We start from the raw sequence: 72,089 nt of genomic DNA on the forward strand, positions 1-72,089 counted from the left end.
AGTGTGTCAAAATTGGAACTTCACTCTATATATATGGTTCTGAGTCTACTGTCTACATTGCTAGAGCTGATCGAATGTGGGTTTGTTTCTTGTATATTAAAGCTAATTGATTCGATTGGTTCTAGAAAATTAACATGCAGCTGAGTTCTATGTCAACTTCATGCATGGTCAATATTGTGACACAGGACCAGCGCTAGAGCTGATCGAATGTGGGTTTGTTTCTTGTACATTCAAGTTAATTGATTCGATTGGCTCTAGAAAACGAACATGCATCTGAGTTCTATGTCAACTTCATGCATGGTCAATATATATATTGCAGCTAGCTGCTAGCCCTAGAGCTGCGAGCCTACGACCATTATGCCAATACAAACTTGATCGAGCTATCTAGTGTACATGGATTTACTAACACATCGATCCCTTTTCCTAAATGATACACGCTTCCTAGCCGAGAGAGGAGCCATAATTTTATAACCGGTTGAATTAGAAAAACATTTATAATTATTTATAGATATTTAGAAATTTGAGATGAGTTAATATTTAAAATTTATTTTTTATATTAAAATTTAACTAAAAATATATTTTTTTTAATAATTTGAGATGGACCGTATCCCACCGTAGCCCGTGTGTGGCTACGCTATTGTTCCTAGCTCAGCTTCAACCAGAGAATCACAAGTAGCTTCTTAATTGAATCACCGAACTGGTTTTTTACGTATACCTGCCTCTTTCAGCTCATCAGCAATATTGATTATATGGTTCATATCCCTTTTTTCCTTCTTCTGGGCTTCATCCATATCACCCAACTGATTTTTTGCCTCCTCCATTTCTTCTTTTCTCTCAGCCATATCAGTTCTTGGTGCCACATACATTGGTGTAACCTTTCCTTCTTCATCGGATGCACCGGCCTTTCCTTCCTCAGCGGCTGTGTCAGCCTGCTCTGCTCTCTCAGCGGCTGCTTCAACCACAAATTCCTCACCAGTTGCGTCAACCTCGTCTTCCTCATCGGCTAAATCAACATCGTCTTCTGCATCGTCTGCATTGACCTTTTCTTTCTTTAACCGCAACAGGTAAAATATCACTGGAATAGATAACAACAAATTAGCTGCAGTTAATGCAGCCAAGGTCCAGTAATAATTATCCAAACGACTCCTGTTTACCGTTTCTTGGAACCAAGTGGGTTTTATCTCACTCACTACGTAGACTAACACCACACTGCCTATATTTCCCACTCCCTCAAGAGCATCAACGAAAAACTCTATGTATTGACGCTTCAATTTTTGTTTTGCCCTATCGGGATCAATGTGCCTTAGCCCTTCTCCGTCATTATCTATTCTCTTTGATTCTTGTTTTTCCTGATTGTCGCGGTCCTCATGATCATTGTTTTCTGTAGGCTTGAATACTTTGTTTGCTTGATCCATGGGGGACTTGTTGTTTTTTTCTTTGGACTCGGATATGCCATTTGCTTGCGAATCAACATCCTCTTTCGGCCAGCGGAGGACGACATCGGTGTAGAAAAGTGCAATGCTCTTCTCGGAAAGGCCACAAACGCCTCCAACGAGAAGAAACTGTGGAAGCAACCAAAACATGGTCATGGGAACTCGTTCGTCAGGCATGTCAAGTAAAGCATGTCTCTTAACCACGCCCAACCTTCTGTTTTCCACTGATGCAGCTGTGATACAACATAAAATCGCCAATGCCATCGACAATGAAATCCCAATTCTGGGAGTAATAATCTTAGTACAACATTTTGATTGTCTGACCAATGTTCTGACCAAGCTTCGGGGCATTGTAAGGAAAAGAATAGAGACCTTTAACGATCCAACCCTGTGATTCATCTTGCTTGCTTGTTCAGTGAAATAAGTATTACCAAGAGATGATACAACGCCAATTGGAATAAGGAAGATACATATAGGACTCACCTGCAAGATGCTTATGATTTCTTCCGTGCTGAAAAGGTTCCTATGTGCTTTGAGTGGAAGTATAGTACTTGTCAATAAAGCTACTGTTGCAAGCAAGGTGAACATAGCCGGGAATCCAAACCTGAGCGACCAAGGCTTTACATAAGCAGTTCCCCCTAGTACTAGACTAGAGACCATAATTTGAAATGACTGCAGCCTAACTTTTTTAGGGCAAACTGACATAGCAAAGAATTTCATTTTTTTTGCGCTTTGTAATAGTGGCTTGAACAACTGCTCTTCTCTGAATGCATCAACCATAAAGCGACTCGAGGCTCCCAGAGCTATTAGAGGTAAGGCTGTGTAAAAGAGGATCTTTTGTATTTTGCCAATGCACTCGGCCTCATATGCGCCGCAAGTTCCTGTTGCGCTATGAAGAACTGGTGGTGTTGACATTGTTAAGAGGAGAAAACCCTGCATCCATCAAAGCAAAATCATTATGTAATTAAATTGTCATCAGATTTGTTGGTACTGTTCAAATTAATTTTGCCTATTTAAGAAAGAATGTCGATAACGATCATATTCGTGTACGTACAGAATCCTTGTTCACATAGCAAAGATCAATAGAAAGCTAACCAACTAATATATTGATCGAGTGTCCTCCCAATTATCTCCCCCCGATCGTTCATAACGTTACTTCAAATGATCATGGCATGGTAATTCCAAAGCCAATTATAGCCTTATTCTTATACTTCTAATACTAGACATTCAACGATGTAATCAGGAAGCAGTATCACATACAAACAAAAAAAGGTTTTTGCAAGCTGGTTTTGAGCTTTATGAGAAGCTGTTCATCTCCACTCTTATCTAGATACAAATACCCCAACTTTCCACCATTTGATACATACAGTATATAGCTTTCGTTTTGAAATTATAGATCAAATGACAAAAATATGGTTCTTACGGTTATAATCAACTTGTTAAACGGACTTAAAAAAATGGGCCTTATTAAAGAAAAAGAAAAAAGAGGTTGCTCAGTGCTCACTACTCTAATCTTTCGACCTGTATATAAATAGATAGAGGTCATTTATCCAAGACTACCCAAAAATAAGATGTTGATGTACATTGAAGTTTGAACTGGGACCTTGGTTAGAAACCCTAAAGTCTTGTCTCTAGGTACAAATTAGGGGGGAATACTTGGATAGTTGGAGAGGCTAATTCAAGATAGCTAGTTTGCCCTTGTATAAGAATTTGCATAGTTCAGCAATGTTGTCATATATTTGCGACAGGATAGGCAGAGATCAAATAACTTACGTACCATGGTGTAAGCACAACTGGAGAGTATGATCAACCAATAGCTACCGATTAAAGTATCAACAAGCAAAAGCATGCCTAGTGGCATTACAGCCACCGCGCCGGCATACACATTGACGACGGCAGCAGCATCTGTGAGATTGAACTTCCATACACTGTTCAAGTATGTAATCATTATGCTCATTGCATATCCAGTCAGTAAATTCGTCATCTGCAGAACTACAATTCGAGATAGATTGTTCCGTATGGATTCAGATCAATCCCCTCAAAATATTTTGATTATTATACAAATCGAAAAAAAGAGAAAGAAACAAGAAAAACATATCTATGACCTGATGATGAGGATCAAATTACCAGCTATTTTCATCCAAATTATCTTCTGAACCATTCGAGTCTTAAATGAGGCCATTTCCGGGTTGTGCTAGCTAGCTAGCGTTGAGGGGAAGGTAATATATGGTACTGTATGAGGAAAGAGCCAAGAGAGATGAGGTTAATTTGTAGAGTTGAGCTTCGAAATGAAATCTTCAGTCTTTTCTTGTTACAGAAAGTAGATCGATTCATACTTATAGTGAAAAAGTACTGCTCCAAGATTTATTTTGAAGGAAACTTCCATCTATGGAAAACCTTTTCACTAATAATATTCCTACATAGTTCATTGATAGCAACTTCAAGGAAAGAATAATTAAAGAAGATGATATTGCCATGAGAACAATATAAATAAAGCTGAGAAAAAGAAACAACAGATTTAGAGAAGCATCTTCTTCCTTAGATATTGTATTTAGATACTTTTATATTTGAACTTGGCTGATTTTCCTTTACGACCCCTCAACCTCCTAGATGGGAGTCCGTAGTCTTTCAAGCGGTTATCATCATATTTGTTTATAAAATTTCACTGAACCATATGTTGTAAGTTGTAACCAAATCACAGTAGTCCTCCATAATATGATGGATAACAATTCCTTGATCAAAGAGGAACTTTGACGGTTTCATATTCAAATTAACTAGGTTTCCTACCATATATATTATGGTTATGGTTTCATTGTCAGACTCGATACTTTTATATCCTATAATAACAAGAGTCCTATAAATAGTGGTGATATAGTAGTACGTAGATCCCACAAACAGAGGAAGTGGATAAAGACTTAACAAAACCAAGTTGGATAAGGACTTGTTGCATTGTCTTTATTAATTAGGGTTTTATTTGTCCACTCGATCTCTATCTCTGTCATGGCGAAAGGTAAAAATTGCGGGGGCATGGGTGGGGGTGCTAGAAGTCGAATTGGACAAATGGACTGTATCCATGCTGAGACAAGAGGTTGCAAAGCGATCTAACAACGACCTCAACTCGATCAATCTCATCTTCGCAGGCAAAGTGTTGAAAGATGGAGATGGGAGCAAGAATTTGACCCAACTAGGTTTTAAAAACAACGCCAAGGTTCTTGCTAGTAGGGCTTCTTCTCAGGAAGGCAAGTCTTTGGGTCAGGAGCTTATGGCCGAAAGCGAACGCTCTCAGAGATTGGCTCGAATCAAGGCAGCTGCGAGTAGAATGGCCAAGAGACATGCAGATGGTTCATTGCCGATTGAAAACTTCAATATAGAACTTGAAGATCAAAGCGGGAAGAAAGTGAAGATGGCAACCGAGACTGATCAGCAGGCAATCATGATGGGCCTGATGCTTCATACAGATGGAAAGAAGCGGATTAAACAAGAGAAGTACAAAGATGCATTGGAGGTGTTGATCATGGCAGAGGAGGCTTTCTCTCTCTGTGATCCCAGCGTTATTGAGCTTGTTGACAATCCTTCGATACTGCAAATTGATATGGTTTGGTGTTATTTCATGCTCAGTGACATCAGTAGTCTCTCGGTTGCGGGTGCTAGGATTGAGAAGGCTAGAGAAGGACTTGAAAGAGCTCATGGAAAGAATGCATCTCGTGTGAGGCTGCTTCAGGCAGGTAGGTATCTGGAGCGTGCACTACAATTGAGATTGGAGATGCTGGAAGGGGTCGTGGCTTATCATAGTGGTCAGGTTGATTTAGCTAGGAAGGTGCTGACTTCTGCGCAAGAAAAATTCAGGCTACTACAAGTGTCGGATGAGTATCTTTCACTACTGATGAGCATGGGGTTTAAAGAAGTAGCTGCAAAGAGGGCACTGCGGATACGCAATCAAGACGTTTCTAGTGCTGTTGATTCTCTTGTTGAGCAAAAGGCAAAAAGAGAACAGCAGCGGGAAGATGATATCCGCCGGCAACGGGAAATTAAGGAGAAAAAGACGTATGGTGTGACACCCTTGAACAAAGCTGTGGACCTGGATAAATTGTATCAGTTGGTCTCCATTGGGTTTGAGAAGGAGCTTGCTGCTGAATCACTTAGAAAAAATGAGAATGACAGTGAGAAGGCATTAATGGATTTGACAAATCCAGAAACTAATGTTTCCATACAGGAACAACTCGACTCAAGGAGAAGTAAACGTCAGCGTCGAACACTAGATGCTTCAGTTGAATCACTTGTACGCATGGGGTTTGAATGATCACTAGTGAACGAAGCTTTTCAGGGTGGAGGGACAATGGAGGAAGCAATCCGTCGATTGCTCTCAGTACAAGCATCAAATCCAGCAAATGGAGTCACCCAATCTGAGGCAGACTCCACAGTTTCTTATAACAACAATAGCCAAGCTGATGCTGCCAGGGACATTGAGAATTCTGTTACTTCGATGATTGAAAATCAAAATGGTGAAGCCGGAGGTTCTACAAATGCATCTGAGCCTGGAAGTTCTAGTAGTGCACCAGACCATGATGCAGAAACGGAGAATGAACTTGTTGAAGAACTAGCACAACAAGACGCTATCTCTGCCTATGACCTTGAAGTTTGTGAGCGTGATTTAAGGAAGAAATCACGGACGTGATTTGTGGGATTTGTGGGAATGATTTATTGGGTTATATATAGAGCAGATTATGTGTAATTAGCAATTAATTAATGTAATTAGCATATACCATTTAAGTTGGTATCAGAGCCGAGCCTCTGTTTTTCTGGGTTTTTTGGCCGCTCCATTTCTGTCTTACCGCCGTCCATTTCTATCTTGCCGCCGAAGACAACACCTTGCTGCTTGATAGCCGCGTCCCCCACCGCGGAAGCACGGAGGTTGTGAAAGTTAGGTATCCGATGAGGACGACGAACAGCGATGATGACGCAGACGTTTTCGACCCGAATCTGACGAGGACGTAGCTCAACGATGAGGATTTCCGCTCGTCCTTTGCCACTTCCCTCTGCTGCGACCGTCTCCTCTGCTCTCCGGTGGTCACGTCCGACGACCCCTACCGCTGACGACATCGCGCTCTCTGCTCCGACGAAGCCCACCGCTGCCCGCTGCCCTCTGCCGTCTCCTCTCCTCTCCGGTGGTCTCTCTGCCCGGTCGCGCTCCACCTCCGACAACACCCTCCTCTCCGACCATTTTTCAAGAAAATTCGGCGAATTTCCGCCCCGCATTTGACCCGAATTATGTGGTCTTGTCAGTGTAGGTTCACCGACAGTGCAGGCACACCCAAGACAGGTTCAAAACCATTTTTTTTGTGTTTCCGCTGCATCAATCCTGATTTTTTCGATTTTCAATGGGTTCTGGAGACGACACAGAAAGTTCTCAGATCAATAACGTTCCACAATTTGAGTATCTGTCAAGAATTCTGAAAGTGGTTCCTTTGGGGGCGCCAAACTCAACGGAACCAATTTCCGTAAATAAAAGAGAATTATGGTCGCTCATCTTCGAGGCATGCAAAAGATGGGACATGTAACCAGAGCAACTACGGCTCCTAGTAAAAATGATATTGTTGCCTACACTAAGTGGGACGACGATGATGGTCTTGTCATGTTAGTCTTGTGGAAAGCTATGAATGACGAGATCGTTGATCTGGTTGAGGCATGTACCACTGCGCATGCAATATGGCAAACACTGGCAGACTTATATACTAATGACTCTGATTTCATACAGGCTCATGAGTTAATGTACACAGCTTTGGCGATGCAACATGATGAGCAACTAGTGGCGCAATATTTCATCAAACTGAAAAAAATTTGGGCTGAGATTGATATGAAACGTCCTTGCATGATCAAACATCAGGAGGATATTGTTTGGTATCAAAAAGAGAAGGAGCTTGAGCGAGTTCACCATTTCCTAAGAGGTCTTGATGCAAAGCATAACAGTAAGAAAGGAGAATTGCTCAGAAAGATCGAACTCCCTGGCCTAATCACCACTTTCACATATATCCGTAAGGATGAGTCTCATCAGAAGAGTCTTCATCAGGCACAAGTTGTAGTTTCCAACCTTACTGTTCATGCTAGATCTCCAGCACCATCCCTTCCGCTAGCCACTTCGGTTCCACTTCATCAGCAAGGCCCACCACCAGGCTTCGGGCATCAACCCCGCCCTTCTTGCTCTTATTGTCATGATACTAACCATGCTCGTGCGACCTGTTGGAAGTTGTATCCACACCATAGGCCTAAAAGGCCTAATTATTGTCACAAGGCAAAAGCAGCTATTCAATTCATCCGTAAAACAGATATCTATGGTGTGGTTGGACATGATCATCATACAACAGTTGGAGCAACACCTACCGCATCCATAGCTGGTCGTGGTAAAATTGGTATGGCTTTACATATTTCTAACTTTGTTGGTTTTGATACATGAATTATTGATTCTGGTGCGTCTGATCATATGACTTATGACAAATCTTATTTTACCATATTGTCTCCTCCACCAGTACCCTATGTTACTAATGCTAATGGTGAGGCCTTCCCTGTGTTAGGAACATGATCAGTTCGTATTACTCCCACAATAGAGCTTCACAGTGTGTTATATGTACCTGTTTTATCCCATCATTTGCTCTTTGTCCCACAATTGAACACTGACGCTAAGTGTTATGTGACATTTTTTCTTATGTATGTGATATTTCAGGATATTCTCACCGGAAAGTTCATTGGTCAGGGGTATCTGAAGGGCAGGTTGTTTCATCTGGATCTGACATATGCGGGGGAGAAATCAAGGGCACAGTCTCAGACCGATTTAATCTCCACTTCTGACAAGCTAAGTGAAGTTTGGTTATGGCATTGTCGCTTAGGGCATCCATCTTTTAGTGTTATGAAAATATTCATGCATACTTTGTTTATTAGTATGGATGAGTCTTCTTTACGTTATGAGACATGTGTTTTGGGCAAGAGTCATCGATCTACTAATTCCCCTAGTACTTCTAATAAAAGTACTATTCCTTTTGAATTAATTCATTCTGATGTTTGGGGACCCTGTAAAGAGTCTACTGTATCCGGAATGCGGTATTATGTATCTTTTATTGATGATTGCACACGCCTTTCATGGATTGTTCTTCTTACTGATAATGGGGGGGGATATGTGAATCATGTCTTTCAGGAGTTCTTTACCACAGACGAAATTGTTCATCAAACAACATGTCCTTATACACCTGAGCAGAATGACGTTTCTGAAAGGAAAAATCGTCATTTACTTGATATGGCTCGGTGTATTCTTTTTAGTGCCCAAATGTCTAAATACCTTTGGGGTGATGCTGTCATAACTTCTGCCCACCTCATTTATCGTCTTCCATCTCGTGTCATTCAGGGAAAAGTTCCATATGAGGTGCTTGCATCTCATGTCTCATTACCATATTCTCTTACTTTTCATGCCCGTGTTTTTGGTTGTGTTGTTTTTGTCCATCTTTCACAACATAAGAGATCTAAGTTGGATGCCCGGGCAGATAAATGTGTTTTTGTTGGATATTGACATTAGAAAGGGTTCCGGTGCTATCATCCACCTACCCGGAAGTACTATGGATGTTACATTTTTTGAGGACATGAACTATTTTACCTCTTCTGATACTGCTCTTCAAGAGAGAATTTATATTTTGAAGAGCTGTATCATGGAGAGGGGGAGACAAGTGAGCCAATACATATGGTGACATGTTCCGTTGACATTACCAATGTGTCAGCTATACAGGCACCACTGGATGATTCCGGTATAGTCACTCCGGAGAATCAGCACCCAGAAAATGACAACACAACTGCCCCTCATGTCTCCCGTACTGTTGTTTATCCACCTAACTAATGCTCTACTGGTACAGAAGATCACTCATATGAGGTTAGTCATTCTATTGGGACTAATATTAGTGAGGCTTATAGTAGACAATATGTCTTGCCAAATAGGTCTACTCGGGGTCAGCCAACAAAAAAATATGAACACCCTTCAGGCTAAAGCAAAGTATCATGTGGCAAATTTTATATCTACCAAAAGATTGTCTAAGTCCTATGAGTCATTTGTGAATCAAATATCTACTTTATCAGTACCTAACAAAGTGCATGATGCATTGGGAGATCCAAAATGGAGGAAATCAATGGAGGAAGAGATGAAAACATTACAAAAGAACAATACTTGAGAGCTTGTATCTCCACCACATGGGAAGAAACCTGTGGGATTTCGTTGAGTGTTTACAGTGAAGCATAATCTAGATGAGTCAGTGAGCCGGTATAAAGCACGCCTAGTAGCAAATGGGTTTACCCAGACATATGGCATAGACTATGATGAGACATTTACACCTGTTGCAAAGATAAACACTATTCGGATATTGCTCTCTTTTGCTGCTAACTTAAACTGACCACTTATACAGTTTGATGTTAAGAATGTATTTCTTCATGGAGAACTAACAGAGGAAGTGTACATGGATCTTCCACCTCGATATGTGGCCGCTTCTCTAAGTAACTTTGTATGCAGATTGAGAAAATCTTTGTATGGTCTTAAACAGTCACCTCATGCTTCGTTTGGAAGATTCTCACAGTTCATGAGGAAAATTAGCTACAGACAGAGTAATTTAGACCACACTTTATTTCTCAAACATCAACAAGGGAATGTAACAACCCTAATTATATATGTTGATGATATGATAGTTATTGGGAATGATACTGTTGAGGTGGATAGATTACAGAAACAGCTAGCCACAAAGTTTGAGATGAAAGACCTAGGTACACTCAAGTACTTCTTGGGCATTGAGGTAGCCCGTGGATGTGATGGTATCTATCTGTGTCAGAGGAAGTACATCCTTGATCTACTAACAGAGATATGTATGTTGGATTTCACTCATATTAATACTCCTATTGAGCAGAACCATCGATTAGCAGAGTATCCAGATCAAGTGCCTACTGAAAAACCTCGTTATTAGAGGCTAGTTGGACGTCTAATTTATTTATCACATACCAAACCAGATGTTGCGTATGCAGTAAGTGTAGTAAGCCAGTTCATGCATAATCCCAGTGTGGACCACATAGATGCTGTTGTAAGGATTTTGAGGTACTTGAAGTCAACTCCAGGGAGAGGAGTAATGTTCTCTAATCACAATAATATCCTTGAGGTTTGTGGCTTCACAGATGCAGACTGGGCTAGAAATATTACAGATCGGAGATCCACATCAAGGTACTTTACCTTTGTTGGGGGTAATCTTGTTACATGGAAGAGTAAGAAACAAAAAGTGGTAGCTCGATCTAGTGCTGAAGTAGAATACAGAGGTATGACTTAGGGAGTGTGCGAATTGTTATGGCTTAGAAATTTGCTACAAGAGTTGGGTATTAAGTCTAAGTGTGCTATGAAGCTGTACTGTGACAACAAGACAGCTATTGATATGTCACAAAATCATGTGCAACATGATCGTACAAAACATGTGGAGGTTGATCGTCACTTTATAAAGGAGAAACTAAACGCGAAAATCATTAATTTTCTTTTTGTTCTTACAGAAGAGCAACTTGCCGATATGCTCACAAAAGAAGTGTCTAAGAAGGCCTTTTATGACTCACTTAGCAAGTTGGACATAGTTGATTGTATGCGCCAACTTGAGGGGGAGTGTGAACATGATTTAAGGAAGAAATCACGGACGTGATTTGTGGGATTTGTGGGAATGATTTATTGGGTTATATATAGAGCAGATTATGTGTAATTAGCAATCAATTAATGTAATTAGCATATACCATTTAAGTAAGTTACCAAAGAAGGTGAAGCCATAGTCGAGTACTTAACACTTCTGGATTCAGCACGGTGAAGTATCAACCTTAATAATAGTGCAGAGTTTAAACTTAGATTCAGGATGTTGGATATGGATAATTAGTAGGTAACTAGGTGATCAAATGAGTTATGGTAATGACACTCCAGATGATCAATGTCACAATAGATCAGTCGCAGAGGAATGACAACATAGATCTAAAAATGATATTGGAGTCAACGGATGTAATGTCCTCTTTCCTTTTTTAAGTTAGGTTTTTTGTTTTCCCTTCACTGTTCATGAGTCATTGCTGCAAGACTTTTGCAATCATTTATGATATTCATGCGAATGAAGATGTTTTTGTTTTCCCAGATAAGGATTGAAAATTCTAGTAATTATTTTTCTCCCTTGGTCTTCCCAACATCATATAGTTTCCATGCAAAAATGCAATAAAATAGCTTGTTTATCAGCTATTTCCTACACTACTAAACTGCAGTAAAATTTGCAAGTCAACAATATTCGAATCCTGAATTTTGTAACCTCAACCAACAACCAAATAAATTGCTTCGAGTAGCATTAAGTTTATTCTTCCCACTGGATCTAAGAGTGAGGGGAAGTAGATATGTGGGTCGATAAGACTACAATAGTCTTGTAATGAGTGACCTATCTGCTAACTATATTTCAAGTTTCAGATTTAAAGAAAGCCAACTATATGCTCACGTATTGGGCATCAAACCTCTGATCAAATCCAGGATCTCACCTCGCATTGCAGAAACAGCCGATGGAGTGACCTGTTCCTTCACAGCAGAGAACCACAGATTATCTCCATCTTCGTCTTTACTTCCATACCAGCTGCATAATATCCTTGTAATGGCCAATACATACATGCCACAATCATAACCATTTACTTGGTTTGGTGAATCAGTACACTCTTTATACACGGGATCAGTTGCTGAACTGGAGTCACCCATGAAATTCTTAACAGCATTATAAAGTCGTTTGGCGGGACGTTTATTCCATCCCCCTAGACTGCTATCATGATGAACAAATGTGTTGATACTTCTCTCAAATGCAAGTAGGCTCCAATGAAATCCACCTTCAGCTTCACTCACATCATCATTGTCATTGACAGGAAAGATTACCAGTTTCTTATTGGGAAAATCAAGAGGGTCCAGAAAGTCTTTTAAGCTCTCAGCTGGGCAGTTCATTATCCAGAATGTAATTGAAGGCGGAACGAGTAAAATCTCCCCAGAGCCTGATGAAAGATAACTGAAATAGAACTCGATAATTCGATCATTGAGAAAATATGGGCCACTGAGAATATCCAAGTCTGATCGCCTTAGTACCACATCTTGGTAGCTGAGAATCTTTTCATCAGGATCACTTTTCGCCATTTGGTAGATACTGACAATTTAGTCCTGATCAACAAATGTCAAAACCTTGTATTAGGTTAACATCATTTCAAAGAAAGGATTTAAAAATTGAGAAACATAACACTAAACTAATATAAGAAATGACAATGAAATAGGCCGTTGAAGTAAATAAAAATCATGAGACAGTTGCTCAAACACCAAAATCCAGTCTCAGCAACATAACAACCGCTATCCTCTGCGCCATTAAAAATACAAAGACTGAATAGCACTAGAATTAATGAACACAAGAAAACAATGAACACAAGATAACAATCACATGATTCTAAACTCCAATTATCTTCCAAAATTTACTTCCTGCACAAAATGCTTTCACCCCACAACCAAAACAAGCCAAATGTAATAATTCATCGCACCGTATCAAAGTTACGGACCATATAACTAAGATTTCCAATCAACATCTAGTCCAAACTAACACACTACGGACAAGCCAAATGTTCTTGTTCTTCTCAAATCAGATTTACACAGCCAAATCTTTGTTTCATACCAAGAATCTAACACACCATCCCCCTACTGAATTTCACGAGTTTCTTTCACAACACATAATCTTTACATAAACAACATATCTAAGCACTCTGCAATTCATTAACAAATCTTAAACCCAATACCAAACCAGACTGATATACAGGTCTCTTAGCTCTCCTCTGTATATAAATCACACACTATGGCACCAATCACCTAAACCTAACCACAAGATGAAGCAACCCATTCCAAAATATCTACAATTCTCACTACGAATTTCTTAATTCCAAACGAACAAGGTAAATCTCGAAATTCTTCTTTTAACTTTATGCAGATAACAATGGAAGCGATTGCGAAGAGAATGAAAAGAACTTACTGAGCAATTCAGAGTATTCAAGCGAGAGGAGATGCTCTGATGCCAAGAACGGCGTCGTTTTAACCGATTATAATTCTAATTCAGCGGCTCCACCACCCTTAAAACTCGCACAGTAAATAAATGAAAAAGAAAAAAGAAAAAGCAAAGCGTGAATATAAAATTCCAAATTCCAAGTTCGATCGAGCCTTGGGAAAGTGACACGCGAATTCTCCGATTCTAATGGCAGTTGCCAACAAGTACCCGAATCCCACTAAATAAATAAAAAAGGGTTCATCACTCCCCCTCTCGTTCTTTCTCTCTGTTTTAGATCTGAGAAGAGAGCCAGAGTCTCTCAGATCCAAATCGCCGGAGGCGGTTTTCCGGTTGGTTCAAAAAATGGGTAAGTTCCTGGACAAGTTGCCCGCCATGGATCTGATGCGCTCCGAGAAGATGACCTTCGTCCAGCTCATCATCCCCGTCGAGTCCGCCCACCGCACCGTTTCCTATCTCGGCGAACTCGGCCTCCTCCAGTTCCGTGACGTAAGTTCCCGATCCCGCTTGACCTGAATTTCTGTTTGATTTGGTATCATTAGGGAGAATTCCTCATCGGATTGTTTGAATGTGCGGTTTGACTAGGACTTGTGATTGAGAAACTTAGGATAGAGGATCAGTAGAGTACTAGAGTTTCAATCACTAATTTCGATTTCCGGTTGGAGAATGTGGATTCTGATTTGTATATCTTGATTATTGTTAGGCCGTGCATTCCGTTTTAACAGCTTTGATGCTGACCATGTATTAGATCCAGCTGCATTATATATCGATTGAGTATTGCCGGGATTTTCGTGATGGTGGATTGAGTATTATGTGTTGAAGTTATACACTATACTGTGGATGGGCGATATCGATTTTCGAGGTTTTATGTAATTGGAACAGTTTAGTTCTTGCTCACACTTGATAGTAAACTTTAGTTTCTCATGACGCAACTTGAGATTGCAAATTAGCTGTAGGGGTTGTGACTAATAGTTTTGTACACCATATGACTCAAAAAAGTGTTATCCGTATGCTCATATTAGAATAGGTTTGCAAACCCGTAGCACTTGCCGTAAAATTATACTTCTGGTTTTGGAAGTGCCGCCCTGACGGTGACTTGGCCTTGTATTTTGTGACACATCACCTCCTTCAGCCAGTTGGGCTATGACTCTTTGGGTGTATATCAGCTTGTTGAAGGAGTTTCGAGCAGTACTTTACTATACGAGTAATACATTTATATGCTGTCCATTATATGGGTAGTTTGCACCTCTATTTTTGTGTGGATTGTTTCACAATTCTAATGTTGATTGGGTTTACTTGATCAATCACTTAAGTGGGATTATATGCTAAGAAATAAAAACTTATGTACTAGTATGATTAATTAGTCAGTCATGATATAGTTTCTGAAGTATGTTATTAATCATGGTTTTTAGCAAGAACCATGATTATTAATCACTATTGTAAAAATTTGTTAATCACAATTTTGGTGCGAAAGTGCGCTGTGCCTTCACTATCTTATGTTGTTATTTGCAAAAACAGTGCGAATATTTATGGTTATTAATCACTGCCTTAATAGTTTGTTATTTGAATATTTATAACCAGTTTATACTATACACTATTTTGTTGGTTGTTTGTAGAAAACTGAGTATGTACTGGACATGCTGCTGAAGCTAAGTACATGATTTCTAATTTATATTTTCTTTTGTTGTAAGTGAAGGGATCAAGTTCTCATTTGTATAAGCTCAGTGGTTGATAAATAGGTGATATAAACCGTTCTATAAATCTATTGGCCAAAAGAACGAAAAAAGTCACTTCATCTATGTGGTTTGTAATTATTCTAGTTTTGGTTGGTGTATGCCTAAGAGTATGGTGCAAATGTCGAACATATATTGCTGCACAATAAGCAACAAGGTTTTTTCCCTAAATCTATACCCAACTGATGTATTCTTTGCATGCGTGACATTGTACAAAGACATCGAAATTCTTCAATTTGTGTTTTATTTGTTTCCTGGTATCTTGTTAATAGTTTCACAGAATTGAAATACTGTCTTTTTGGTATGTGCACTGATATACCTATGGTCATATCCTTTTTCTCTTTTCTTTTGCAGTTAAATGCTGATAAAAGCCCTTTCCAGCTAACGTTTGTTAATCAGGTATCTACTTGATCAGTTTGATTATGGTTTGCATGGCAATGTTTTGGACAGTAACATCTTGCCCAAGCAGTTTCACTCTGAATGAGCTTATATATTTGTATGTAAATTCCCGGTTTTGCAATAACCTAGGTGTTGAGAATTCTGCCGGTTTTTGCTTCTATAATAATGAAGTTTAAGTAGCGATCAAGAAGAATTAGTAGGCAATTAATTACTGTCCAAGATTTGAAAGCTGATTGTGTATGCTTCCACTGTGCTTGTTTAACAAAGATAGAAATTTGTTGGACTTTAAACTAGGAAATGATTTTATAACATGTTTTCTCCACCTGCAAGCCACGCTGAATGATAACTGTATATGTACTTAAATTTGGTAATAATGATGTCATTTGGTAGTTGAATCATTTTTATTGAAAAGTTACTGAATAGTGTATATCATTATAGTTCTATAGTTGGTGATGAAGTTGTCACCGTAAGCAATAATATTTATTTTCTTTGTGTCTATCTTTGTGATATCTCCACAGGTAAAGCGATGTGCAGAGATGTCCAGAAAGCTGCGCTTCTTTAAGGATCAAATCAGTAAAGCTGGTCTTCTTGGATCTATACGTCCAGTTTCACAACCAGATATTGAGTTGGAGGAATTAGAGGTCTATATCTATGTTGCTGCTCTAGCATTGTTATTCTTTTCCTTTGTTTGTATACCCCTCCCTCTGAGTTTGCAATATTAATAGCACTGTTCAGCTGGAACATATTGTTTAAATTGCCACTTAGCAATTGCACCCTCATCCATAAAGCAATTTCTTGTAAACTGATACCATTTATGTTGTGTATTTCTTAATTCCAGTTTCAACTTGGAGAGCACGAACATGAGCTGATTGAAATGAACTCTAATAGTGAAAGACTGCGACAATCATATAATGAGCTCCTGGAGTTCAAGATGGTATTACAAAAGGTAATTTTCCTTTCTACGTTCTCTTCATTTTGGTGTATTTGCAGCCTCGTGGCAGCTTTTGTTTTCTGATAATTCATTAAATATATGTGTTCCATGTGTGTGAGTGCGCGCGCGTGTGTTTAATTGAAGGCTAGGTTATGTGAAACACCTCTGTTTTTATTAGGATGAAGACCAACGCCAAAATGAATTAGTTTAATGCCAAAAAGAATTATTTTTCCTTAGGTTAACAATAGGTTATTACTATTTGATATGGTGTCTGGATAATCAGATGTTAATGATCTTTTTTAAGAAAGCACCAAACGAGTGATAGATATTACCTCTGCTTGGGTAGCTGGTCAGAGAATTTCTTGATTGCTTCAGCAAATATTATATACTAACTATTAATTTTCTGTTGATTTGGTAATTTGTTTGTTGTGTTGGTAAATTGCCATATGATTTGTCATAGGTCCATATTCGTCGAATAAATTAGAAATTTCTTTTTTGGTCTTAGTAGTGTTAGTGGGTATTTGCTAACTATCATTTTACAATGCAGAATTTTCATTTATGGTTATGTGTGAATTTATCCTTTTCTGAAAGCAATACATTCTAACTGTTTTCTCCTGAAATCTTTGATCCTGTGCCTTAACAATGGTGCGGACAATTTCAGGCTAGTGGCTTCCTTGTTTCAAGCAATAGCCATGCTGTCACAGAGACAGAACTAGAAGAGAATGTTTACTCAATGAATGACTATGGTGATGCAGTTTCATTGTTGGAGCAGGTGAGTGACAAGAATGGCTTAATTTTGGTGCAAAACCTTTCTATATGATTTAATTTGTAATGATTATGCATACACAGGATATCAGACCGGGACCATCAGATCAATCTGGTTTGAATTTTGTTAGTGGGATTATTTGTAAATCGAAAGCACTAAGGTTTGAGAGGATGCTGTTTCGTGCTACCAGGGGAAATATGCTCTTCAACCAAGCTCCTGCAGATGAACAAATCATGGATCCTTTATCTACTGAAATGGTTTGATCCTGCTTCAGTATAATATATATTTGCTTCCTGATTTGTGCAAAATCAAAATGCCTATGCATTTACTTACTAGTTTTTCTATTTGCAGGTTGAGCAGACAGTTTTTGTAGTCTTCTTCTCTGGGTTGCAGGCAAAAGCAAAGACTCTGAAAATTTGTGAGGCCTTTGGTGCAAATTGCTACCCTGTTCCTGAAGATATAACAAAGCAGAGGCAAATAACTAGAGAAGTAAGTAAATAGTATCAGTTGACATTTGCACATTGGCAGTTTATTATTATCTTGAGAGAAGTTCAAGTTGAAACAGTGTTTTTCTTTTCTTGAGAAAATATAAATTAATATTTTAGGTTTTTGGTTCCAACACGGTTGATCTTGATAAGCGTCTGCAGCCTCCTAGTGTTACTAGAGTTTATGCTCTTCACTTTTTCCTATAGTGTTAAAGCTTATTTCACAGGTGTTGGTTAATATTAGTGTCTTTAGCATAGAGATCACAGAACATCAAAAACATATTGTAGCAACATAGTCTGATACTCTTCAATCATGCATTCATGCTTAAAGTACCATCTTGTCTTTTGTAGGCTGCATCACGTCTTGCTGATTTGGAAGCAACATTGGATGCAGGGATTCGCCACAGAAATAAGGCCCTTACTTCTGTAGCGTTTCACCTGGCAAAATGGATGACCATGGTAAGTTATTGCTGATATATTTTCCGTCTTGTTACTAATTTTGCATTTATCTGAAACACAAAAGAATATTGATTTAGTAAGACTAAAAGTGGGAGTGGTTGAGCTTAATTCTCATATTACAATCATGTGATGCTACTTGTTCTCAGGTAAGAAGGGAGAAAGCTGTATATGATACATTGAACATGTTAAACTTTGATGTCACCAAAAAATGCCTTGTTGGAGAAGGCTGGTGTCCTATATTTGCCAAAACAAAGGTAATGCATTTTTGGTATTATTTGTATTCCCATATTACTTTTGTTTGGAATATTTAGATCCTGTGCTGCCGTGCCTTCTCCCATATTTTAAAGCAATTTGGATTAGGCTGCATGAAACTATATATGTCCATTTATACTATTATCTAGGAGAAGAGTTGCCAACCACGAATTACTTATTTATTGAATATTTATGTGAAATATACTCACTTGAGTATTTTCTATTAGATATCAAAGGTGTATCTATATAAGTATGGAACAATAATATTGCTACATCTACACCATTTTTATTATCCCATGCAAATCATCCAATTACAACGGAAAAATTAGCTTTTGCCATCTAAGGGGTCTATTGCCTTTCTCAGAAAAAAAAAATTAACGGATTCTTTTTTTTTTTGGGGGGGGGGGGGGGGAAGCGTTGCAAATATCTAATCATAACACTGGATAATGTTAATGGTAACTATCTTAGAAAGATCTTTCTGGTCATTGATATTTTTTTACTTTTTTTTCTTCTCTTATTTTTTTTATCAAACAGATCCAGGAGGCATTGCAACGTGCAACATTTGACAGCAATTCGCAAGTGGGTGTAATATTCCACGTGATGGATGCAATAGAATCACCTCCTACATATTTTAGAACCAACAACTTCACGAGTGCATTTCAGGAAATTGTTGATGCATATGGGTTAGTTAAAATATACCACTAATGAAATTATATTCTCTCTTAGCATATGGATAAACTTATTTTTAGATTAGTTTATAATTTTTGTTTTATGTATTGGGAAATGGGTCTCAAATGGTGGGATTCTAGATGAATTCTGTTTGTCCACTCTTCTTTTGATATGTGTATGCAAGGGATGGAGCATTTAGGGTTCTGACAGGTGGCAACCAATCTAAATATCAGAAACTTTGTTTTCCAAATTGATATTGTAGTTTATTGAAACCTGAATTTTGGGGCGGTGGTTCTGCAAATAGCAAGTAACAGGATTTTGGGATACAACTAAATTCTGATATTCTTGTTTTTGCCTTGCCTGTAAAAAAATTGAAGTTGGTAATTTATATAAAGCATTAGTTAACACTGAAGAGTGTTAAGTAAAATGACTAATGGTAAGACATTCTCCCAGCAGATTGTGTTGGAATTAGAAAAAAAAGTGTGTGATGGGGCAAGTTTTCTTAATCTAGTAGCTAAAGTAGTACATGTTTATTATTATAATAAAGTAATTGCTCAATATAATTAATTTAGTTACCTTTCAGAGTATGTTGTTAGCTAGTTTGCTAAAATCAGGCCATGGAACTGATGTGGGTCTAATTATTTTGCCAGCGTAGCAAGATATCAAGAAGCAAATCCTGCAGTGTACACTTGCATCACATTTCCATTTCTTTTCGCTGTGATGTTTGGTGACTGGGGTCATGGAATATGCTTGTTGATGGGAGCATTAGTTCTTATAGCCCGTGAAAGAAAGCTTGCTGCTCAGGTGCGTCTCTTTTCAAATTCTTGCACTGGATATTAAGAGGAAAAGGATTATATGGAAAACTTGTAGCTTCTCACTTTCGTAATATTTTAAAAAAAATGTTATTAATTCTTAACAGAAACTCGGGAGCTTTATGGAGATGCTATTTGGTGGCCGCTATGTACTTCTATTGATGTCTCTTTTCTCAATTTACTGTGGGTTGATTTACAATGAGTTCTTCTCTGTTCCTTTCCACATATTTGGTAGCTCTGCTTACAAATGCAGAGATGCTACTTGCAGGTAAGCTTTATTTTAATTTATTCAAGTACTAGTAGCATTTTTCTGGCTTCTGTAAAGTTTGTATATTTTCCTTTCTACATATGTAGTTGTCAATTGTATGTCATCTGCTACTATAATCGATCTATTGGGATATAAAATATTCTGATATGGTACTTATTGGAAAAAAAAAGTTATATTGTTATAACTGTCTAGATAAACATATAGGATAAAAACCTATTGAAGTCACCTCCAGCTAGTTGCTGAGATAAATTTGCCCTGGGATATCAGGTTTCTGGATTATGTGCTTCTGTTAACTCTGAATTTTCATTATATGTACTTTATTTAAAATTTCATGTGTTTGCATCACCCAGAAAAGTACCAGAATGTGTTTCCATCATTCTGGTGGTTTCTTGGTCTCCTTCTGTTGTCGTCTCTAAGTTTCTCAGGGGTCGTCGAAATTCATCTCGTCTCGATTGGAGAGTTTGATGGTATACTACTTAGTACTGTCTTGTCACTGTTTTTGCTTACCCCAGTCGTCTGTAAGTTTCTGAGGGGTTTTCTAAACTCTCGTCTTGATGGAAGAGTGTGATGGTATACTACTTAGTACTGTCTGGTCACTGTTTTTGCTTACCCATCAGGAACCTTTACATTTCTTGCAACTACACAAATCTTCCCCATGCCACATTATATTCAAATGGCTTACTGATCTCTGAGTTTACTTTAATCATAACTGTTCTAGTGTCCTTCAGGCTTTTTTATTTTGTTTTCTCAGAAGTCCGAAGAAAGCTGACTATATATTGTCTTCTTGTGAGCAGTGATGCACACACTGCTGGCTTAATCAAGTACCGAGATCCATACCCATTTGGTGTGGATCCCAGTTGGCGCGGAAGTCGTTCAGAACTGCCCTTTTTGAATTCTCTTAAAATGAAAATGTCTATTTTGTTGGGTGTGGCACAAATGAACATAGGAATTATTCTCAGTTACTTCAACGCACGGTTTTTCAGCAGCTCAATTGATATAAGGTGTGCTTCACTTCTCTTCATACATTTTTCGCTTTCCCCATTGTTGTCTTACATTTTTTTTTTGAGAAGACCCCTTTTTTGTCTTACTTTCTAAAGTTGGCAGGAATTTGACTTTTTTCAATTGGGTGTCCTCTTTATTATTAGGTACCAGTTTGTGCCGCAGATGATCTTCCTTAACAGTCTTTTTGGATATCTTTCACTTCTAGTTATCATCAAGTGGTGCAGCGGCTCTAAGGCAGACCTATATCATGTAATGATTTACATGTTCTTGAGTCCATTTGACGACCTTGGGGAAAATGAGTTATTTTGGGGCCAGAGACCACTTCAGGCATGAGTTTTTAACTCCCGTGGTTATTACTTTGTGTACTCAATTGTTTTTGCTTTAATTTATGTTCATTTAACAGGGCTCTACTTTTGCAGATCATTTTGTTACTTTTGGCTCTAATTGCTGTCCCCTGGATGCTCTTTCCAAAACCTTTCATTTTGAGGAAGCTTCACACAGAGGTACTGTGGTATAATTTGCCCAGCATCTGTTACGAACTTATAAAGGATGAAAATTACAGAAACTTTGTATAGATTTTTTTTTCGTTGTGGATGTTGAAACATACTTTGAATGTCACTATATTAATAATTAGCATCCCAATTTGTTTTATGGATTCAGTTTTGGGTATATTAGTGTTTGACTACATAAGCTATGTGACTGGAGACATGAGGAGCTGGGACGATATGACTATACTTACCTGTTGTTTTCCAGAGGTTTCAAGGTCGTTCATATGGGATGCTTGGTACCTCTGAAATGGATCTTGATGTGGAAACTGATCTGAGGCAACATCACGAGGAGTTTAATTTCAGCGAGGTGTTTGTGCACCAGATGATACACTCGATAGAGTTTGTTCTTGGTGCAGTTTCAAATACGGCGTCCTACCTTCGATTGTGGGCTTTGAGGTATACTTGTTCATAGTGTTCCTGATTAAGTCTGTGTGTTCATTTTGCTTATTATATGATTTTCTCAATTCAGAGTGCTATATCTTAAATATATTTTTTATCGCGTTTACAGCTTGGCCCACTCAGAGTTGTCAACTGTATTCTATGAGAAAGTCCTTCTCCTTGCCTGGGGGTGAGTTACAAGCTTTCTTCTTTATTACGGCATACATGCATTTCAGACTTTTATTCTTCTCTGAAAAAGTAATATTTTATTTTCCCACATTTTATCTGATCAGAATCTTTAAGTTGCTACGTATGACTTTGCACTGGTATATCAATTACTAATGGGTTCTCTGGGAAAAATAATTATAACAGGTACGACAGTTTTATCATCCGGTTAATAGGATTAGCAGTTTTTGCCTTTGCAACTGCCTTCATATTGCTCATGATGGAGACACTCAGTGCTTTTCTTCATGCCTTGCGTCTTCATTGGGTGGAATTTCAAAATAAGTTCTACTTTGGTGATGGGTATAAGTTCAAACCTTTTTCCTTTGCATCTTTAGCTACTGAGGATGAAGATTAGTCCGCTTGTGTACCAGTTATCTTAGGCACAGGTACTTGTCAAGCCCGGAATGCAGTCTATAGAATCTCATTTTTTGGGTGGCAGAGTAAGAAAGTGCATGCCATCGTTTCTCGATTTTGACCTAGAAATGTAAAGTCCTGGCTCATATTGCTTTGGTGTGTTGGTTGGTACAAAAGGGTTCCACAGTCATGGTTGCTCTTCACAGGTGTATTTACTTGATTGTATTTCTTTTTATCTCGAAGGGAAGGGAGGGGATTAGATTCACCAATTGTAAAGAAGAGCTTGGTAGTCTTAATACCAGGTAGGCTTTTCAGGGATCTTAGCTTATTTAGTTTACACATACAAGCACGTGAAGTGCGGATTTTGCAGGGAACTGACCTCGAATTCTTTATAAATATTGGTGTAGAAGTCTAGTTTTGAATCACAATCTTAAAAGAAATTCATTTGTAAAAGCATTGATCATTGTGCACCTATGGCAAAGCATACTTTCTGATGTGGTCTTTATCTTTGAACACGTTCTCTATATAAAATGCGAGAGATTGAGAAAGCAATCACCCTTATAATCGAATTAGTTTGGCTCCTTTCTTCCGTGTTACTGATATTCATCCATAATTCTAGCTTGACAATTAGAATCCATTATCTGCCATACAAGAAGCAAATATGAAGGTAGTGCTACGACCTTGAGCTGTGGTTTATAATGTCATGAAAGGCAACTCAGTTTCTTTTGAAAGGTATGCAAGTATCTTTTTTGGTTTCCCAGGAAATACATCTCCTCTTGGGAGATGACTATATTTTCGAACCGCGTCGGACCGCGATAACAGCCGCGTCGGACCGCCGGGTTATGACGGATAAGCTCTCTCTCCCAATACTGATTTCTTCATTCACAAGGCTCGAACTCGAGACTTGCTTAAGGGGAACAAGCTCCTTTCCACTTGAACCACAAGTGTTGGTAAAGCAATGGAGATGCACCTTCATTTGCTGTAGGGAGTCCAGAGCTTTATATTGTATTCCAATCCGCAGGTTGCAATGACAGGATCATGCGGATGCGGCTGAACGTCATGTACTTGTCGAGAATCGCCGGACATCACACGAATTAGTTCACCGCCGTTCTTCTTCCATATGAATATTTGGCCGCCGTAACTAACTCCCACTTGCGTCATACTAATCATTAGGCCCGAAAAAATTCACATTACAGAAGTTTTTATTTCTATGACCACCGTAAAATTCCGGAATGTCAAGCTCCTTTAGGTCTGTAGGTCAGTACGTCGGAGAAACTGCGGCCATAATTCCAGATTCTTCTGGAACAGATAAATGAGCTCATCACTGTAGCTCACCGGAGTTAGAGTGCCAACCCTGAAATATAACATTCGTTTGTAGGTTTTAGGTGAGCAAAGCGCCTGGGCAGCCGTAGCCCCGTCTCTGGGTTGCAAATATAGCTTTAAGTCGCATTTTGTCACGGTGAAGAAGCAAACTTAGGTACAGAGAGAAATTGTATTAAGGAGCTCTTAAGGGTAAAAAGAATAAAAAGGAAGGATGGTTTGGATGGAAGAGATGATTAGATGCTCTAATTTAGTCACTAAACTAGTCGGAGATTACTTGGAGTCTCATGCATATATTTAGAAGGGTACAGTATCCTACATGGAATCAAACTTTTTTTGCTAGCTGGATTATGCCGCCGAATACTTCACCAGCAAAGAGCTAACCCAGCTGATTCATTAATTTCTTGATTGATTTAATTATATATCCGAAACCCCAATTTTTTTTTACAATTCCAGTTTGATCAACCCGATGGATTTTGAGAGAGAAATAATTCATAATCCATAATCCATATTGCAATATTATTTCCACTGTGAAGACAATGAAACAAACTTATAGAAATAATAGTGTATTTACGATGAAGAACATGAAGAGAAAACCCTAGTGTCACAGTGAGAAAGAGGAGAGAAAGAAAGTTACGATGGGCAGCAAAAGTGAGGGAGCGAAGTTGCACCCAAAGGTGGGAGAGAGTTCGGTGCCATCCGAAGTCCAAACCAGTAACTCCTCTTAAATCTTGTCCGATGACGTCAAAAAGTACGCCGTCCAACCAGGAGCCAGGAAAAACAAATTTCAAGGGCGCATGTGTTTATAGAATTACAACATGAAAGATTGCTTATTCTTGATGATTCTTGTATGCGAATTACAAACCTTCATCCTCTTAATACTCTTAATAAACAGTTAATTTGGGTTTATTACTGAAGTAGTTTATTTTTGTAATAAATCATTTTGATTAATTATTAATTAGTCTTCCTACAAACGCTTTGCGCATGTGGAAAAGCTGTGCTTACACGTGTGCTTATTTTGTTTCAGGTTTATAATCATGAATTAATACAAATAAATTCAGAGTTTTTAGCGAGTTGACATTGACATATGAGCATTTTCAAATTGTGCCTGAAATAGTAGCATGTAGAAACCCAATATGTTTGCATTTTGTCGCATCATTGGCACGAACAATAATACGACACAGCTTTATGGGTTCAGTCTAGTGCAACTTCGGAGTAAGTTATCAGGTGGTGCCAATTTCAAGGGGTGTGAAAAGAAAAACACACTGGTATGTGTAATTACTGTAGTACATCGAAAATACTAGGAAATTTTTCAGTGCACAGCCTATATAGATACACAAGTGATCCTACCCGTTCATTCCTCCGCGTAGAGTTAGTTTGGGTTCACACTCTAACTCAGCAGAAAAATGGCCAGTGAGGTTGAGTAGAAATTCCTCAATTCTTTAATCTATCTTTGGACTTTGGGCCACAACAACATATTTTTCATCCTATGATATCTTCGCAGTTTTGGGCCACAATACTAACAAAATGATAACATATAAAATGACCCAGCTCTGATTTTTGTTTCTTTTTCGGTTTTACAAAGCGTAGGTCGGTTTAAAAGTTGTCTTGTTTTCAATTACGCACAGATTAATAAAACATAACAGCGCAGTAGTAACAACAAGTATTAAATAATATTTGAATATGAGAAAAGCGGGGGTAAACCGCCTTTATAAATACCCAACGTGTCAAAAGAGAACCCCTAAACCCCTGAAACCAAAACCCAGAGAAACCCAAGAACATCAAGAAAACCCAGAAACAAAAAACCAGAGCTTTCATTCTGCATTTCAAGGGTGTTCTCCATTTCCCAAGAAAGCATCAAAATCAATGGCAACAATGGCATCACTGGCGTCCAGGAAGATCACCCGACACACCAACGCCGAAATTCAGAAGCTGTATCTGAGAGCCCTCCGAGACCCAGAAGTGAGTCGTGAAATGGCAGTCCATGCTCTGGCCCTCTGGTCTTACCTGGATACTGTGATTCCCCATTGCAGGTTCCAAGGCAGCATGATCCACATTTCCAATAATCCCCACCGTTTCAGAGAATGCATCATGGAAGCAATGTCTGCTGTGGGGCATTTGTTCGCCCAAGAAGGCGCCACTGAATGAGGTTGATCAGGTCCTTCTACTCAAAACCCGCACCGTCGTTTATACAACTGGAACTTCAAGCTGCTGCCCCTTTTCATCCTCAAAGAACAAACAGGCGGGAGGTTCCTTGTTTCTGCAACAATGTGTCAGAATCTCTGTGAAGAGCTTGGGCCCAGGCATCAGCAAGAAGAAGAAGAAGAAGAAGAAGAAGTCATTGGTCATGTGGGTGACAGAACCATGGAGATCAATTTCACTCCGAAAGACCCTGTTCCAAAGGCTGACATTTATCAGCACATAACCAGGTGAAACGTTATTGTCAACATAGATTTCTACGGTTCTTGAGTTTACCTTTATCTTCAATAATGCCATTTCTTGGATTTTACAGCAAGTTTGGTAACTGCATAGAAACCATAGTCACCAGAGAAGATGACCCCCTCATGAACCACATACTGGCAGAATAGTCTTGAGAAGTTACCGAGATGTCTCGAGGGTCATGGAAGGAACTTTTTACAGCACTGTAATGGCAGAGATCAAGGGCAGGAAACTGTGGTTCACCAAGAAGAGCAAGCCAGACCAAGAAGCTCAGGATGAAATGGGCAACCAAGAGGAGGAGGAAGAAGGCATTGGTGATGTGGACGACAGAACCTTAGTAATCATCTTCAATGACAAAGGAGGCCCTGTTCCAAAAGCTGACATTCGTAGGTATATAACCAGGTACAATTCTATTGTCAACACACTTCTGTAGTGCTTAAAGTAATAAGCTTTACATTCGATAATGCCTTTTCATGGTTTTCACAAAATGTTTGGCCGCTGCATTGAAAGTATTATCACGGGAGAAGATGAACCTCTCTTGCTTCCACACACTGCCTCAGTAGTAGTCTTGCGAACACCCCAAGATGTCACGAGGATCATGGAACAAAGTGCTTGCAACCATCTTCTGGCCTACATAAACGGCAACAAGTCCTGAACCAGCAAGAAGAACTGTCACGAAACTGCGCCCAAACCACACCAAGAAGAAGGAATTGGTGATCTGGGGGACAGAACCTTGAAGATCCATTTTGAAATAAGGTATCATGTTCCTGAGGCTGACATTCATGAACACCTTACCAGGTTAAACAAAATAAATAAAAAAGTTTAATCAACATAGATTTCTAGAGTCCTTGAGTCCTTTACCTTCAATAATGGAAATTCTTGGTTTTTTTCAGGGAGTTTGGCCACTGCATCGAAGACATTGTCACTGAAGACGATGACCCCCACATGCCTCGACACACTGGCTTTATAGTCCTGCAAACTCGCCAGGATGTAACAAGGGTTATGAAAGGAACAGATATCAACACTAGAAAGGTCACCATTGAGGGCACAAACATGTGGATCAGAAAAGCAGTATAAAGCTGGTGAAGAAGAAGATCAGTGACTTTTGGACAGAATGGTAACAAATTTCCTAGTCACATACAAAAGAGATAATAATCTTAGCTCTCCATATCCGCTTGTAGTTGGTTAAAAGGTTCACTGAGAGTAGCAAAGCAATGAGTAAAATCTCTGAGAAAACATGTATAAAGTTGAAAACTATTATCTTTTCCCAGTCAATTATTCATAAAAGTAGAGTAATTGATTTGTGGCTGTATGTGCTCAACATTGTCTGTGAAGTAATATGTGTAGAGATGAAACTTGCATATATTCCTAGTTATTGATTGGAGTTTGTATGTGCTCAGGCAGTGTCTATTTTCAGTAAAGAAGTAGAATTTTATATGAGCTAATGCACCGTTTATTATCAGTGAAAGTAGCTATTGGTGTTTGTATGTGTTCATGCATTCTTAGTTGTCCCTAGTACTAGATAAGCTACAACGGTATATATATCACTTAATACATGATTAGTTGCAAGTATATATTCTGAAACCAAAACAGATGAGTAGCCAACTTTTGGTCTCAAATTCGAAAAACAATTACCTTAAAACAGTAGGCTTTAGTTGATGGGAGACTGCAAACTTTGAAACCAGTTCTCTTCTTTCTTCCCACCTCCATTTCACTGATACAGAAATGGAATTCAGGGTTCCTAATCGATTAGCCAAGATACATTGGAGTACCAGACAAGATGTTGTACTCCTAAATTGACCTTGAACTACTGCAGAAGCTAAACATGACTAACACGCAAAGAGAACTGCAATTTGGGAAAAACAGAGTGCATTAATAATGAGAAGTTCGGCAAATAATTTTGAGGGTCACTATTGATATTTTGCAGCATATATAACTTCATAGTAATTTAGAAGGTAAGAACAAGGTTCATAGTCGGGCTTCTTTTGGTGAATTGTATAGTGGAAAAGTAAAAAAAAAAAAAAACAAATGTCATGGGTTTCCTGCTGTATTTTGCAACTGTTGGTATGGATGGCCAGCCTAATGGTGGCTGGATGCTTTTGAATTTTGATAGAAAATATGTTTGCAGTCGAAGCTAAAACTAGTCAGAATATAGTATGTTTCTTGCTAAAAACGCCAATGGTAGTAACATTTTGGGAGTAATTCTTTATTGGAAGATCAGGTTACTCCTAATCCAAAACAAAGCTTAATACAATAAGCAGAAATGGAAAAAAATGGTTCAGTTTTTTGGCCCACACTCATTGCTTGAAACAAAAATGATTATATTAGAAAGAGGCTTGGATGTTCATTAACGCAAAACCGTGTGTGAAGGCAAAAAAGAATGCCTTTTGAGACTTAATGAAAAGCTTACAGCAATGAAGAATGTGGATTTCAACGAATTGGGACTTTAGAAGATCTACAACGTCACCATCCTAACCCAATGGCACCTGTTTATCTAAGAAGCTAAAACCAGTACAAAAAAGTTAAAAGGGTTTATAGCAGAACAAGTTTTGAGGTAATTCTAAGAGTTCTTTTCAACAAACCTCTCATACGAATATATGCATATTGGGAAGATAATTGGTTCAAAGAGAACTAGAACCGCAGAAGAATAAGAAAGATGTAAACTTGCCTGTATCGCAGATCCCATCTCGATTCATCTCTCACGGAAACAATCATAGTCTGATATTACAAAGCAATAATGATGATTTGCATATAATTCGGTGGGAAATTGCTAGTTTGGTCGGGTCCTTTGATGACTTGCTTTTCAGGGAGAGTGTTGCGCACAATTTCATGAGGCTATTTTGCTTCAAGAGAAATTTTTATGTGATAAATCAAGGATAAAATGGATTAATGAAGGTGACCAAAACTCTTCTTTCTTCAATGCTGTAACGACCCCAAAATTTCGAGCCTAAAAACTCAAAATTCTAAAGTCGTTAAACACAAATAATCTCAAATAAACCGAAATCATTTAAGTGTAACAGCGGATCAATTCTGAGTTCTCAATACAACTCAGACAACCAATTATTACAACCCAAATTATAATCCATACACAAGATGGAAATGTAATAATTCTCACAAAACACTCACAAATCTCACAAATGAAAATACACAAATCCTCACACACGAATCCATGCTAAAATCTCACCACAAGTAGGATCCGAACGACTTCGAGCCTCTGTAGTCGTCACTCAACCTCCACTAATCAGCACCTGCAGAATTATCCCCTACACCATCGAATTGGTGCACCGGGATTGTAAACACAAACCCGGTAAGCTTATAGCTCGTATGAGTAAAATCAAAATACAGTTCGCATATTAATATATACGAAAGATCACAAAACAACAAATATAAATGCCCCCATGAGCCAATGGTCAGCCCATCTGGTTGACCCAAAGAAATATGAAATAAAAAGCTCATGAGGAAATTAAGTAACCCTTCTGGTTACCCAATGCATTTATAATACGGGTACCAAGAACGCTGGTACACATCTGTTACCCCTCTCGTAATACACCGTTGATATTGGATAGCCACCCGCTACCCAACATCCAAAATACACCGAGTACCCATGAGCAGATAACCACCCGTTACCTCGCATGCAGTACTAAGGCAGACAGACTAGAGCTCTAACTGTATCGTAACTTTCGCCCGGCCAAAGGCTAGGTTTCGACTTGCCAAACACGTACAATAATCTCACATCATATTGTACCAAAAATCAGGTCCGAAGACAATTCACATTTTAACAATCTCAATGTTAAAAATCACGTACAATAATCCCACATCATATTGTACAATTCAAATCACATGCTCAATATAATCACATTAAAATCATAACAGTATATTATATAGCAAACTATATATATTCGTTCTTATTTACCATTTATACAATATATATATAATCCACTATATCTTATACATGTCATATTTCACTACACATGCTCATTTCTCACTTCCGTCATCGAAATGACTATTTTTAATGAATTAATAACAGTATGTAATTTAATGAACTATATATATAATATGTACTTATTACCATTATACTGTATATATGTAGTCCACTAAATTATATACATGTTGTAATTCATTTGATAAACACACTTGCAAAAATGTTGAATCACCACGAGGGTAGATTCGTAATTCAGTGAGATTTTACTCACCTTATCGACTCGAGCGTAAATCCTCAATTCCCGATGATAATTCCTTTCCTCGATTAATGATCACCTTAAAAGAATAAGAAAAGAATTTAGAATCGTTTCGTAAACCTTTAAATGCCAAAACAGTAATAAACGGTTACTGTTCAGCAATTTTGGTTTATACGAAGTTACTGTTCACTGTTCACTATTCACGGTTACTGTACAATACTCAATTAATACGTATTTCTGTACGTATAAATAATATATACGTATTTCTGTACGTATAAATAATATATACGTATTTCTGTACGTATAAATATTAATACGTATTTCTGTACGTATAAATATTAATTCGTATTTCTGTACGTATAAATATTAATACGTATTTCTGTACGTATAAATATTAATACGTATTTCTGTACGTATAAATATTAATACGTATTTCTGTACGTATAACTATTAATACGTATTTCTGTACGTATACGTACGATTTAAATGTAAATACAAATTCAGTAAATAAAATTTACTAAATTACCCTTTTACAAATTACTTTTTACATTTACTGAAAGTAATTTATAATTACATTTACCGAAGGTAAAATTTAATTACATTTACCGTAGTAAATAAAAATTACATTTACATTTACCGTACACAGTAAATTACCAAAATACCCCTATCGGAAAACATTTTCACACCGCCGCACGTGGCGGCGCGTGTGGCACACGCGCCACCTCCGGCGGGCCGCGCGTGGGGCCCACGCGCCGAGGCTAACCACGGCGCGTATCACGCCACCGCCGCCTCCAAAACCACCCTCTCTTCCTCCTCTACTTCCCCACGGTCTCCGACCACCCATAGCTTGCCCCCTACTCCCTCACACGCCGCCTCTAGGCGGCGGTACCCCTCTCCCCCAACCCACCTCAAACTCCCACAAATCCATTCAAAAATTCAACAACATCAACACCACAACTCGATTCGTTCATCCCTTACCTCGATTGAGCCGTGGGGAGCGCCGGAGGAGCTTGGCAGCGGCGGAGGGAATCTGCAGAAACTTTGCAGCGTCCTTGCGATCTCACGGCGGCGAGGCACGAGCTAGCGGGCTGGAGGATGGCTGAGGGTGACCTTGCGGCGACGTAGAGAGGGGCGGTGTACTTCACGGCGGCTCGGAGACGGTGAATCGAAGGGGAGAATTTCGGAGAAGGAGAGGAGAAGAAAATCGGGGAGAGAGAGAGAGTTGAGAGCGGCGGGATGAGAGAGAAGGGAAAAGAGGGTTTCTGATTAAGGAAACCCTAATCCCATAATTATCTATTTATACTAGTTTCCAAATCGGAAACTAACTTCCGACGTTAATAACTTTTACCTCCGACGTCCGATTCGAACGCGTCACATATCCACGAACTCGTATCGACGAGCTCTACAACTTCCGTGAAGAAAGTTTTCACAACCGAGCAACGAAATAAAAGTCAATAAATTCGTTCGGAAACGTAACGTTTTCTTATTAAACGTTCTCGGAACGTTTCCGTTCCCGTTTCGTAACTTTTGCAAGCAATCATATTCGGTTTAAATCAAACTTCGCAACTTAATAGAATTTAATTCAATTCAAATAATGTTTGAAAACGAGGGTTATTACAAATGCAATGGTTAAAGTCCGGTAACTTAAACAGTCATTATCAATTATGAGAGATGAAAACAACATTATTGATGACCCAAAAGAGATTAGTGATCATGTGGTAAATTATTTCAATGACCTCTTCACAACAGATTCTTTTGTAAGAGACACTGGTCTAGTTTCTCAGGTAATTCATAATCTTGTGACTACTGAGGATAATGTTATGTTAACAGTCATTCTCATATCTGAGGAAATATTTCAGATTATGTGTTCCATGGATCATAATAGCTCTCCAGGTCCAGATGGTTTTGGTAGAATTTTTTTAATGAACACCTTGGTCAGTTGTTGGTGTAGAGGTAGTCCAAGTTGTTCATAGTTTTTTCAATACTGGATACATTCTCCCCCACTTCAATTCCAATTTAATGATCTTGATTCCTAAAGTCCTTGGAAAAAACACTGTAATGTAGTTGCGTCCTATTGCTATGGTGAATTTATTTTCAAGCTTATCACAAAGATTTTAGCTGACCGTTTGGGAAGTATTGCTACTTGGATTATTTCACCTAATCAAAGTGTTTTTCTTTGAGGCCGCACTATTGCAGACCTCATTATATTGACTTCAAAATGCATTAACCTCCTGATCGTAATTGTAAGGGCGGTAACATTGCAATTAAGTTTGATGTGCAAAACGTATTTGACACGCTTGATTGAGGTTTCTTACTTCGGGTTTTGAAGGCTTTTGGTTTTTCAGATCCTTTTTGTGACTGGATTAAAGCAATTTTGGGGTCTGCACACTTATCAATTTTAGTTAATGGTGAGATGGAACGGTTTTTTCCTTGTTCTCGAGGTGTTCGTCAAGGAGATATTTTTGTCATCTATTCTCTTTTGTCTTGGGGAAGAGGTTTTACGTAGAGCTCTCACTAAGCTGGCTGAGGATTGACTTATTAATTTACTGTCAGCTTCTCTTAGTATTACTTCACCCTCGCATGTTCTATTTCCAGATGACATTATGGTTTTTATGCAGGGTACCAAGAGATTTTTGAAGAATCTAATGAAGTTTTTATGAAGGAATATGGCTTGAATTCAGAGCAAAGAGTCAATAAATCTAAATCGGTAGACGCTTTGTTATTCGGAAAATTTTGGGTGTCAAGCATGGGTCTCTTTCATTCACATACCTTGAGGTTCCGATTTTCCAGGGACGTTCTAAGAGGGTGTATTTTCAGGCCATTGCAGATAGAGTAAGATACAAGTTTTCCTCATGGAAAGGTTCAATTTTGTCGCAAGCGGGTAGGCTACAACTTATTCAGTCAGTGATTCAAGGCATTTTGGTTTATAGTTTTCAGATTTATGAGTGGCCGGCTGGTTTACTTCATGACCTTCAATCTTGGATCATAAACTTTTTTTTGGACTGGAAACCCTTTGAAAATAGGTATGCCTCTTGTTGCTTGGCGTCACTATTTTAAACTCAAAGAGGAAGGAGGCTTGAGGTTACGTGATATATTTGAGGCTGATCGTGCTCTTCTAATAAAAAGATGTTGGGAGATGCTCTCTTCTTCCTCTCCAGCCTCTATTTTGCTTAGAGCTCGTTTTTTGAACGATGATTTCCAACCTATAAAGTCTTACAAGAGATCTTCAGTCTGGTTAGGTCTCAAAAAAGTTTGGCCAATGTTTTTAAATTCTTTGCATTAGAATGTTGATGATGGTAAGAGGATATCTTTTTGACAAGATAATTAGTTGGGTGAGCCTTTTGCTACTAGTGTTGGAGTAAGTGACTCTATTCCACTTCATACTAAGGTGAATGATGTTATTGTTGATTCTCATTAGGTTCTCCTAGCAGATTTTATTTCTTCATTCCCTCAATCATCAGAAAAAATAAAGCGCATTGCTCTGCCTGATGCACACACATCTGACTCTCTTTTATGGCCGCACTCAAGAATTCTGATAACAAAAATTTTTTTTGTTTTCTTCTCAAATCATGGTGAGCATAAAGATTTGGGTAAAGTGATATAGAGTAAAGCAATTCAACCCTGGAAAACTCTTGTTGTTTGGAAGGCTCTTCATGGGCGTTTACTAATGGATGATGTTTTACAACGGCGAGGTTTTTCACTTCCATCTCGTTGCTCCTTTTGTGAAAGTCATGCGGAATCAGGTACACATATTCTTTTGCATTGTTCTGAAATTGTGGCTTTATGGAAATATGTTTGCCTTCTATTTTCTCATTCATTCTCGCCTTGGGGTACTTTTGATAAAATATTTAATGGTGTTGGTGTTTCAGCGTTCCCAAAACCTAAACGTCAACTTTGGTTTCTAGTCTCATGTAATCTAATTTGGTTTATTTGGATCACTAAGAATCTAGAATTGTTCAGAGATTCTGCTCTGCATTCTTTTCATCCTTACAAGAAGCATCACGATATGTCTATTTTCTCTATTCTTGGTATCTCATAACTGTCTGTCAATGCTACCAGCTTCATCCCGTCATTTAATTAAGTGTTTCTTGGTTGATGGTTTGCTATTTGCTATGGGTTTTTATATGTATGGTTTTACATGGGTATGTGTACACATGTCGGATTGATCTTTTGTTTATCCTCTTTGTTAGAGTTTATCAAACATAAGAGGTCATGTTCTTTTGTCACTCTCATTTGTTAGTTTGATTTCAATAAATTAGAGACAGTTTGCTCTATTAAAAAAAACAGCATGAGTTTAATACTGGCAGATGAACTGGATTCGAAACCATTTAAAAGACTGTCATACTGTGAACGATTGGGCTGCTAAGTCCACATTAAGGAAATTGATGATTACCTTAGACAGTTGAACTGAGGTCGGATTCTCCAGTGGTCGGAGACAGATCTTCGAATGTTTGGTTAGGGCCCTAGTATTTCCTCTTACTAATAAAAGCCTTATTTCCCAAATTTCAACGTGTCATTTTTTAATTGGTTGGTATCAGCCACCGTTTAGCATTTAGGGTCGGCTAAGTTTTTTGTTTTCACCCATTTATAGATATCGAGTAGCATAATAAAAATTCGAATTCGAAGCTATGAAAACTCAAAAGTAATCTCAAATATATTGAAATCATCTTATCATAATAGTGTATCGAAATTGAGTCCACATCATGACTCAGTCAACTCGAATAATATACAACCAATGGAAAATGTAAAATTCACTCAATCCTTACCACAAACAGTAGAATAAAATCTTCGACAATCTTCAGCGAAAACCCTCTAATTCTGTTAATCCACACCTGCAGAACTATCCCCTACATCGTCGAATAGGTGCACCGGGATTGTAAACACAAACCCGGTAAGCTTTGCAGCTCGTATGAGTAAAACAACAATACAACTCATATATAAACACAGAAGAAAATACTGAAAACATTTAATTATAAATGTACTCACGAGTCATTAGACGACCCATCTAGTTGTGCAATAATATCTGAAAACATGCGTGCTCATGAGAAATCGGGCAACCCCTATGTTTACCCAAAAACATTTATAATACGTGTACTTATGAGCGCTGGTACTCATCTGTCACCCCTCATGTAGTACGCCGCCAGACATTGGGCAACCACTTGCTACCCAATATCCAAAAATATGGGTATTCATAAGCTGGTAAGCCATCTGTTACCCACAGAAGAAAATACTAAAAACATTTAATTATAAATGTACTCATGAGGAATTGGACGGCTCATCTGGTTGTCCAATAATATCTGAAAATATGCGTACTCATGAGAAATAGGGCAATCCCTCTGTTTACCCAAATACATTTATAATATAGGTACTCATGAGCGCTGGTACACCTCTGTTACCCCTCATGTTAGTACGCCGCCCGACATTGGGCAACCACATGCTACCCAATATTCAAAATATGGGTACTCATAAGCACTGGTACACCTCTGTTACTCCTCATGTTAGTACCCCGACAGACAGACTAGAGCTCTAACTGTATTTTAACTATCGCCCGGCTAAGGCTAAGTTTTGACATGCCAACACGTCCGAATACTGGTCCCAATACAGAAATACACGTCCGAAGATATAACACACGTCTGAAGACTGGTCTAAAGACAGAAAACACGTCCGAAGACATAACACACGTCCGAAGACAAAAAACGTTTTAACAAACCTCAATGTTAAAACCACGTATAATAAAAATCCATTCAGTTATTGTACTACAACATACGACTCTTGCTCAAATAAAATAAATATAATTGCCACAATATAATTTTGGAAATAAGAACGTAACAGTATATAATATAGCAACTCATATATATATATATATATATATATCGTATTTACCATTTTATACACATACACAACCCACTATATTACATACATGTCATATATCTATCTTTTTAAGGAAACGTAAATATGAGTCACCGCCAAGGGTAGACTCGTCATAGTGAGATTTACTCACATTCACCATAGTCCATAATCACTAAAACTTTTTAAAAATCATTTATTAAAATAGCGTTTCACTTACCCATGAACCGTAGACGATCAAGTTCACGTAATTTAAACCAAAATATATTTTTTAAATAATTTTTATAAACTAGTGATGCAACGACTATGGTGACAACTCAACTAAATTCAATAATTATAATATTACTTCGATCATGATGATCATTGTGAGATTTACTCACCTTATTTCCTGCGTGCAACTTCCACGACACTGAAAGTAGTTTCCTCACTCGTTTCTTCGGTCACCTAATAGCATGATAAAATGCTTAGAAAATGATACGTAAAATATCATATGACGATTTCAGTACAGTTAAATGTTGTTCATAAAACATTGTTCACAGAACACTGTTCATGTTTTACTGTTTTACTAAACATTGTTCAAATGTACTCTTTTACTAAAACACTGTTCCAATGTAATGTTTTACTAAAACACTATACGCGATTACTGTTTTGTTGAACACTGTTCACAGTACTATTCATGTAGCACCACTGTTCACCGACCGCCACCAATGACCACCAAATTTCACCACCACAATCTAAATGACATTCTTAACAACTTCCTAGTTCACCACAAAGTCTAATTCTGAGCCTAAACACTTCAATTTAACAAGAACCGAAAAGCCCCAATTTAAAAACCTAGAATTTCTTTTCTTCGATTCTCCTAGCATACAATGATTGAGGTTAAATTTTTGGAGGGTTTGTAGTATGGAAGGAGACCTTCAAAATTGGACAAGAATCGTATTGATTAGTTGCTGGAGGAGGGAGATCCGACGAGTTGAAGTTCGGCGAAATATGGTTTTTCGAGAGAACTTCCGGGATTCACCGCTACTAAACGGCGGTGAGATGGCTGGTGGTGTTACCACCAATCAACAGGGGATGCAGCAACCTTTCAAACGTGACCGGTGCGCCGCTCTATGGTGGCCGAACGACGGAGATCCGGCTGCTCGGGAGAGAGAATTTATGGATTTTTTTCGGGGGTGAACAGTACTGATCAGAATTTCTGATTTTTCTCCCCCCTTTTTCTCTTTAATTCCCCTATTTATACTATTTTACAAAAATGTCCAAATACCTTTTGATTCGTGACTTCTTCATACGAACTCTGATTTAGGCGTGTCACGTGTCTACGAATTCGTATCGACGAGCTCTATGACTTTGATGTAAGAAGTTTTCTACGAAACCCAATGAGTCAAAAGTCAACTCTTAGACTCGTCAAATTGAACGTTTCCGAACAATTAATATTTCGAACCCTTTCGTTTTCATTCTCGGCTAATAAAATTGGACATTTACCAACTTAATAATATCCGGGAACTCATTGGAAATTAGATATGAATTTTTTGGGGTACGACAGTGTTGCTACCACCGTCGTATTTAGCATTAGTTCTACCATTGAGAAGCTGTGGTGTTGGCTAGCAGAAGATATTGTCTAGGTAATTGACTGATTTCAGTGCAAGAGCAATGGAGCCGATTCGTGGAGCAGATGGTGAGTTCTTGTTCATGTTCTTTGCTATTATACAATACAGAAATCAAGCATAAGAACTAAAGAATGTGTGTGCTTAATTCATGTTTTAACTAACATTTGGTATCAGAGGTGCTTTAAGCACCCACAATTTTGGTTTTGATTGATCAAATTGTTTTAAAAATCAACTTTTTCTGGGTTTTTACGGATTGTGTTCTTGGCGACCTGATTGCTTAAATTAACCCTGACTCATATGCGACCCGAGGCACCAGTTTTAAAACGAAATTAGTTGTGGCCTTTATGCGACAATCACTTTCGCTATAGTAGTTGGGTTGGTATGATTCTGGCGATTCGAGATAATTTGCATCCTGCAAGGAATTCCAACTCCAGTAGCAATCGATAAAGAACCAAGAACATGACAGTTGCGCACAAAGTTTTTCAAAACTGCTTCTGCTTTTTAAATTGTGCAGCAAATTGGGGAAAAACAAAATCGAGGTTTTCTACAAGTTTTTTGTTTCAATTGAGATTGATGTACTATATTTATATGTATGTTTATATGCATAAGAACCCTAGAGCACGGCCAGCGTGTACATAAGCATAGCTATAACCATTGGATTGTGGTTGACATGTGGTTCAGTATGGCTGGCAAACTTTCAATTTTTATTTAAAAGCATGTGTTCTATGGATTGGATTGAAACATGTTGATTATATTTGTAGTGATTATAATGTTCTCAATATACTGAATAACCTTAACGCTTGAATATTGTAAACTCTACAAATGCATGGAGCTTTAGAATTTGTTTTCTTAAAAAGTTTTTCTGGTTAGAAGCATAAAAGCTCTTATGATTTTGTTGTAATTTGTTGATCTCAATGAATATGTGGCCAAAGCTATTTTCATTGATGTTAGGAGACTCAATACAGTTAAATAAGATTGAAAATTGTGTTTTGAATTTTAAGTTTTATACCACTGTATCTTCTAAAGAAGTGACTGAGTATAGTGTTTAGAATTCAAAATAGCAATATGCAGGTTAAATGAATTTTATATTTGATACATTGAAATTTTTCTTCTGTCCACAAATGTCGATCAGTTTCTTTGTATAGCCTAATTTTGTTAAAGTGGCATATTGATATGGAACTCCAAGATATTAAGCTTTTGCTCAAAAGTGATGCTTGAATATTCCTTATTTTTGGAGTGAAAGTGTAAGTATATTGTGAATGATGTGTTTTCTATGTTAAGTTTTGTTATATGAAATTGTTTTGGTTCAATTAAAACAATAGGCAAAAAACACTGCAAACACTAAAAGTCTTACAAAACTAAGAACTTACAAAATCTTTCTTCTACTTCTTTGGGAGACATTATATCAATTTCCACAACATCGTCATGCTAGATAGAAACCAACTTTAGGGTCTGGAAGGAACACGTTGAGAACTACATGGGATATCAAGACAACATAGATTACTGTTTTCACAACCCTATGCCTGACGAGCCTGCCAAAGATGCTTTAATTGCTGAGAAAGATTATCACTACTGATGGTGGAGGTTCAACAGAATGACTAAGAATATCATTAGAATGTCCATGTCTAGTACCATCAAGGGTAGTATCACATAACCTGAGCTAGCCACTGAGTTTTTAGCAACCATTGCTGCAAAGTTCAAAGAAGGGGAAAAGGAAGAGATAACTAGACTTAATAAAGAATACCACACTATAGAGTTTGCTAAGTCTGGATCAGTTAGGGAGTATATTCTGAAATTTGTGAACATTAATAAAAGGCTGAGAGATATGTGGCAGGGAGTAAAAGATGAATTGATAATACATCATGTGCTTGATACACTTCCAAAACAGTATAGCCATCTCAGAACTAGTTCCAATGCTCAAAAGGAAAATTGGACCATTGATGAGCTTATTTCTATATGTGTTGATGAAGAGGCTAGGATTAAGAAAGAGCAAGGAGGGCCAAGCACTGTGGTCAACCTTGTTGAAAAGCCTAAAAAGAAGAAGCCTCAACAGAATAAGCTGAAAGCTACCAAAACCATTATCAAATCCTCCAGCTCCGAGTCCAAGCCGTTCAAATTCAAATGTTATTTCTGTAAAAAGATATGATATCTCAAAAAAGATTGTACTGGCTACAAGAACTAGCTCGTGAAAAGTGTATGAAATTTTCTAACTCAATCTTTGCCTTAGAAATTAATTTGTTCAATACTGAACCTTCTAGTTGGTGGCTTGACTCTGGTTCTCCTGTGCACATTACCAATACCTTGTAAGGCTTCACAACACAGAGAATACTAAAAAATGATGAAGTGAACCTAAGAGTAGCTAATGGGACGCGTGTAGCAGTCAAAGCAATATGCACTTTGAAACTTAGTCTAAGTCCAAGAAAATCTATAGTATTGGATAATGTCTTTTATATACCTTCAATTAGAAGGAATTTAGTTTCAGTTAGTCTTCTTGTTAAAACTGGTTGTAGACTTTCAATTGACAATGGTGGAATTACAATTTTCAGAAATTCTCAAAGTATTGGTTCTGGTGTGATTGTGAATGATTATTTGTAGTTAACATGTTCACCATCTCAGCAAGAAATTTCTATTGTTGAATTAGAAAACACAAACAGTACTAACATCATCAGTGGTGTTAAAAGAGCCAAAGTTAATGACAAATCTGTTTTTTTTTGTGGCATAGAAGACTAGGGCATATTTATGCTGAAAGATTGAAACTTTTGATAAAAGCTAAAATACTACAATAATTGGATTTTTCTAACTTAAACGAGTGTGTTGCATGTTATAAAGGAAAACAATCACGAATTTAAGAATGAAAATTGCTTACGAAACCCAAAATCTACTCGAGTTAATCCACATTGATATATGTGGCCCCTTCAAGCATAAAACTATTTGTGGCAATGTGTATTTTATTATATTTATAGATGATTACTCTAGATACTGCTACGTCTATCTACTTTCAGAAAAATCTCAAGCACTTAAGGCTTTTCAAGTCTTTAAGGCTAAAGTAGAAAACCAACTAGAGAGGAAAATCAAAATAGTAAGATCAGATATGGGAAGAGAGTTTTATGAAAAATACACAGAAAAAGCCAACACAAGGGTCTCTTTGCTAAGTTCCTTGAGGAACATGACATTGTAGCTCACTATACAACACCATTTAATCCTCAACAAAATTGTGTTGCAGAGAGAAAAAACAGGACTCTTTTGAATATGGTTAGGTGCATGATGTGCACCACTGGCCTATCTAAATTCTTATGGGGTGAAGCTTTAAAAACTGCAAATTATATTTGCAACATGGCTCCAAGTAAAGCTATAGATAAAACCTCTTTTGAATTGTGGCGTGGAAGAACACTAAGTTTACATCATTGTCATGTTTGGGGTTATCATGTTGAGGCTCGAGTTTATAACTCGAATATTAACAAGCTTAATCCCAAAATAATTAGTTGTTATTTTATTGGTTATCTAGATAAATCTAAAGGCTATAAACTATATTCATCTAAACACTCACCTAGATTTTTTGAAATTCATCAAGTTAAGTTTCTCAGTGAAAAAGTGCACAATACAATTTTTGAAGATTTATTTGATGATTTTGAAGAAATTGTGCTAGATGAAGATACAATTATAGCTTTACCTTTTCAGACCAATAATGCAGTAACTGAAAGTTTCACAGAAAATAATGCACAAGACCAAGAAATTGGTCAAGAAGTGCAGGAAAATATGGAACAAGAACAAGCTGATGTGCAATATGAACAAAATGTGAATCCTGATCCTCAACTAGATATTGGACAAAGCAACCTGTAATTCAGCCAAATCCACCAAACCCTCAACCCCAAGCTCAACTTAGAAGATCACAGAGAGATAAGAAACCAAAATATGGAGAGAATAGTGAATATACCATAGTTTCCTTAAATGAGCAAGATGTTGAAGTAGACTGCTCATATGACAATGGTCCCACATCTTTTAGACAAGCCATTGAGTCTGAAGAATCACAACAATGGGAAATGGCTATGGAGGAAGAAATTATGTCTATGGACAAGAATGAAGTGTGGGATCTAATTGAACCAAATCCAAATAAAAAAGGCACAGGCTGCATATGGGTGTTTAAACCAAAAGAGATGCTTCTTGGAATATTGAGAGGCATAAAGCAAGGGTAGTAGCTAAGGGTTTTACTCAGAAAGAGGGAATTGATTTCACTATTCAATCAACCAAGCAAAGAACCGAGACCACCCTTGTTTAAAGGCTTCACCAAGACAGCAGGAAGGAAGAGAGAGACTTTTTCACCAGTGTCAACAAAAGACTCCTTTAGAATTATCATGGCATTAATAGCTCATTTTGACATGGAGTTGCATAAGATGGATGTAAAAACAACTTTCTTAAATGGTGACTTGGATGAGACGATATACATAAAACAACCAGATGGATTCATAGAAATAGGGAGTGAGCATTTGGTCTACATACTGAAGAAATCAATATATAGACTAAAGCTTCCAGGCAATGGTACAAGAAATTTGATTATGTGATTTCTTCTTTTGGCTTCACTGAAAATTTAGTAGATGAGTGTTTATCCTAAGACTTATGGTAATGATTTTGTGTTTCTTGTACTATATGTTGATGATATACTCTTGGATAGCACAACCTTAAAATTGCTAAAAGATACCAGGAGCTTTTTGTCAAAGAATTTTGACATGAAAGATTTAGGTGAAGTTTCATATGGGCAAGGGATAGAAATTAAAAGAAATACAACACAAAAACTCTTATGACTGTTCAACAAAATTATATTGCTAAAGTTCTTAAAAGATTTAACATGGAAACATGTTCCAGTGGAGAAGTGCCTATGTCTAAAGGAGATAAACTCACTAAGAACAAAAATGGAGTCAAGGGAAAAGAAGTTATTGAGTCTAAGCCTTATGCAAGACTTGTAGGTAGTTTGATGTATGCACAAGTGTGCACTAGGCCAGATTTAGCATTTGTTGTTGGGATGTTGTCAATAACTCATGGACACTGGATTGCAGGGAAGAAGGTACTGAGTTATCTACAAGGCACAAAGGGTCCCATGCTAGTCTACAAGCAAGTGAAAGACTTAGAACTCACATGTTACGCAGACTCGGACTTTGCAGGCAATTATCCAGATTCCAAGAAGTCAACTTGTGGTTATGTGTTTATGTTAGCAGGTGGAGCTATAGCTTGGAAAACCATGAAGCATACATTGGTTACTACTTCTACTATGCGAGCTGAATATATAGTAGTATATGAGACTATGTATGAAGGACTTTGGATTTTCTGAAACAAACTGATGTGCTTAGCTCTATTGTTGATGATACTATAGTGATTTACTGTAATAATGAGGCTACTGTGTATTTTTGCAAGAATAACAAGAGATCTAGTAATTTAAAACATATAGATTTGAAGTACTATGATGTTAGGCAGAGAGTGAAACGTGGAGAAGTTAGTGTTTTAATCATTGACACCAATTCACAACTTGCAGACCCCTTCACTAAAGCCTTAACAGTATACACATTCAAGGGACATATTAGGAACATGCGAATTAGTCCATGCTTAGATGATTAGGTTCAGTGGGAGCCTAGAAATAGAAGCAATTCTAAAATTTTGACAGTTCTACAGTTCTTTTGTTTTGTAATGACATTATTTTTAATGAATTGAGGTACTTTCAGAATTTTTTGTGTTGCAACATTTCATCTGTGTATTTTTTGAATTCTATCATACTTTTTTGATTTTACACTTGCAAGATCAGATGACTTAAAATCATGGTGAGTATGATGTTATGGTTCAAGCAAAATTAAAGTCATCAATGTACAATAGCTTGTTGTTCTGGTTTAGGAACATAAGGTGGACTTGTTATATGCATAGTTTCTCATTTAATACAAATCTGCATTTATCAGTTTATTGCCTTGAACATATATGAACTGTGATTGATTATATTAGTGGTACTGAAGCACTGCATTTTTGTTAAAATGTAAGTAGTTTCATACTCTACATAAAATGTTGTAGTTTGACTATGTTGTGAATTATTTTGGTGATTCTTGTTATCTAGTGCACACTCAAGTAGGTTGAGCTAAGATTGTTATTTACAGGTGCATTGATTTCATGTATGATTGTTTTAGTCCAAGTGGGAAATTGTTAGAACAAAATTTGGACTTGCATCAATCATAATCAAGATTACATGATCACTACATAATAGCTTTCCTAGTCCAACATGGATAACTCGAGTAATCAATCATAGTTGCTTATTGAATTTGTGTATTGGTACAATAAGGTAAAGAATCTAATTCGTACTCTATGAGAAGATACAAAACAATATTACATTCGGTATCTAAGTAGGAAACCTAAGGCTTAAGGAATCCTTAATGGAAGAAGACTCGGTTTTGGGATCCTATATAAGATGACATTGTTCCTGCTACCACTTTCGTCTTTAGCATTAGTTCTATCCATTGAGAAGTTGTGGTATTGGCTAGCAGAAGATATCGTCTAGGTAAATTAACTGATTTCAGTGCAAGAGCAATGGGGCCGATTCGTGGAGCAGATGGTTAGTTCTTGATCATGTTCTTTGCTATTATGCAATATATAAATCAAGCATAAGAACTAAAGAATGTGTGTGCTTAATTTATGTTTTAACTAACACACAAGTAGCACACCAGAGTTAGAGTACGCCAACCATGTGATACAACTCTATCGTGTTGCGGCCAGACTACGGCTCTCCTCTGTTTAATCTGGTAAAACTTAATAGCTTTGTAGCAGTATTGCTTCGCAGGTCAAACTGCAAAAATTATAATGTTAGGTCTAATAATAAGGGTATCCTCAAGGATACACCAAGAGAAGAAAAAGAAAGAAACGTACGTAATTTTAGAAAATACGCCAGAGTTTGACCGGAGACGGCCGGGTCTCACCGGATCTTACTTGTGATTGGCCGTAGACTTCGACGGAGATAAGAGAGTGGTGGTTTTGAAATTTTTTAAAATCTAATGACAGTTTGTAATTTTGTTCAACTTTTCATGATAAAATGGGTAAAAAATTGTTTTAGTGTCTTTATCTAAAAACATGAGTCATGCCCCAGTAATTTTACATTGGAATGAGTTGGCATCATATGCTCTTATTATGTTTAATTGGTTCTTTGTGATGCACGAGTCAATTTGAACACTACGAATGTTATTTCGTTTTTTGAGGGCAAACTGTCCCTAATTTATTGAAATCAAACTAACAAAGGAGGGGGACAAAAGAACCTGACCTTCTATGTCTGATAAACTCCAACAAAGAGGATAAACAAAAGCTCAATCCGTCATGTGTACACCCACCCATGAAAAACCATATATATAAAACCCCTAGCAAATAGCAAACCCTCAGCTAAGAAACTATTAATTAAAGGACGGGATGAAGATAGTAGCATTGACAGACAGTTGTGAGATACCAAGAATAGAGAAAATAGACATATCGTGATGCTTCTTGTAAGGATGAAAAGAATGCAAAGCAGACTCTCTGAACAATTCCAAAAGATGACGTTGGGCTTCCAATACATTAAAAATCTTACATTCAAAAAGCATCAGATTCCTAGTGATCCAAATAAACCAAATTAGTTTACAAGAGACTAGAAACCAAAGTCGACGTTTAGGTTTTGGGAACGCTAAAACACCAATACCATTAAACACTTCATCAAGGGTACCCCAAGGCGAGAATGAATGAGAAAATAGAAGGCAAGTCTATTTTCATAAAGCCACAATTTTAGAACAATGCAAAAGAAGATGTGTACCTGATTCCGCATGACTTCCACAAAAGTAGCAACGAGATGGAAGTGAAAAACCTCGCCGTTGTAAAACATCATCAGTTAGTAAACACCCATGAAGAGCCTTCCAAACAACAAGAGTTTTACGGAGTTGAATTGCTTTACTCCAGATCACTTTACCCAAATCTTTATGATCACCATGATTTGAGAAGAAAACAAAAACTTATTTTGCCGTCAGAATTCTTGAGTGCGGCCATAAAAGAGAGTCAGATGTGTCTACATCAGGCAAAGCAATGCGCTTTATTTTTTCTGATGATTGAGGGAATGAAGAAATAAAATATACTAGGAGAACCTAATGAGAATCAACAATAACATCATTTATCGTAGTATGAAGTGGAATAGAGCCACTTACTCCAACATTAGTAGCAAGAGGCTCATCCAACCAATTATCTTGCCAAAAAGATATCCTCTTACCATCACCAACACTCTAATGCAAAGAATTTAAAAACATTGGCCAAACTTTTTTGAGACCCAACCAGACTGAAGATCTCTTATAAGACTTTATAGGTTGGAAATCATCGTTCAAAAACCAGCTCTAAGCAAACTAGAGGCTGGAGAGGAAGAAGAGAGCATCTCCCAACATCTCTTTATTAGAAGAGCACAATTAGCCTCAAATTAGGTTTACAACAGTGACGCCAAGCAATAAGAAGCATGGCTATTTTCAAAGGGTCTTTAGTCCAAAAACAAATTCATAATCCAAGATTGAAAGTCATAAAGTAAACCAGCCGGTCACTCATAAATCTGAAAACTATAAACCAAAATGTCTTGAATGACTGACTGAATAAGTTGTATTCTACCCGCTTCCGACAAAAGAGAACTTTTCCGTTCAACCGTTGGGAAAACATTTGGCTGCTGAAGCTTACTCTATAAGCACCCTTGTATTTTTCTTCACCATCAGCGGATTTACCGACAATCCCCTCCATTCGAACTTCAATAATCCAATCAGGCTCCTTAGTCTCAGAGAAACCGAAAAGAATCCACAATTCTACCTTCAAGATTAGAATCGATAATCTTTCATACAAGAAGCAAATATGGAGTTAGTGTTGTGGCAAGCTGTAGCTTATACATGTCAAAGGAAGGAAACCATCTTTTATAATAGGAGAGATTGAGAGAGCACCTGGTTAATGCTGTCAGGCAATGGAGATGCACCACCTCTTGCTGCAGGAGACCAGAGCTTTATATTGTTTTCCGATCCGCATGTCGCAATGACAGGATCATGAGGATGTGGCTGAATGTCATGTACATCTACAGAATCGCCCCTCATTACACGAATTAGTTCGCCTTCATTCTTCTTCCATATGAATATATGGCCGCAGTAACTCCCACTTAAGACATACTCATCAGTAGGCCCGAAGAAATTCACAGTAGTACATAAGTTGTAATTTCTATAACCAGGGTAAAGTCTCGCCCTATCAAGCTCCTTTGTGTCTTCAGGTAAGAACGATGGGGGCCGAACCTCCATATTCTTCTGGAACAGATAAATGAGGTCATCAATATAGCTCACAAGGAGCTCACCGGAGTTAGAGTCTGATAGAGCGTTAATTAAAACGTTTATAATAAATCCTGTAAAACATCATCGTTAGTATAGAATAAGCAGGAATCGTTCTTTCCGGGGAATTGAAGGGAACTCTAAATTTTTAGTGTTAACAAATAATGGAGGATTTGAGATTGATTATTAATTAGTAAAATAAAACCTAAATTACTATTTACATGATCGACTTCTCTTTAACAAACTTAAACCAAATTTACCATTACACCACATAATTACAAGTTCGAACCTATCATGCATTCTAATTCGACCAATTACATACTTTTTAGACACCAATACAATTAGAGTCTTAGGGGATCATCTAATCATGCAAGATTTCAATTAACATTTAGATTGACTTAGGGCCTAATCTAAATTTGCATGCAATCGAATTCAATAACACTTAGAGTAGAAATCAAACAAGATTACATTTAAGCATCAAATCTTTGTTGGAGACATGTTTCATTTGTGGCGTCACCCACCATGGTTTCACATGCAAATTTCCAGAATTTTTTACCACTTTTAATCGACACAAACCGAACCTACTTATGACATGATTCGATATGTGTCAATATGGTTGATGAATGTAGCACTCAAACACAATCTTAGGGACTGCATCAAAGCACTAAATTCATATGCACATATCTGAAAATTATCTAAAAGTATGAGAAAGATGATTAGAACACAACAATAGAAATACAAACTTCAATAATTATAAGAACATAAATTCGGTAGTCTAAAAAAATATCAAATATAATCTGGAAATTCTAAAACAAATATAAAACCAATATTTCCACATAAATAACAACTTACAATCTTCATAAACAAAGAATTGTAGATTAACACAAATAGACGAAGCCATGGAGATGAGTTGCGAGAATCACACGTTGTAGGAACCTTGGAGGTGTGTCTTCAATAGTGAAACTCGGTGGAGATGATGATAGTTTTGGGGTGGACGGCTTGGCTAATTTGTGAGGGAAAATTATGATGGTGTTTCGGTAGAGTTTTGGCTCTTGAATGCTAATTAGAAGTGTTCTTATTTGAGAGATGAAGCCATGTATATATAGAGGAAAGAATGAAGGTAGTTGCATATTTCCTCATATTATAATGCAATACTTTAATCCCTTAAATCATGTCATGTTTTGTTCCTTAAAACATGACATACTTTAATCCCTAAAACATGTCATGTTTTATGCCTTTAATGATCATCTTTAATTGTTGCATGACTTTGCTCCATCTCTTTTTCTTTAATTATCTCTTCAATCAAATATGAAAATAAGAAAATAAAATCATAAGTAAGAGATAATTAGTTTCAAAACCTAACAAGGATTCCTAATCAAACTAGGACTCTAGACCAATTATGCGTTTTTAACTCATGTAAGCACAAAAATGCATCTAATACCGTCCAAGACTCTTACTACGACTTAATGACTCAATAGTACAACAATAAGGACTAAGCAAAGTACAAATTGAGGTAAAAACATGTTAAGAACGTCGCACAGAGTGCTCCTATCAGTATGTCAACCCTGTGATCCAAAAATGGTAGGTAGGTTTCAGCCTTTCAGGTGAGCAGGGCAAAATGTCTTCACAGGTTTGATTAAACTACTAGATGGCGTCCCGCCAGCATTTTCTTATGTCGTAGACTCGTGCATATGCATCAGAGCCTCCTAGACAAAACTAGTTTGGATTCGATGGGTCAAATACCATCTGAAACAACTCTAACGTGCAGCCGGGCTCTCCTCCTCTGGTGCAACTGAATAGCTTTGTAGCAGAATTGCTTCGCAGGTCAAACTGCAGAAATTAAAATGTTCGTTAGCTGTAATATAGTAAAATTAACTAGGGAATCTCCAATTAACATATATACACCAATGAAGAAAGAAAAAGAAGCTCCATACGTGTTGAACAAATGAATCGTCACCACAGCTGTAAATTATATTGGAGTTTACAGGCTCTACAGCGAGCTTGAGAACATCGCCTATGTGATTCCCCAACAATTTTGTATGAACTTTGCCATCCTCTAGGACCTCACCTAGCCTCACCTGTGAGGAAAGTATATCAGACGATTAACAAAACTGCATGTATTGTTACGTACACATACATATATAAGCAGAAAAAGCATATACATTGCTCAGAAACTGAACACATGAAATTTAATTTACTTTCGTGATTTATTCATACTAGTCTCGTATCCTTGCGATACACGTGTTTTGATCGCACGGGTTGCAGAATTTTATTTGAAGTGTATTCTTGAAAGACAACTATTTTATGTAATATTGTTTCATAAGAAAGATAATTTTGGTAAAATATATTATTTAAATATTTATATTTTTACATAATTGTTCTTCTGTCTATATGTGAGAAAAAATTACATAAATATATATTTGACAGTTCACAATTTAATAAAGCTTTTGGGGCTCCCTTTATAGTAGTAGAGATGTGTTACTAGCTAGTTACACGCTTGATTTGATTTAGTTATCATCGAAATAAATACCACTAAAATTAATCTAAGGCGCAAGAGTACGCACGTTGATGACTGATGAGGATGCACCATCGTAATCAAGTATTAAAGAGGAGAAGGTATTCATTTTGAAACAACTACAAGCCAAGAACATGAGAGAGAGAGAGAGAGCAGTTTTACCTGACCATATTTTTTTTTTACCTGACCATCGTCACAAGCGGTTATTATTCTCCGACCATTCGTGAAAGGCATTATCTTGGCTTGATAAACCTCCCTTAAGTGTCCAGGATCATAAGAGTATCTTAGATTTTAGTCTCCCAGTTCCAAAATATGACTTGATTATCAAAAGACCCTACCAAAATATTACACGATATATATGCCCTTCTAGTTCTGTATACAGATCTATTTTCTCTACTATTTCCTGAAATAAATTTGTTAAAAATCGATTCATAATTATCAGAGGCAGACGATTTGTAAGTCTGTGTAGTTTGTTTTTTTTTTTGGACATGCTTGTCTTAGACTAGTATCCCATGTGTTGAAACGTTGATCCATATGAGGCTACAAAACTACGGATTAATGCGTTGCCGTTTAACATGAGTTTTTAACTGGTTAATTAGAATAGAGATGAATAAGGAAAAAAAAAACAGAGAACCTGGTTAGCAGAGAACTGACGAACAAAGCATCTGGGCCGCCGTAGCCCCCTCTCCCGGTTGCAAATATCAAAGAAGCCATTATTAGTTCGCATTTGGTCACAGTGAAGAAGCAGACTTAGGTGTAGAGAACAATAATATTAAGGAGCTAGGGTGTATATTTTCTTAAGGATAAAGAAAACAATAGTATTTAAGGAGCTAGGGTGTATATTTTCTTAAGGATAAAGAAAACAATAGTATTAAGGAGCGATGGTGTTTATTTTCTTAATGATAAAGAAGGGATGGTTTCGATGGAAGAGATGATTGAATGCTCTAATTTAGCCACTAAACTAGTCGTAGATTTATTGGAGTCTTACATACACGAAGAAGGACACTATCCTACATAGAATTAACTTTCTTTGCAAACTGGATTATGCCGCCGGGTACTTCACCAGCAAAGAGCTAACCCAGCTGACCAATGTCTTTCTTTTCTTCTCTTTTTTGTCGTTGAAAAGACATGGTAAAAACCAAAAACTTTTACAATCCAAAACTCATAAAGCCGATTGATTTTAAAGGAGAAATAATTCTATGGAGATGGTTTTAAACAAAGAACTCTATAAAAAGAGCAGCTAAGGACCCCAAAAAACAAAATTTTATACGAAAATAATATTCCGAATGAGACGAAAACTAACACATAATCACATGTAGCTATATAATTTTCACCATATATATAATATAAAAAATGTCTCTGAAAACCAAACTAATAGAAATGAGATTGTGAATTACATTCGTAGTTTGGCAAAAAAAAAACAAGAAGGTTAAAGAACATTAAATGATCCACATGGAGGAGAGAAAGAAAGATATGATGAACAACAAAAGTGAGGAAAAGAAGGGAAAATTCTAGTGTACATCGATGCATGTTATACATCTCACATCCGACGGTTAACATTGTTTTATAAGTAGGCTTAGAAAAATAATATTTGTTGTTAATCATTGGATGTGGAATTTATAACATGCATCTGATATATAGTATACAAATCCGAAAAAGTGGGAGAGAGATTCGCGCAATCTAAACACGTTAGACCAATAGTCGTTGTTTGATGACGTTAAAAAACACACCACCAAACAGGGAGCTAGAAAAAATAAATTATCTCAAGCGTGTTTTACGAGTTTTGCTAAGGGCGTCACACCATATGAAAAATTGCTTATTCTTGATCATCTTAATAAACAGTTAAAAGTGGGGTTTATTAATAACCCTTTTTATTAATGGGTTTAGCGAGATTATATAGATAGACAATTTTCAAATTGTACAAGGGGGTGGATTTCCAGTTAGGTCTTGCGGGAATTGGCAATCTTTATAGCCGTGGAAGACACCATCATTTTAGGCTCTCGGTATGTTGCATTTTGTGATATCATTTGCACCAACAATATTACGATACAAAATAATGGAAACACGGATTCAGTCTAGTGCACATTTCTGAGTCGTGTTATAGGTGGTTCCATTGTCAAGAGGTTGTAAAAAAAAAAAACACATTGATATGTGTTGCATATTGAAATTACTAACAAAGATGATGACAGAAAATTACCCAGTTTTGATTTTGTTGCTTGGATTTTAACTTTTACTAAAAATTATCTTTTTTTTTTTTTTTTGAAAAGCGATACTACAAATAAAGATATAAGTTACCTTGATTTCATTTACGAACAGACTAATAAAGATAACTGCGCAGTAATTATTCAAAAATGAGTGAAGCGGGGTAAACCGCCTTATAAATACCCACCGTGTCAAAACAGAACCCCTAAACCCCTGAAACCAAACCCCAAATAGAAACCCAAGAATATCAACAAAACCCAGAAACCAAAAACCAGAGCTTCCTTCTGCATTTCACATTCACATTTCCCTTGTTCTCTGTATCCAAGAAAAGCTGCGAAGGTCATCAATGGCGTCCGGACAGATGGACCCAACCAACGCGCGGTTGGTGTATCAGAGAGCTCTCCAAGACCCAGAAGTGACTTCGGGAATGGCCATCAATGCTTTAGCCTTCTGGGCTTTCCTGGATACCAAGTATCCCCATTGCAATTTCCAAAGCACCATGCTCCGCCGTTCGGAGGGCCCCACGTGCAGTGTCTTCTTCCGCGAAGCAGAGAGGGTTGTGCAGAAGTTGCAGAACGCCAAGGATTCAGAGTTGGACCACAAAGTGATTGAGTCGATGCTTCCAACAACCCGCATGGTTCTTGTCAACAAGGACTTCCAACTGGTGCCCCTTTTTCTCAACAAGGGGGAAACAAGAGTAGGGCTCCTCTCGCTTGTCACAATCTTTCAGAATCTCTGTCGAGATGTTCAGCCCATGCCCCACCAAGAAGCCCAAGAAGATGATGTGGGCAATCAAGAAGAAGAAGATGGCAACTTCAACTTTGGTGAAGACGAAATTCTCTCAGTTGTGCGTGTCAACAGTCCCAACACCAAAGAGCTGTTGCTGGCCTTCATGAGTTTGGGGAAGAGTACTGAAGAGGCAGAGATTCCTGAAATGGCATTCAATGATGTAGCCCTCTGGGTTTTACTGGATACCGCGTATCCCAATTGCGAGTTCCAAAGCACCATATTCAGCAGATCTGAGAAGGCCATCTTCCCCATCCTCATCACGGAAGCAAACGTTGCTGTGAATTTACTGGCCCAAGATACAGAGTTGACAGACGATGACATTAACGAGGGGGTTCTTGCCGCAACACGCATAGTCCTCAGACTCCATGCCAACAAAACCTTTAAACTGCAGCAGCTTTTTGTCAACAGGGAGGACACAAAGGCAAAGTTCTCCCTCTGTGTCAGAATCTGTCAGAATCTGTTTGCAGAGCTCCAACAAGAAGTTCAGGAAGATGAAATGGGCAATCAAGCTCAGGAAGTTGATGTGGGCAATCAAGAAGAAGAAGAAGGCATTGAAGATGATGTTGGCAATCAAGAAGAAGGCATTGGTTATGTGGATGACAGAACCTTGGAGATCTGCTCTGCCAACCAAGCCCCTGTTTCAATAACCAAAATTCGAAAGTGGATAACCAGGTAAAGAACTAGTATCAACATAGACTTGCACAGTTTTTTAAGTAACCCCCTTTACCTTCAATGATGTCATTTCTTGGTTTTTACAGCAAGTTTGGTAAATGCATTCAAAGTATGGAAGATGACCCTCTCAGACCTCCACACACTGCCTCAGTAGTCCTGAAAACAACCCAAGATGTCATAAGGGTTATGGGAGGAAAATTAATCAACAGTAAAGAGGTCACCATTAAGAACATGAAGAGGTTGAGGATCAGCAAAAAGAACCGTACAAAAATTGAGCCCAGGCCCCACCAGGAAGAAGGACAATGCATTGGTGATGAGGGTGAGAGAACCTTGGAGATCAATTTTACCATCAAAGACCCTGTTCCAGAAGCTGACATTCATCAGTACATAACCAGGTAAAAACTATTATCCATAATTCCATATAGAGATGTCTATAATTCTGAAGCAATCCTCTTTACCTTCAATGATGCAATTTCTTGGTTTTTACAGGGAGTTTGGTGACTGCATTCAAGACATTGTCATGCGTCAGCAAACTGGCTCAATAGTCCTGAAAACACAGCAGGATGTCACAAGGGTTATGGGAGAAACAGATATCAATTGTAGAAAGGTCACCATCAAGGGCATGGCCATGTGGATAAGAAGGAGAAAGTTGGTGAAGAAGAAGATCAGTGACTTTTGGACAGAATGGTAACAAATTTCTTTCACATAGAAAAAAAGATAATAATCTTAGCACTCCATATCCGCTTGTAGTTGGTTAAAAGGTTCACTGAGAGTAGCAACGCAATGAGTAAAATCTCTGAGAAAACATGTATAAAGTTGAAAACTATTATCTTTTCCAAGTCAATTATTCATAAAAGTAGAGTAATTGATTTGTGGCAGTATGTGCTCAGCATTGTCTGTGAAGTAACATGTGTAGAGATGAAACTCACATATGTTCCTAGTTATTCATTGGAGTTTGTATGTGCTCAGGCAGCGTCTATGTTCAGTAAAAGAAGTAGAATTTTATTACTTTTGTATGTGCTAATGCACTGTCTATTATCAGTGAAAGTAGCTATCGGTGTTTCTATGTGTTCATGCATTCTTAGTTTTCCCTAGTACTAGATAAGCTACAACAGTATGTATCATTTAATACATGATTAGTTGTAAGTATAGGTTCTGAATTCAAAACAGATGAGTAGCCAACTTTGGCCTAAAATTCGAAAAACCATACCTTAAAACAGTAGGCTTTAGATTTAACCGGAGACTGCAAACTATGAAACAACACCTTCATAGTTAACATAGCCCTTAAAGGTTTTCTTCTTCCTTCCCATCTTCTTTTCACTGATAGAGAGATGGATTATTTCAGGGGTTTCCTCCAATGCCTACCAAAATAATCCCAGTATGCCTGAAACCATTGTCATTTATCAGATACCTCTTCCCAATCACTTAGCCAGGAAACATTGGAGCACCAGAGATGTTATACAACTAAAGGTCGCCTTGATTCACTGCAAAAACCAAACATGACTCACACATCCAAATGTAGCAAACAATTTTGAGGGTCGCTATTCAAATTATATGCTGTAAAATCGTAATATAAATTTAGCAGGTAAAAATACATTTGGTTTCCTGCTGTATTTTCTAAGTGTTGATATCAGTGAACACCATAAGGGTTGGCAATATGCTTTTGCTAGAGAATATGGATTTACAGTAGAGGCTAAAACTAGTCAAAATATAGTCTGATTCTTGCTGATGCATAGACTATAATCAGTGATTAATATAATATGATTCTTGCTAATCAATTGTCTATTATCAGTATTTAATTGGTGTTTATATGTGTTCATGCATTCCTAGTTTTCCCTAATACTAGATATGCTACAACAGTATGTATTATTTCAAATTACATGTAAGTATAGGCCATTTGTTTACCTAACAGTAAGGTTTGATTCGATTGTAGACTGCAAACTTTGAAACTCAACATTCAAAGTTAACCTAGCCCATAAAGCTTCTCTTCTTGCCCTTCCCATCTTTCTTTTCACTGCTAGAGAAATGGACTATTTCTGGGGTTTCCTCCAATGCCCTCCAAAATAATTGCAGTACTCCACCTCCTCAATCTCTGAAACCATTCTCACCCATCAGATAGCCCTTCCCAATAACCAAGATACATTGGAGTACCAGACCAGATGTTGTACTCCTAAAAGTGGCCTTGAACTACTGCAGAATCCAAACATGATCAATTTCGCCCAAGGAACTGCAATTTGGGAAAAACAGAAAGCATTAATAATAAGAAGTTAGGCAAATAATTTTGAGGGTCAATATTGACACTTTACAGCATATATATTTTGATAGTAATTTAGCAGGTAAAAACTAGGTTCATAGTCAGGCTTCTGTTGGTGAATTGTATAGTGGAAAAGTAAAAAAAGCAAATGTCATGGTTTCCCCTGCTGTATTTTGCAACTGTTGGTATGGATGGCCAGCTCAATGGTTGTTTTTATGCTTTTGATAGAAACTATGGATTTGCAGTAGAAACTAAAACAAGTCAGAATATAATTTTTGAAGTAATCCTTTAATGGAAGAACAGGTTACGTCAAATCCCATACAAAGTCTAATACAATAAGCAGAAATGGCCAAGTGTGTGAACAAAACCTCCAATTTTTACTTGAAACAACAAGGCTAAAAATAATGTGTTTTGAGACTAAATGAAAAGCTTATAACAATGAAGAATGCGGGTTTCTACAAATTAGGAGGGACTCGAGAAGATATATAGAACAACCTAAAACCAGTACAAAGCAGCTTTGTGGGTTTAAAGAAGAACAAGTTTTGAGGTGAGTTCATTTTAAGACAAATCTCTTTAAAAAGGTATATTTAACAGTCCAAAACATACGAACATAGGCATAAATTGATTCCATTCAGACAGAACCGCAGAAGAATAAGAAAGATGTAAACTTGCCTGTTTCGCAGATCCCATCTCGATTCATCACTCGCAGAAACAATCATGGGCTGATATTACAAAGCAATAAGAAAGACATCATCAATTTGATACTAGCAGATGAACTGGATTCGAAAACCGATTAAAAGAATCTGGGGATGTTATTTCATACTGTGAACGATTGGGCTGCTAAGTTCACATTGAGGAAATTGATGATTACCTTAGACAGGAGAACTGAGGTCATCGGTCGGAGACAGATCTTCGTATGTTTGGTTTTCCTCTCTCTCTCTCTCTCTCTCTCTCTCTCTCTCTCTCTCTCTCTCTCTCTCTCTCCCAGACTCCCACATAATCTTACACTTCCATTTTGTATACATCCTTTTGTTTTCTTGGCCTTTCTTTTTCTTTTTAGAAAATCACAATAATACACAATTACACGTACGTCATAACGAGTAGTTGAGTGCAAGTATAATAATAAGATTGCGGAGAACTCTATTTGCACTTCCGAAATAACTGAGTGTATTTCCATTTTTTTTAATTTGACTTTTCAACTTACGTGTAAATATTAATAAGTACTGGAGGTACATTCAGCCATTTTTGAGGTGTAAATGTGTAATAAGCAAAGAAGATGCGCTTAGTCATTTTGGATGTGCAAATTGAACATTTCTAACATTTTTTTTTCTTTTAGAATGAATAGATATATTATTGAAAAAAGATTACATAAGAGAATGAGAAATATTAGTGGAAGACATAAAAGTCTTACTCACTTCCTGTTACAACCTTAGAGCCTGATAGGCTGGGCATGGCATGAGCCTTGGGCCGTGCCTCAGCGAGGCTCACGCATGTAAGGAATGAATGCAAGAAGCAAGGCAGATCAGTAGCGGAGGTATTAGCCTCGCTAGCACAATGATGGGCTGCATATTAGCCTCACTAGCAGGAGCCTTACAAGCACGGAGTCAGGTGCCAAGCAATGCAAGGCAGATGCGGAGACAAGTGCAAGGGCTGGGTTGGAGATTAGCCTTGCTAGCAGATGCGGGCAGATTAGCCTCGCTAGCAGACCTATAGGCTGGATATTAGCCTCGCCAGCAAGGAAGTGGGCATATCTGACACGGCAGGGATATTAGCCTCGCCAGCAGACCTCGGCAAGCACTGGGCAGGCAGTTGGTTGGATATTAGCCTCGCTAGCACGGAGCAGGCAGACCTATAGGCTAGAGATTAGCCTCGCTAGGACTGATCAAGGTGTGGATGCAAGGCAGCACCACGCAGGGAAGGGTACGGTGGCAGGCAGGCACAGGCAGCAAGCAAGCAGGCATGCGCGCGCGCAACGTGCATGCAGGTCGACAGCAGAGGCTGCGACACTTGGCGTGCAGGGGCATGCATGACTCAGCACGGCAGTTACTGAGCAGTTCCCAGGCAGTGGCAGTTACCAAGCATGCAGTGGGCAGTTATCAAGCAGCCAAGGAGGTTACCAAGTAGTGGGCAGTTATCCAAGGCAGTTACCAAGGCAGTGGGCAGTTATCCAAGTTAGTGGGTGGTTACTCATGCTAGGTGGCGACTCAAGCTTGAAGATAGGACATCAGTTACTCATGCAAGGTAGGGGAAATCAGTGGGCTGTGTCAAGGGAGCTACAAGGCTTGCTTGGCAAGCATGCAGGCTGCCACATCACCCTAGGGCGGTTTGGGGTTTCAATCGCCATGCACAAATGCTGTGCAACATTACCTAGGCCAATGGGGTTGTCATTGGTAGACGGGAGAAGAGTAATCACAATCGAGAGACTGTGAGAACACAAGCAAGGAGAGAACGATTGTAAGGGTGAGGAAAATAGAGAGCTAGGCAGATAGGGCATGTTAGAATTGCGAAGGCTGTAAGCCTCATTGTATCCTCATTGTACCCTTAGGTTGAGTGATTAGTGTAGGCGCACTAAGTGAGTTGCTAGGCAGATTGGGTTTGGGTAGACTAAGGCTGAAAGCACTCTTTGTACTCGTTGTAATCTTCTTGATCCTTTAATGAGTTAAAGGTTGGGAGCGGACTCCCGTAAACACTTGTGTTGTGTGTGTGCGTGTGGCTTGTATACTCGTTGTCGCTTGTTAGATAGTTTCCGCTGTGCAATAGACAATCGAGTGAGAGAAGTGGGTAGGCTGGTTAGGTAGTGTAGGCTGCTTAACGCCATCACATAGGGAAAAAGTTTTGGTATCCACTTTGCCCGTGTGACACTTCCCAACTACAATAACTAGCAAGAAACGAAGTTATTTTCAATGACAATATAATGAGCCCAATTAGGGTTGTCACAACTTATGCTGCTTGTCTTAATGGTATAAACCTTTTTCAAATCAGTTATTTTGCTTGTAGCAGGTTGGGGATTCAAAACACTTATTCCACAATCATGTAAAGTTCATCTTATACCGGCAATGTTAAAATAAATTTTGATGATTCAGTTATTAGTAACTCTAATGCTAGTTGTTTTGTATTCAAAGACCACAACTCAAGACCACTATTTGCAGCATCAAGTAAGATAGGATATGTTTCGGTGGCTAAAGCCTCAACCCTCATATATAGCCTTCTGTTTGCAAGATATAGAGGATTCAGACACATTGAGGTGGACGGTGATTAAAATTTGGTGATTAGAGATGTAAATGGGAATGTCAATATCCCTTGGAGATTACGCAGCCTAATCCAAGATATCAAGACTATTGGAAATGATTTTGAGGTGGTTGTGTTTAATGCGCCTAAGAGGAGGAAACTTTGTTGCCGATGTTATTGCTAGTGTAGATCATAGTTGTACTAATGATGTAATTTAAAATGACTTTGTTCCAAGTGAAGTACGTAATGCGCTTTTATTTGACATTGTAAATGTCGGATGCTCAAGAGTCTTTCGTTTAAGTTAATGTAATTTTTTTTCGTATAAAAAGAACTACAATAACTAGCTACAAGTCTATCATTTGATATGACATCCATAAGCCAATCCGGCCCAATTCCTAGCCACATATCATCCATTCTCATTTCTCTCTTCACCTCCCTATATACTAATTAATTTTTAACATGTGTCCTGCCACCTGGGAAAAGTTAACAACTATATACCTCCATTAATTTTTTTTATTTCTTTCTCTTATTAAATTGTATTGAAAAGAAAAGTTGTATTTTTCTCCCTTTCATCAAAATCTCCTTAGCCTGCTCAGAGCTCACACTATGGAGACAGATCAAGCATCGTTCACGAGAGGTCATGAATATGTAATTTTCCATGGAATGAGATTAGCAATCTGTGATGGGTTTTAGATACGGTGTTGGATGTGGTGTCGTAGTTGGTGGTGGATTAGGTTCTAGGTATGATGTTGCATCATCCATAATGATATGCACGATGTAGGAATGTAGAATATGCTTCATTCTGTGTGGTGATGTAGGAAAAATGAGCATGGCAGAGTACTTAAATGAAGAGAAGAAGTAAATTATGTAGGGATAGGTAGATGAATTTTGACATAAATTGAAAAGGTAACCCATCAGGGTCAATATATATGAAACTAAATTTGCTCGAGTGTTGGGACTGTCTGGGGATTGATTGAGCAGCTTTTACGCATGGTTTTTTTTTTTTGAAATTGCTATTAGTTTTCCAATCATAAATTAATAGTTGGTCTACTATTTTCATCCTCATGCATGAAATCCCATAACTACGTACAATTATCATGGTTCTTCTCCCATGATCACATTTAAACACACATTAATTTCAAGAACTGAAAATTCAGAATTAATGTGAATTTGTATTTGGTCGATATATATGAATTCATTTGTATGATGTTGTAAATGAGTAGCTAGTTGAAATTTACATATAGATCTGGAGAGCAGGAGTGGAGGACGGAGATGCAGATGCAGATGAAGTGGGTGCATACTCTGGCTTGGAGAACTGATTGGTACTCGAGAATTCTCTGATGCTGGGCAGGACATATACATAAGGATGGCTGCCTCTGAGCTAGGTAAGGGTATATTAACTTTCTAATTGCAGAAAATTAGACTTCTAGAAAACATATATACATATTTGTGGCGATTCTAATATATACTTGAACTGGTAGTGACATACAGAAGCTTGAAGGGAAATACAAAAGTTAAGATCATAATTCTATCTGTATTAGCTGTTGGGGTAACGCTTATAGGCCTATGCATGATACTACATGTTTACAAGAGGAAAATGAAGAAGAAGAAAAAACAGAAGCTGACTAAGAGATTAGGTATGTCTATCTGTACTATATACTGACACCAAATTTGATGACAGCGGATACATTCATGATCTTTAATTCGTCAATAATCCATTCTAATTGTAGCAAATATGTTGCATACTCGACAGCAAGACCACAATGAAGAATCCCAAGATGGAAATCTAGAGCTACCATTATTTAGTTTTAGTACAATAGCAGATGCCACCAACAACTTTTCTGCTGCTAACAAGCTTGGAAAGGGTGGTTTTGGCCCAGTTTATAAGGTCAATATTTTTTAGCATTTGTGAGGAACTCCTCACCAATGGGTGGTGTCATCAAATATGAAATGTTATGTTTACGAATTTCAAAAGATGCACTTGGCATTTCACTGTCTGCAGCAAGAATGATGATGACACAAGTAGCAATAATATATAATTTATGCTTCCAATAGCAGCACAGAGCTATATGTGTTCAGTAGTTATTATTAATGTCAGATAATATTTTGTAGATAAAGATCAATCCTTTTTTGGCATGACAAGTTTTTAATCTACTGTTGGTTGATTTTAGAGTGAATATTGTGAATAATAACAAGATTAACATCCTACAGGGAAAACTTATAGAGGGGCAAGAAATAGGGATTAAAAGGCTTTCAAAATGTACAGACAGGGAATCAAAGAGTTCAAGAATGAAGTATTATGTATTTCCAAACTTCAGCACCGCAACCTTGTGAAGCTTCTAGGATGTTGCATTGAAGGCCAAGAGAGGTTGTTGATATATGAATACATGCCCAACAAGAGCTTAGACTTCTTCATATTTGGTTTGGCATTTTTCCCTCCCTTTTCTGTTTGGCTCTAACTGACGTATTGCTGATTCATTAACTAGTAATTAACTAATTATTGTTATTCAAAAATACCCCCTTTAGATTTTCTAATTATCCTTACAAACTTGGGCAGATGAACAACAAAGTATAATTCTGGATTGGCCTAAGCGTTTCCACATTATCAATGGGATAGCTAGAGGGTTACTTTATCTTCATCAAGATTCCAGAGTAAGGATAATCCATCGTGATCTAAAAGCCAGCAATGTGTTACTAGACTATGAACTAAATCCAAAAATTTCAGATTTTGGCATTGCTAGAAGTTTTGAGGTGATGAAACTGAAGCAAAGACGAAGAGAGTGGTTGGAACATAGTAAGGACATAAATACATGCTATAGGTCGCCACTTTAACTGTTACACATGACAATATAACTTGTAACTATTCTTTGCAGCGGTTACATGTCTCCGGAATATGCAATTGATGGTGTCTTCTCGGTGAAATCTGATGTCTTCAGCTTTGGTGTTTTAGTACTTGAGATTGTGAATGGAAAGAAGAACAGAGGATTTCCTCATACAGACCACAAGCTTAACCTTCTAGGACATGTGAGTGCATTATGAAACAAGTGTTCTTTATCCTCATTAGTTGAATTTACCCAGTCTAATTAGTAACTAATATCCTGAAACAGGCATGGAGGCTCTTCAAAGAAGGCAAGCCATTTGAACTGATGGATACATCTATGATGAACAAAAACACGAGCAATGTAATAACTCAAATTTTCAATACTATTTCTTTTAATTTATCAGAAATTAAGAGAATGGTAATTTGATTAAATTCACATTTTACGCCTTTTATTTTGTCGTTGTTCGAAGTAGAAATTGGTTTCAAGAACCAAATGTGTGTTATTTAATTAAGTTCATTTGACCCAAGAGTCGACTTTTAATCTGTAACGACCCCAAAATTTCGAGCTTAAAAACTCAAAATTTTAAAGTCGTTAAACACAAAATAATCTCAATAAAATCGAAATCATTTTAAATGTCATAGCGGATCATTACTGAGTTCTCAATACAACTCAGACAAACCAATTATTACAAACCAAATTTATAATCTATACATAAAATGGAAATGTAATAATCCTCACAATCTCTCACAAACTCACAAATAAATGCTCACAAATTCTCACTCACAAATCCACTCTAGAAATCTCACCACAAGGAGGATACAAATGACTTCGAGTCTCCGGAGTCGTCACTCAATCTCCTCTAATCAACACCTGCAGAATTATCCCATACACCATCGAATTGGTGCACCGGGATTGTAAACACAAACCCGGTAAGCTTATCGCTCGTATGAGTAAAATGAATAATATAATTCGCATATCAATATATACGAAAAATCACAAATCAACAAATATAAATGCCCTCATGAGACAATGGACGGCCCATCTGGTTGTCCCAAAGAAATATGAAATGAAACGCTCATGAGAAATTAAGTAACCCTTATGGTTACCCAAATGCATTTATAATACGGGTACCAAGAACGCTGGTACACATCTGTTACCCCTCTCGTAATACACCGCCGATATTGGATAGCCACCCGCTACCCAACATCCAAAACAATCTGAGTACCCATGAGCAGATAACCACCTGTTACCTCACATGCAGTACTACGGCAGACAGACTAGAGCTCTAACTGTATCGTAACTTTCGCCCGACCAAAGGCTAGGTTTCGACTTGCCAAACACGTACAATAATCTCACATCATATTGTACCAAACATCAGGTCCGAAGACAAATCACATTTTAACAATCTCAATGTTAAAATCACGTACAATAATCTCACATCATATTGTACAAATCAAAATCACATGCTCGTTATATCTTGTCATCAAAATGACATCATCACAATAAATCATAACAGTATACTATATAGCAAACTATATATATATATATGTATTTATTCACCATTTATACAATGCATATATATATAATCCACTATATCATATACATGTCATAATTTATAAACAGGTCCGAACACAAAACGTTTAACAAACCCCATTTTAAAATCACATACTCGTCATCGAAATGACTTATTTCAAATGAATTCATAACAGTATATATTATAGCAAACTATATATATATGTACTTATTACCATTTATACAATATATATATAATCCATTATATTGTATACATGTCGTATTTCAATATTTAAAACTCTTGCAAAAATCTTGGAATCACCGCAAGGGTAGATTCGTAAATATGTGAGATTTTACTCACCTTACCGACTTGAGCGAAACTCCAAAATTCCGCAGCTAATTCCTTTTCTTGATTTATTGATCATCTTGAAAAGACAAGAAAAGAATTTAGAAACGTTTCGTAAACCTTTAAATGCCGAAACAGTAATAAACTGTTACTGTTCAGCAATTTTTTGTTTTTACGAAGTACTGTTCATGTTACTTTTCATGTTATTACTGTACAAATACACAAATAATATGTATTTCTGTACGTATACATACTGTTTACGTACATAAATATGTATACGTATTGTTTACGTATTTCTGTACGTATACGTACTGTTTAAATGTAAATACAATCTCAGTAAATAAAATTTACTAAATTACCTTTTATAAATTACTTTTTACAATTACTGAAAGTAATTTATATTTACATTTACCGTACGTAAAATTTAATTTACATTTACCGTACGTAAATAAAATTTACATTTACCGTACGTAAGTAAATTACCAAAATACCCTTCTAGAATACTGTTCACGCACCGCCGCACGTGGCGGCGCGTGGGGTACACGCGCCACCTCCGGCAGGCCGCGCCACCCCAAAATCATCCTCATTTCTTCCTCCGCCCTTCCCACAGCCAAGACCACCCCTATACTACCTCACTCTCTCACACGCGCCGCCTAAGGTAGCGGTGCTCAACCCTCAACACCTACACCTTCGATTCTCCCCCAACATTCTCCAGTCGATCCAGAAATCTCTCAAATCAATCCCAAACATCCAACAAACACAAACAACAATTCAATTACATCAATTTTTACCTAATTCGAACGACGGAAGCTCGATTTTTCGTCGGTGATGCGTGAGAAACCGGCGACGTCGATTCAAGCAGCGGCGAGCTTGAGGGTTGCTGCGGAGATCACACGGTACTCCAGGGACCGGCTGCGAGGAATGCGATGGCTTGGAGGCGGAGATTGCGACGTGATGCAGAGGAAGGCTCGGGGAGAGAGAGGAGACTCTCGGCGGCGAGACAGAGCGGCGCGAGCTCGGGGTTTGGTGCGGAGGGCCTCGCGATGCTGTAGAGAGCGGCGGTGCACGACACGACGGCCCAGGGTGGCAGATCGCACGGAGGCGATTTTTCTGAGGAGAGGGAGAGGGTTTTCGGGGAGAGAGAATGGAGAGGGAGGCGGAAAGAGGAGAGAGAAGGGGTTTCCTGAAATGGAAACCCTAATCACAAAAATACCCTTTTATACTCGTTTTCAAAATCGGAAACTAACTTCCGACGTTAATAACTTTCACCTCCGACGTCCGATTCGAATGCGTCACATGTCCACGCACTCGTATCGACGAGCTCTACAATTTTCGTGAAGAAAGTTTTCGCAACCGAGCGACGGAATAAAAGTCGATATATACGTTGCGGAAACGTAATGTTTTTCTAATTAAACGTTCCGAGAACGTTTCCGTTTCTCGTTTCACAACGTCGCAACCGATCACATTCATTCTAATTAAATTTCTCAACTTTATAGAATTATATCAAACCAATATATTGTTTGAAAAATAGGGTTATTACACTCTACCCCCCTTAAAGGAATTTCATCCCGAAATTCAAGCTCACTTAACAAACAACTGCGGATATCTGGTCATCATGTCTGACTCTAGCTCCCAAGATGCATCACCCTCATCATGGTGGCTCCACAGCACCTTGACTAGCTCAACTTCTCTCCTCCGAAGCTTCTTTGAGGATCTATCCAGAATACGAACCAGTTCAACAACAAATGTGGCATTTTCCTTCACTTCGATGGTGCTATGATCGATCACATGCGACTCATCTGGTACATACTTCCTCAGCATGGAAATGTGGAAGACTTTGTGGACGCCCGACATGCTAGTAGGAAAGGCTAGTCGATATGCTAGTTCGCCCACCTTCTCAAGTATCTCAAAGGGCCCGACGTACCTCGGTGCCAACTTTCCCTTCTTGCCAAACCTCACTACACCCCTCATAGGTGAAACTTTCAAGAACACGTGATCGCCGATCTCAAATTCCACATGTCTCCTCTTCAAGTCCGCATAGCTCTTCTGTCTACTTTGAGCGGTCCGGATTCTATCCCGAATGATCGAGATCTTCTCCGTGGTTTCCTGAACCAACTCTGGACCCATCAATGCCTCATCACCAATCTCGGCCTAACAGATGGGTGAACGACATGGTCTACCATAAATAGCCTCATAAGGTGCCATGCCGATGCTAGAATGGTAGCTGTTGTTGTAGGCAAACTCAATCAATCTCAAATGATCTTCCCAGCTACCCTTGTAATCCATCACACGTGCTCTCAACATGTCTTCCATCACCTGATTCACCCTTTCCGTCTGTCCATCCGTTTGTGGGTGAAAAGCTGTACTCATATCCAAGGTAGTACCCATCGCCTTCTGCAAACCACCCCAGAACTTCGAAGTGAAACGTGCATCTCGATCAGAAACAATAGAAACTGGAGCACCATGAAGTCTCACTACCTCATCCACATATAGTTTCCCAAGCACGTCCACTGAGTACTTCATCGACACTGGAAGGAAATGAACCGACTTCGTCAACCGATCGACAATCACCCATATGGCATCGTGACCCTTCTTCGATCTAGGCAATCCGGTCACAAAATCCATAGATATCTGCTCCCACTTCCAAAGAGGAATAGTCAGTGGTTTCAACATGCCAGCTGGTCGTTGATGTTCTGCTTTCACTTGCTGACATGTAAGGCACTTCGATACAAACTCTGCTACATCTTTCTTCATACTGTTCCACCAGAATTGCCTGCATAGGTCCTTGTACATCTTGGTGTTCCCTGGATGAATGGTATAACATGATCGATGTGCCGTACGAAGAACCTCCTCCCGCAGATCTTCACAATCTGGAACACACAATCTTGCCCCAAACCTCAACCCTCCATCAGGTCCAACTCTCCACTCAGAAGGGCATTCATCAAGCGTATCAACTACAAGATCTGCCAACTTAGCTTGTGAGAGTCTATCCCGCGCCTGACCCTGTATGATCCTCGTGATCAATGTGGGTTGCACCGTTATGCTACCAAGAAAGACTCTCGGTTATCCTCCCGATGGTACCAAATCAAACTCCGATGCAGTTTCGAGCACGAACCATTCCTGGACCATAAGTGAAGCCACCACGCCTCTCGGTTTCCTGCTCAAGGCATCGGCCACCACATTTGCCTTCCCCGGGTGGTACTCTAATGTGAAGTCATAATCCTTGAGGAGCTCCATCCATCTCCTCTGCTTCATATTCAGCTCCTTCTGTGAGAACAAGTACTTCAAACTCTTATGATCTGAAAAGAGTTGAAACTTCTCGCCATACAAGTAATGTCTCCAAATTTTTAGGGCAAACACAACTGCCGCAAGCTCTAGGTCGTGTGTCGGATAATTCTTCTCATGAATCTTCAACTGTCTCGAGCCATAAGCAACAACTCCTCCATGTTGCATCAACACACAACCCAAACCTTGGAGCGAAGCATCACTGTAAATGACATAGCCACCACCACTTGAAGGAATCGTCAACACTGGGGTTGTGGTCAATCTGGTCTTTAGTTTGCTGAATGCTTCCTCACATGCATCCGTCCACACGAACGGAGTATCTTTCTTGGTCAACTTGGTCAATGAAGATGCAATACTAGAAAACCCCTCGATAAACCTTCTGTAGTAACCTGCTAAACCGAGGAAACTACGAATCTCTGTAGGGTTCTTTGGACGACTCCAATTCTTTACTGCCTCTACCTTTGACGGGTCCACTAGTACTTCATCTTTTGAGACAACATGACCAAGGAATTTGACCTCTTCTTTCCAGAACTCACATTTCTCTAGCTTGGCATACAGTCTTGCCTCCTTCAAGGTCTGCAACACTGTCCTCAGGTGCACTACATGTTCTTCTTGTGTCTTGGAGTATATCAGAATGTCATCCACAAACACCACAACAAACTCATCCAAGTACGGGCTAAATACTTGGTTCATCAAACTCATAAAGACAGCTGGTGCATTCGTTAGACCAAATGGCATGACAACAAACTCATAATGTCCATACCGGGTCCTGAAAGCTGTCTTCGATATATCTTCTTCCTTCACTCTGAGCTGATGATAACCGGATCTCAAATCAATCTTAGAGAACACCGTAGCACCTTTGAGCTGATCGAACAAGTCATCAATCCTAGGTAAGCGGTACCTATTCTTGATGGTCACCTTGTTCAGTCCTCTGTAGTCTACACATAACCGTAGAGAACCATCTTTCTTCTTCACGAACAACACAGGTGCTCCCCAAGGTGAAACACTAGGTCTAATGAACCCTTGGTCTAATAGCTCATCGATCTACACCTTCAACTCCTTAAGTTCATTCTGCCCCATTCTATAGGGCGCCTTTGACACAGGTGTTGTACCAAGTCCTACATCAATGCAGAAATCTACCACTCTTCGAGGAGGTAGCCCCGGTATTTCTTGAAACACTTCACCAAACTCAGATACCACCACAATGTCTGCGATAGTTACTTTCTGATCCACCGACTCCACATGTGCCAAAACTCCTGATCTCATGGCGTTGTCAGACTTGAGGCAACGATAACGAAACACTGGTTCCCCAGGTCTATGAAAGGACACCGCCATGTCAAAACAATCAATCACCGCATGCTGCGGCCTCAACCAATCAATCCCCAAGATCACATCATAAGTGTGGTCTGGAATCACAATCAACGAAGCAGAGAACTCTCTACTTCCAATCAAAATCGGACAAGCTTTGCAGATTGTCTCTAACTCAAGTGACGCTCCAAGGGGTGAAATGACACATAAGGCGTCCCCAAGGGGTGTAGGAATCAATCCTAGCATCTCTACTACCGAACTAGCAATGAATGAATGCGATGCTCCCGTATCAAACAGTACTCTAGCAAGGTAGTCAAAAAGTGATAATGTACCTTCCACTCTGTGTCTCGCTGACCCACTGCGAATACTCTAGCTTAGCCCGCTGGTAGCTGTCTCTGCGGCCGTTCCTACCTTCCCTGAAGTGGTCGGGTACAATCTCTAGCTATGTGTCCGACTTGCCCGCACCGGTGGCAGCCTGCTCTCTTCGGTTTCGGACATGCTGAGGCGTAATGTCCCATCTCGTTGCAGCCATAACACCTCACCGCTGCCAATGGTCTGAATGGTGCAGCCCTGTTAGCTAGGGGTGTCGCCCTTGCCGGAACCTGATAGTGGGGTCTTGGCCTCTTTCATGACCTACCCGTCGGTCCTGAGTGCTCGCTACCTGTACAGATCGCCTTGCCTTTTCCCTTTACATCTCTGCTTCCCACATCTCCTGCTTGAGTCTTATTTGCTTGCTCCAAGTTCATGGCACTCTCAAATATCAACTCCTTAGTAGTCAGGCAAAGGACTGATATCATGGTCTTGTACTCATGTTTCAGCCCTCGTAGATACTTCTGAGCTAAAGCGGTCGTACCCATAGGCCTGACATACCGATACAGCTGCGAGAATCGAGCGTCATACTCTCTAATGGTCATGTCTCCCTGCACCAGTGCTAGAAACTCCAACTCTAAGTCCTCCTGTACTGAGGCTGGAAAATACTTCTCTCAGAATATGGTGGTGAAACCTCCACATGTGAATGTAGACACATCCACAGTCTGTCTCATGCTCTTCCACCAGTCTAGAGCATCATCTTTGAGAAAGAATGTAGCTATCTTTCTCTTCTCAATCTCTGTGCACTCTATCATCTCAAAATAAGTCTCCATACCCTCGATCCAATGTATTTATTTACCACTTATACAATGTATATATATATAATCCACTATATCATATACATGTCATAATTTATAAACAGGTCCGAAGACAAAACGTTTAACAAACCCCATTTTAAAATCACATACTCGTCATCGAAATGACATATTTCAAATGAATTCATAACAGTATATATTATAGAAAACCATATATATATATATATACTTATTACCATTTATACAATATATATATATATAATCCATTATATTGTATACATGTCGTATTTCAATATTTAAAACTCTTGCAAAAATCTTGGAATCATCGCAAGGGTAGATTCGTAAATATGTGAGATTTTACTCACTTTATCGACTTGAGCGAAACTCCAAAATTCCGCAGCTAATTCATTTTCTTGATTTATTGATCACCTTGAAAAGACAAGAAAAGAATTGAGAAACGTTTCGTAAACCTTTAAATGCCGAAACAGTAATAAACTGTTACTGTTCAGCAATTTTTTGTTTTTACGAAGTTACTGTTCATGGTTTTTACGAAGTTACTGTACAAATACACAAATAATACGTATTTCTGTATGTATACATACTGTTTACGTATTTCTACACGTATACAAACTGTTTACGTATTTCTGTACGTATACATATTATTCAAATGTAAATACAATCTCAGTAAATAAAATTTACTAAATTACATTTTACAAATTACTTTTTACAATTACTGAAAGTAATTTATATTTACATTTACCGTATGTAAAATTTAATTTACATTTACCGTACGTAAATAAAATTTACATTTACCGTACGTAAATAAAATTTACATTTACATTTTACCGTACGTAAGTAAATTACCAAAATACCCTTCTGGAATACTGTTCACACGCCGCCGCACGTGGCGGCGCGTGGCGCTCACGCGCCACTCACTGTGACAGCGCGTGGGGCCCACGCGCCGACACCCACCAAGGCGCATATGACGCCACCGCCACCCCAAAATCATCCTCATTTCTTCCTCCGCCCTTCCCACGGCCAAGACCGCCCCTACACTACCTCACTCTCTCACATGCGCCGCCTAAGGCAGCGGTGCTTAACCCTCAACACCTACACCTCCGATTCTCCTCCAACATTCTCCAGTCGATCTAGAAATCTCACAAATCAATCCCAAACATCCAACAAACACAAACAACAATTCAATTACATCAATTTTTACCTAATTCGAACGACGGAAGCTCGATTTTTCGTTGGTCATGCGTGAGAAACCGCTGACGTCGATTCAAGCAGCGGCGAGCTTGAGGGTTGCTGCGGAGATCACACGGTGCTCCAGGGACCGGCTGCGAGGAATGCGACGGCTTGGAGGCGGAGATTGCGACGTGATGCAGAGGAAGGCTCGGGGAGAGAGAGGAGACTTTAGGCGGCGAGACAGAGCGGCGCGAGCTCAGGGTTTGGTGCGGAGGGCCTCACGATGCCGTAGTGAGCGGCGGTGCACGACACGACGGCCCAGGGTGGCAGATCGCACGGAGGCGATTTTTCTGAGGAGAGGGAGAGGGTTTTCGGGGAGAGAGAATGGAGAGGGAGGCGGAAAGAGGAGAGAGAAGGGGTTTCCTGAAATGGAAACCCTAATAACAAAAATACCCTTTTATACTCGTTTTCAAAATCGGAAACGAACTTCCCACATTAATAACTTTCACCTCCGACGTCCGATTCGAATGCGTCACATGTCCACGCACTCGTATCGACGAGCTCTACAACGTTCGTGAAGAAAGTTTTCGCAACCGAGCGACGGAATAAAAGTCGATATATACGTTGCGGAAACGTAACGTTTTTCTAATTAAACGTTCCGAGAACGTTTCCGTTTCTCGTTTCACAACGTCGCAACCGATCACATTCATTCTAATTAAATTTCTCAACTTTATAGAATTATATCAAACCAATATATTGTTTGAAAAATAGGGTTATTACATAATCCGTCACTCTTTTCATGAAACTTCCTTCACGAAAGTCGTAGAATTCGTCAATACGAATTCGTAGACGTGCAACACACTTTAATCGGATGTCGTATGTGGAAGTTGTTAGTAACAGAAGTTTGGTTTCCGATTTTGGAAATAGTGTAAAAGGAATGAGAGGAGATTAGAAATCAGAAAATCAGTTTTTTTCCAAAAAAATCAGCTCGGTTACTGTTCATCCGAGCTCGGGTACTGTTCACCCGACCCCAAAATCTTCTCCGACCGATTTCTCTACCATCCGACGTCGCCTCGTGTCGTGCCACCTATCCAACTGACGGGCTCGACGATCTCCATCTTTTGGGCTACGACTTGCACTCCGGCCACAACCACACACGGTGGAGCAACTGCCGGAAGTTACTGCTGTGTCGGCGACGCCTCCTCCGGCCACCATAGCTCGAGATTCTTAGGGGGGTTTGCTTGTCTCATTCCCAGCAACATTCTCACAAAAGGAATCGAGCCAAATCAAAGTGTAAGTACCCGAATCAAGAATTTCAATT

General features: G+C 38.4%; 4 protein-coding genes and 1 pseudogene across 4 annotated transcripts; 3 read left to right on the forward strand and 2 right to left on the reverse strand.

Moving 5' to 3' along the window:
• Positions 1-689: 689 nt before the first annotated feature.
• Positions 690-3,615, reverse strand: LOC126787361 (protein NRT1/ PTR FAMILY 5.5-like). Its single transcript, XM_050513259.1, has 3 exons — positions 3,561-3,615; positions 3,211-3,425; positions 690-2,366 (listed from the first exon to the last, which is right to left on the reverse strand). Exons 1-3 carry the CDS (start codon positions 3,613-3,615, stop codon positions 690-692), a joined length of 1,947 nt encoding a protein of 648 aa, XP_050369216.1.
• A 428-nt stretch (positions 3,616-4,043) lies between these two features.
• Positions 4,044-11,287, forward strand: LOC126787362 (uncharacterized). The gene is given in 3 exon segments (XM_050513260.1): positions 4,044-4,068; positions 4,400-6,079; positions 11,238-11,287. Coding segments are annotated over 3 exon segments (1,755 nt in total).
• Positions 11,288-11,842: 555 nt separating this feature from the next.
• Positions 11,843-13,527, reverse strand: LOC126788408 (NEDD8-specific protease 1). Its single transcript, XM_050514398.1, has 2 exons — positions 13,496-13,527; positions 11,843-12,645 (listed from the first exon to the last, which is right to left on the reverse strand). The coding sequence occupies exon 2, from the start codon at positions 12,619-12,621 to the stop codon at positions 11,944-11,946; it is 678 nt and encodes a 225-aa protein (XP_050370355.1). The 5' UTR covers positions 12,622-12,645; positions 13,496-13,527; the 3' UTR covers positions 11,843-11,943.
• A 180-nt stretch (positions 13,528-13,707) lies between these two features.
• Positions 13,708-23,358, forward strand: LOC126789218 (V-type proton ATPase subunit a1). Its single transcript, XM_050515313.1, has 18 exons — positions 13,708-14,014; positions 15,613-15,657; positions 16,176-16,298; positions 16,496-16,603; positions 17,250-17,360; positions 17,438-17,611; positions 17,706-17,843; positions 18,191-18,298; positions 18,445-18,552; positions 19,085-19,233; positions 19,870-20,023; positions 20,139-20,299; positions 21,094-21,300; positions 21,445-21,628; positions 21,721-21,804; positions 22,055-22,245; positions 22,358-22,417; positions 22,600-23,358. The coding sequence occupies exons 1-18, from the start codon at positions 13,871-13,873 to the stop codon at positions 22,805-22,807; spliced, it is 2,457 nt and encodes an 818-aa protein (XP_050371270.1). The 5' UTR covers positions 13,708-13,870; the 3' UTR covers positions 22,808-23,358.
• Positions 23,359-60,549: 37,191 nt separating this feature from the next.
• On the forward strand, positions 60,550-64,915 carry LOC126787363 (G-type lectin S-receptor-like serine/threonine-protein kinase SD1-1; annotated as a pseudogene).
• Positions 64,916-72,089: the final 7,174 nt, after the last annotated feature.

Source organism: Argentina anserina, chromosome 3 (assembly GCF_933775445.1).
Source record: "Argentina anserina chromosome 3, drPotAnse1.1, whole genome shotgun sequence".
In the NCBI taxonomy this organism is placed as follows: domain Eukaryota; kingdom Viridiplantae; phylum Streptophyta; class Magnoliopsida; order Rosales; family Rosaceae; genus Argentina; species Argentina anserina.

Coding starts and splice junctions, on each gene's coding strand:
- LOC126789218 (XM_050515313.1), top strand. CDS start 13,871: ATGGGTAAGTTCCTGGACAAGTTGCCCGCCATGGATCTGATGCGCTCC. Junction 18,553..19,084: donor CTATATTTGCCAAAACAAAG/GTAATGCATTTT, acceptor TTTATCAAACAG/ATCCAGGAGGCATTGCAACG. Junction 21,629..21,720: donor GGGGCCAGAGACCACTTCAG/GCATGAGTTTTT, acceptor CTACTTTTGCAG/ATCATTTTGTTACTTTTGGC.
- LOC126788408 (XM_050514398.1), bottom strand. CDS start 12,621: ATGGCGAAAAGTGATCCTGATGAAAAGATTCTCAGCTACCAAGATGTG.
- LOC126787361 (XM_050513259.1), bottom strand. CDS start 3,615: ATGGCCTCATTTAAGACTCGAATGGTTCAGAAGATAATTTGGATGAAA. Junction 3,426..3,560: donor AATTTGGATGAAAATAGCTG/GTAATTTGATCC, acceptor CTCGAATTGTAG/TTCTGCAGATGACGAATTTA. Junction 2,367..3,210: donor CCAGTTGTGCTTACACCATG/GTACGTAAGTTA, acceptor TGATGGATGCAG/GGTTTTCTCCTCTTAACAAT.